A 72,089-nucleotide genomic window follows, 5' to 3' on the forward strand; every position below is an offset into this window, starting at 1 on the left:
ACAGTTATGTAAAGTTTAAAAATAAAATAAAATTAAAAAAAAATATATAATCAATCTGATTTGGTGTCGACCATCTGGTGATGTCCGTGTGTAGAGTCCTCTCTTGAGGGTGTTTGCTATGACCAGGGCGTTCTCTTGGCAAAACTCTATTAGTCTTTGCCTTGCTTCATTCTGTACTCCAAGGCCAAATTTGCCTGTTACTCCAGGTGTTTCTTAACTTCCTACTTTTGCATTCCAGTCCCCTATAATGAAAAAAGCATCATTTTTTGGGTGTTAGTTCTAGAAGGTCTTGTAGGTCTGCATAGAACCGTTCAACTTCAGCTTCTTTAGCATTACTGGTTGGGGCATAGACTTGAATTACCATGATATTGAATGGTTTGCCTTGGAAATGAACAGAGATCATTCTGTCGTTTTTGAGATTGCATCCAAGTACTGCATTTCAGACTCTTGTTGACCATGATGGCTACTCCTTTTCTACTAAGGGATTCTTGGCCACAGTAGTAGATATAATGGTCATCTGAGTTAAATTCACCCATTCTGGTCCATTTTAGTTAGTTATTCATAAAATATCAATGTTCACTCTTGTCATCTCCTGTTTGATCACTTCTAATTTGCCTTGATTCATCGACCTAACATTCCAGATTCCTATGCAATATTACTCTTTACAGCATTGGACTTTACTTCCATCACAAGTCACATCTACAACTATATGTTGTTTTTGCTTTGGCTCCATCTCTTCATTCTTTCTGGAGTTATTTCTCCACTGATCTCCAGCAGCATATTGGCACCTACTGACCTGGGGAGTTCATCTTTCAGTGTCCTGTCTTTTGGCCTTTTCACACTGTTCATGGGGTTCTCAAGGCAAGAATACGGAAGTTTGGCTTGCCATTCCCTTCTCCAGTGGACCACATTCTGTCAGACCTATCCACCATGATCTGTCAGTCTTGGCTGGCTCCACATGGCATGGCTCATAGGTTCATTTAGGGTTAAGGTCAGAATTAATTTCTCTCATTTTCTCAGTCTATCTAAAGCTTTGTCACTTTGTTATCCCTCTGAAAATTATCTTTGATTTTATTAATTTTCTATTGCTTTTCTTATCTTTATATAATGTATCTTGCTTTTAAAAAATCTTGTGTGATTAAGCACACATACACACACATGAAGAGCTACTCTGTGAAATAGCTACTATTGTCAGCTCCATGATAACACTGAGGTGGCAGTCCTGAGGCTTAGGGAGGTTAATTTGCTGAAGATTATGAAATCCTCAAGTCTAAAAGATGATATGAACTCAGATTTGCTGATACCAATGCTCATTGTTGTAACCACAATAATTCGTGGCCTTGTCATCTATTAATTTTTTGTGCTCCTTATTGCCTTGATTTCCTCACTTATACATAGAAAATGACATCATCTTGACTGCCTCACAGGGCTGCTATGATGATTGATTCAGTAAAGGCAATTGAAAAAATATGTGTATGCATATATCTAAAATAAAGTGCTTTGTAAACAGAAAGGACACATGTTTATTTTTTTTTTCATGCAATTTACCAACTGGTTATGTTTTCTTGAGCAAATCCCTTAGCTGCACTGGCTTCAGGTCCTCACCTGGAAATTGAATGCATTGAACTAGATAATCCCTAGGTCCAGGGATCTCCAGCTCTAATGACTCCAAGTTCATTAAAAGAAAAGTTATAATCAAACAATCATGATTGGACTATGGGGAAGTGGGGAATGGATCCAGAAGGGACAGAGTAAAATCGAGCCTGAAATTAGCAGGGACGAAGACTCCGTGACAACCATGACTCCAGAGAGCAAGTGCCTGGAGAGTTTTCTTTCCCTAATTGTGCTTTCCATTTCACCTCTGCCGTTATTAACACATTTAAGAGTATCCCCCGTGTGGCATTCTCTCTGGCTGTGAGTGAACAGCCAGCTCATGGACAAAAGGTTCCATCTTTGACTGCAGTAGGCCCCATCTGAAATTTTGGAGAGATAGAAATAGACGATTTCAATGTTTGGCAAGAACTCTGTCATTCTGGGGGATCTGAGTCAAGGTGAGAAGGCAAGATTTATAGAGAAGTGTGGATTTTGTGCTATGTCTATAGCTATGTGATTCTTCAGAGAGGAAGGTTTTTAGTCCTGTTTCTTTCTTTCTTCAACTCTTCCCCCTACCGCAGGTCCATGACCTCCTAAACTCGTCCTTAGGTTCCCTTTCTCCTTACGCAAATTCTCTGACTTTCAGTGACAAGGATAATCTCTAACTTAAAATTTCAGGTCTCACTCTGTAGTGAGAGACAACTGTTGAGATCTAGTTCTGCAATTTCCCAAGGATATAATTTTGAACTCTGTTACCGTCTCTTTTTCACTGGTAAAATAGGGGTAACAAGATCATTGAGACTCACATGAAATGATGTCTGTGAAGCCCAAGACGTTGTACAAGTTAACTGAGTGCTGAATTTAACTAATAGTTTACTGAATTTCAGGGGAATTTCCTAAGCTCAGAAATGCTTGCCTGTGTTTCCCAACTTTATCCATCCCAAGGACCCTTTAAATTTATGCTTGCTGAGAATGGTTGTAAAAGATAATAATGAATTTGAGTTCCACTTCAATATACAGCTGTGATTCATTATTTCTGTGGAACAAAAGTCCAGCTGGTCATGCCATAATGCTATGGAAAAGTACTCAAGTACCATTCCACTGGGCTTTTGAATTACTTTAAGTTGCTGTCCACTATTATTTTGAATAATTCGGGGGTTTGGGGACCAGAGCTTGGATGAAACAGACATCAGAGATTCCCCACTGCAAGTACAGGTAGTGTTGGCTTAAATGTCACTTTTAGTCTTTTCTTCCTTACATTGTCCTTCTTTATCCAGCAACATTCTTGGCTTTCTTAACCTGACTTTGTACTCTGCACCACCTGGCAAATGACCATGTCCTTAGTGGATAAGATTTGGAAGAAGTTTTAATAGGCTATATCTCCCTAGTGAAAATCTCCAACCAATACTTACATCAGTCACCTTTTCTGCTACAAACCATCTTGAAAGCTGGTGAACACATACAGAAAGATTCATTCGAAGAGAGTGACTATATTACAAGATCTTTGCTTTTCCTGCAGTTTTCCAAATTTTAACAACATAAATTTTTAGGATAAATTTTATCGGGGATAAGTGAAACCACACACAGCTCGTCATTCTTTTCTGGCAGATATGGGTTACACAGATAACTTTAGTTGAGGCTGAGTCTGTTCCTAGAATGTATTGGGAAGATGAAAGATTTCACTGCGAGTGATTGGTCAAAAGCTGGACTTACTTTCACTGAACTGATTAATTGTGTTGATATACTGGGAATGTGGGTGAGAGTTTATACTTTCAAAATATTTTCATGGAATTCTACACATCTCGGACAGAATGGATGAGAATATGTTGGAAGTACTAAGAGTAAACAGAAAGATTTTAAAGTTATAAAAGTATAAATTGAAATGAAACAAATGTATTTTTACTTTCATATCCAAAAATGGGTTAAAGAATTACTTCTTAACATATCCAGCATATATTTACTGAGGAATACAAATATTAGTATATGAGATGCACATAGCATAACCTCTCCACTAGTCTGCTGCTGCTGCTGCTGCTTAGTCACTTCAGTCATGTCCGACTCTGTGCGACCCCATAGACGGCAGTCCATCAGGCTCCCCCGTCCCTGGGATTCTCCAGACAAAAACACTGGAGTGGGTTGCCATTTCCTTCTCCGTTCATTAGTCTACATGCTGTCTTCAGTGACTATCAGAAGTTCCACTCTACTTGGTGTTGGTGGAACATAAAAAGCAGAAATCGGAGCTTACAGTTTCACTGACTGGGAAATAATACAATATAGAAATAAACATAATCACTTATTAACAATATTCTGGAGTATAGGTTTAGAACTCATTTAATTTAGGAACTAATTTTATGAAGAACTCCTTGCTACTTCAGGATTAGTTCTGCCTTATTTTTCCCTTTATGGTGAGGAATGATCATGGAAATGACAACCGCTAACATTTATTCATCTCTTACTGTTTTGAGCCCTTTATGCCATTCAGTCCCTGCAACAACCCAATGAGGTGGTAAAGGATTATTAGCCCCATTTATAGATGAGGCAACTGGGAGGTAATAACTAGCTAAGTGTTGCACAGCCAGTAGGTAAAAGTCTGGAAATCTATTGTCTCTGACATTCTTCCTCGTTCTCTCTGTCATTTTCCCTCTCCCTGTCTCTCTGTCTCCCTTTGCTATTAAGGATTAAAGATGCATGTATCTTAGTAGCTTGTTCTTATTAGAAATATAGGACTTGCAGAAAGTTGAAAAACAATATACAAGTAAAGGAGAAAATAAAAACCATACCATTCAATTACTTTTGGCCTTTGTATTTAGTTCACATGCAATGTGCATGAGAGAGAGAGAGAGATTAGCTAATGCACATGTCTTTTGTCTTGATGGTGATGTTGTCCCATAATAAATCTCTTAAGGCTTTCTTAACTCGTTTTCATTGTTTTCTCTTCTGTTTTATTAAGTGTGCTGTTAAAAGTCTCTATTGATTTCTTCAACTCTAGGATTTCTGTTTTTTTTTTTTTTTTTTAATGGTTTCTTTTTCTTTGTTAAACACATTTTATTCATTTTACTAATGTATTGTTTTCTTAATTTCATCCGGTTGTCTGTTTATGGGTTTTATATGAAACCAAACTTTTAAAAGAGAATTATGCTGAGTTCTTTGTCAGACCATTTATAGATCTTTATTTCTTTACTGAAAGTCACTCAGTCATGTCTGACTCTTTGCAACTCCATGGACTGTAAAGTCCATGGAATTCTCCAGGCCAGAATACTGGAGTGGGTAGCTCTTCTCTTTTCCACTGGATCTTCCCAACTCAGGGATTGAACCCAGGTCTCCCACATTTGAGGCGGATTCTTTGCCAGCAGATTCTTATAAAGCTATTAAAGCTTTATAGATTTCCTTTAGTGGTGTCATATTTACCTAATTTTTCATGATCCTTCATTCTTTTGTTAGTGTCCACACGTTTGCGTAAATGAGCTCTACTTCCAAATTTTCCAGGCTTGTTTTAGTAGAGACAGCCCTTCCCCATTCAGCTCAGCTTGGAGTTCTAGATAGATCATCTGGCAGTGACCTTTATCAATTGGGCTAGCTATCAAATTCTGGGTTGGATGAAGCACAAGCTGAAATCAAGATTGCTGGGAGAAATATCAATAACGTCAGAAATGCAGATGACACCAACCTTATGGAAGAAAGTGAAGAAGGACTAAAGAGCCTCTTGGTGAAAGTGAAAGAGGAGTGTGAAAAAACTGGATTAAAACTCAACTTTCAGAAAACTAAGATCATGGCATCCGGTCCCATCACTTCATGGCAAATAGATGGGGAAACAATGGAAACAGTGACAGACTTTATTTTGGGGGGCTCCAAAATCACTGCAGTTGGTGACTGCAGCCATGAAATTAAAAGACACTTGCTTCTTGGAAGGAAAGTTATGACCAACCTAGACAGCATATTAAAAAGCAGAGACATTACTTTGCCAGCAAAGGTCCATCTAGTCAAAGCCATGGTTTTTCCAGTGGTCATGTACAGATGTGAGAGTTGGACTATAGAGAAAGCTGAGTGCTGAATAATTGATGCTTTTGAAGTGTGGTGTTGGTGAAGACTCTTGAGAGTCCCTTGGACAGCAAGGAGATCCAACCAGTCCATGCTAAAGGAAATAAGTCCTGAATATCCTTTGGAAGGACTGATGTTGAAGCTGAAACTCCAGTCCTTTGGCCACCTGATGTGAACAGCTGACTCATTTGAAAAGACCCTGATGCTGGGAAAGATTGAAGGCAGCAGGAGAAGGGGACGACAGAGGATGAGATGATTGGATGGCATCACTGACTCAATGAACACGAGTTTGAGTAAACTCCGGGAGTTGGTGATAGACAGGGAAGCCTGGCATGCTGCAGTCCATGGGGTCGCAAAGATCGGACACGACCGAGCAACTGAACTGATACTGATCAAGGTCTATTTTGGGGTGAGGACATTGCCCAGGCTCTGAGGCTTGGGTGCAGATGCTGCTGGCCGGGAGTGGTTGATACGATTGCTTCCTTGGTTTCTTGGCCAAGAGTAGCATTAGGATGGCTACTCTTCTTCCCTGGATTCTCGGGCCAGGCTTCTGAGCTGAGCAGGACTGAGTACTCTATCCAGCAGGAGGTTAGGCTGGGAATTAACTTCATAACCTGGACAGGGCTGCAGAATGGGCTCCAGGGCTGTCGTGACCCACTAACTGGGAACCCAAATCAGAAGAACTGTACACCGAGTTCCTTGGTCACGTGGGGGCACAGCTTTGCTCTGCAGAGAGGCAGAGAGGTCAGGCTCTCTGCTCACACGCTACTGTAAGCAGGGCTGTGGGATGGGCTACGCAGTTTCCCACATGCTTCAGTTAGTTCTCCTGGACGGTGGGGCTGAAGGTTGTGTTCAGAGTGGTTAGGACTATACCTTATTCTTCTTGCCTGGACATGACCACAGAACAGGCCCACGACTGGCAAGGCTCCTTGTTTGGAAAACACATTAGGAAGAACTGCACACAAAGTTCTCTGGCCAGATGGAGCCATGCAAATGGGCAGAGCTCCCGTCTGGACACTACTCAAGCGCTCCTGGGTGATGGAATTTTCTGAGTGTTCTAGCCATGCTTGAATAATCTCAGTCATAGATGGGGTTATGAATCATAGGTGCAGGAGAAGAGGCTCCCAGGATGGCAAGGCTCATTTTTCGGAGTCCCAAATCAGGCAAAACTGCTGGAACTCAGTCTGCCAAGATCCAAGCCCTGACTGTTCCAAGGCGGGTCTCCCTTCTCTGTCACAGTGTGATTCTCAGTGGTCACACCGCACAGATTCCTGCATGGTTTCTAGGACATGAGACCAGAGTGGGTCTTCCTAAGGAGTGACCCATAATGCAGGGGGAGCTGGAGGTCCACAGTGGGCTCTCTCTCTTTTTCATAAAGAAACCATAGCCCGAGAAGGGTCCTCTTGGTGTAGCTAGGGGAGGGGCAATGCATCAAACGTATCCTCTACCCATCTAATGTGGTTTTTCTCCATCCCTCTAGTTCAGCCTCATTCCTGTGCTTTAGGATTTTTTTTATTGGTACTGTGCCTGTAAATAACTGATAATCATTTTTCTGGTGGTGCTTTCCTGGTAGCTCAGCTGGGAAAGAGCCCACCTGCAATGCAGGAGACCCTGTTTCGATTCCTGGGACAGGAAGTTCCTCTGGAGAAGGGATAGGCTACCCACTCCAGTATTCTGGCCTGGAGAATCCCACGGATTAGAGGAGCCTGGCAGGCTATAGTCCAGGTGGTCACAGAGAGTCAGACATGGCTGAGCGACTTTCACTTTTCTTTTTTCTGGTGAGGGGAACTGAAGTCAGGAATGACCTATGTTGTCATCTTGATTATGTCACTGAGAACTAAATCTCCGAGTTGGAACTTATTGTTTCCTTGTTGTTGTTCAGTCGCTCAGTCATGTCTGACTCTTTGCAACCCCATGGACTGCAGCACACCAGGCCTCCCTGTCCTTCACTGTCTCCTGGCAATTGCTCAGACTCATGTCCATTGAACTGATGGTGCCTAACATGCAGAATATTCGAATATTAGGTCAATAATTAGGGCTAGTAGTGAGTTGTACTAGGCTCCCTTTAGAACAGTTTGTATGAGGCTTCCCTAAGAAGACTGATTTTGTAACTATTGGGCACACATGCTTTGCTCTACCAAATTATATTGGGAATATAAATTAAGATAAATTTCCAGAATATTTTGGAGATGATGTGTTGAATATATATGTAAAAAAATTGAGATGTTATTATAAACAGGGTAATTTTTAAAATATATCCAATAACTTATTTTTAATATAAATTTACTTATTTTAATTGGAGGCTAATTACTTTACAATATCGTAGTGGTTTTGCCATACATCAACATGAATGCACCACAGGTGTACACGTGCTCCCCATCCTGAACCCCGCTCCTACCTCCCTCCCCATACCATCCCTCTGGGTCATCCATCCCAGTGCACCAGCCCCAAGCATCCTTTGTCATGCATTGAACCTGGACTGGTGATTCGTTTCACACATGATATTATATATGTTTCAATGCCATTCTCCCAAATCATCCCACCCTCTCCCACAGAGTCCAAAAGACTGTTCTATACATCTGTGTCTCTTTTGCTGTCTCTCATACAGGGTTATCATTACCATCTTTCTAAATTCCATATATATGCATTAGTATACTGTATTGGTGTTTTTCTTTCTGGCTTACTTCACTCTGTATAATAGGCTCCAGTTTCATCCACCTCATTAGAATGGATTCAAAGGTATTCTTTTCAATGGCTGAGTAATACACCATTGTTTATATATACAACGGCTTTCTTATCAATTAGTCTGCTGATAGACATCTAGGTTGCTTCCATGTCCTGGCTATTATAAACAGCGTTGCAATGAACGTTGGGGTTCACGTGTCACTTTCAATTCTGGTTTCCTTGGTATGTATGCCCAGCAGTAGGATTTCTGGGTTGTATTGCAGTTCTATTTCCAGTTGTTTTAACAAATCTCCACACTGTTCTCCATAGTAGCTGTACTAGTTTGCATTCCCACCTAAGGTGTAAGGGGGTTCCCTTTTCTCCACACCCTCTCTAGCATTTATTGCTTGTAGACTTTTGGATCGCAGCCTTCTGACTGGTGTGAAATGGCACCTCATTGTGGTTTTGATTTGCATTTCTCTGATAATAAGTGATGTTGAGCATCTTTTCATGTGTATGTTAGCCATCCGTATGTTTTCTTTGGAGAAATGTCTGTTTAGTTCTTTGGCCCATTTTTTTGATTGGGTCATTTATTTTTCTGGAATTGAGCTGCAGGAGATGCTTGTATATTTTTGAGATTAATTATTTGTCAGTTGCTTCATTTGCTATTATTTTCTCCCATTCTGAAGGCTATCTTTTCACTTTGCTTATAGTTTCCTTTGGTGTGCAGAAGCTTTTAATTTTAATTAGGTCCCATTTGTTTATTTTTGCTTTTATTTCCAATATTCTGGGAGGTGGGTCATAGAGGATCCTGCTGTGGTTCATGTCGGGGGTGTTTTCCCTATGTTCTCTTCTAGGAGTTTTATAGTTTCTGGTCTTATATTTAGATCTTTACTCCATTTTGAGCTTATTTTTCTGTATGGTATTAGAAAGTGTTCTAGTTTCATTCTTTTGCAGGTGATTGACCGGTTTTCCCAGCATCACTTGTTAAAGAGATTGTCTTTTCTCCATTGTATATTCTTGCCTCCTTTGTCAAAGATAAAGTGTCCATCAGTTCAGTTCAGTCGGTCAGTCAGTCATGTCTGACTCTTTGTGATCCAATGAAATGCAGCACGCCAGGCCTCCCTGTCCATCACCAACTTCCAGACTTCACCCAAACTCATGTCCATCAAGTCAATGATGCCATCCAGCCATCTCATCCTCTGGCGTCCCTTTCTCCTCCTGCCCCCATCCCTCCCAGCATCAGGGGCTTTTCCAATGAGTCAGCTCTTCGCATGAGGTGGTCAAAGTATTGGAGCTTCAACTTTAGCATCAGTCCTTCCAAAGAACACCCAGGACTGATCTCCTTTAGGATGGACTGGTTAGATCTCCTTGCAGTCCAAGGAACTCTCAAGAGTCTTTTCCAACATCACAGTTCAAAACCATCAATATTTCAGTGCTCAGCTTTCTTCACAGTCCAAATTTCACATCCATACATGACCACTGGAAAAACCATAACCTTGACTAGACAGAACTTAGTTGGCAAAGTAATGTCTCTCCTTTTGAATATGCTATCTAGGTTGGCCGTAACCTTCCTTCCAAGGAGTAAGCATCTTTTAATTTCATGGGTACAGTCACCATCTGCAGTGATTTTGGAGCCTCAAAAAAATAAAGTCTGACACTGTTTCCCCATTTATTTAGCATGAAGTGATGGGACCAGATGCCATGATCTTCGTTTTTTGAATGTTGAGCTTTAAGCCAACTTTTTCACTCTCATCTTTCACTTGCATCAAGAGGTTTTATAGTTCCTCTTCACTTTCTTTTTTTTTTTTAATCTTAGTAAAATTTAATTCATAAAAGCAAAGCAAAGTTTTACAGTATTGTTGAATTTTAAAAGGGAAAATTTCCATAGGTTTCATGGAAGATATGAGACCTGAATTAAGTTGTTGTTGATGTTGTTTAGTCAATAAATGATGTCCAACACTTATGCAATCCCAGGGACTGTAGCCCGCTAGGTTCCTCTGTCCATGGGATTTCCCAGGCAAGAATATTGGATCAGGTTGAATCAGGTTGCCATTTCCCTCCCCAGGGAATCTCCCCAACCCAGGGATCAAACCCAGGTCTCCTGTACTGTAGGCGGTTTCTTTTTTTTTTTTTAATTTAATTTAATTTTTAAACTTTACATAATTGTATTAGTTTTGCCAAATATCAAAATGAATCCGCCACAGGTGTACATGTGTTCCCCATCCTGAACCCTCCTCCGTCCTCCCTCCTCCCTCCCCATTCCATCCCTCTGGGTCGTCCCAGTGCACCAGCCCCAAGCATCCAGTATCATGCATCGAACCTGGACTGGCAACTCGTTTCATACATGATATTATACATGTTTCAATGCCATTCTCCCAAATCTTCCCACCCTCTCCCTCTCGCACAGAGTCCGTAAGACTGTTCTATACATCAGTGTCTCTTTTGCTGTCTCGTACACAGGTTTATTGTTACCATCTTTCTAAATTCCATATGTATGCATTAGTATACTGTATTGGTGTTTTTCTTTCTGGCTTACTTCACTCTGTATAATAGGCTCCAGTTTCATCCACCTCATTAGAACTGATTCAAATGTATTCTTTTTCATGGCTGAGTAATACTCCACTGTGTATATGTACCACAGCTTTCTTATCCATTCATCTGCTGATGGACATCTAGGTTGCTTCCATGTCCTGGCTATTATAAACAGTGCTGCGATGAACATTGGGGTACACGTGTCTCTTTCCCTTCTGGTTTCCTCAGTGTGTATGCCCAGCAGTGGGATTGCTGGATCATAAGGCAATTCTGTTTCCACTTTTTTAAGGACTCTCAACACTGTTCTCCATAGTGGCTGTACTAGTTTGCATTCCCACCAACAGTGTAAGAGGGTTCCCTTTTCTCCACATCCTCTCCAGCATTTACTACTTGTAGACTTTTGGATCGCAGCTATTCTGACTGGTGTGAAAAGGTACCTCATAGTGGTTTTGATTTGCATTTCTCTGATAATGAGTGATGTTGAGCATCTTTTCATGTGTTTGTTAGCCATCTGTATGTCTTCTTTGGAGAAATGTCTATTTAGTTCTTTGGCCCATTTTTTGATTGGGTCATTTATTTTTCTGGAGTTGAGCTGTAGGACTTGCTTGTATATTCTCGAGATTAGTTGTTTGTCAGTTGCTTCATTTGCTATTATCTTCTCCCATTCTGAAGGCTGTCTTTTCACCTTGCTAATAGTTTCCTTTGATGTGCAGAAGCTTTTAAGGTTAATTAGGTCCCATTTGTTTATTTTTGCTTTTATTTCCAATATTCTGGGAGGTGGGTCATAGAGGATCCTGCTGTGGTTCATGTCGGGGGTGTTTTCCCTATGTTCTCTTCTAGGAGTTTTATAGTTTCTGGTCTTACGTTTAGATCTTGAATCCATTTTGAGTTTATTTTTGTGTATGGTGTTAGAAAGTGTTCTAGTTTCACTCTTTTACAAGTGGTTGACCAGATTTCCCAGCACCACTTGTTAAAGAGATTGTCTTTAATCCATTGTATATTCTTGCCTCCTTTGTCAAAGATAAGGTGTCCATATGTGTGTGGATTTATCTCTGGGCTTTCTATTTTGTTCCATTGATCTATATTTCTGTCTTTGTGCCAGTGCCATACTGTCTTGATAACTGTGGCTTTGTAGTAGAGCCTGAAGTCAGGTAGGTTGATTCCTCCAGTTCCATTCTTCTTTCTTAAGATAGCTTTGGCTATTCGAGGTTTTTTGTATTTCCATACAAATTGTGAAATTATTTGTTCTAGCTCTGTGAAGAATGCTGTTGGTAGCTTGATAGGGATTGCATTGAATCTATAGATTGCTTTGGGTAGTATACTCATTTTCACTATATTGATTCTTCCAATCCATGAACACGGTATATTTCTCCATCCATTAGGATTGTCTTTGATTTCTTTCACCAGTGTTTTATAGTTTTCTATATATAGGTCTTTAGTTTCTTTAGGTAGATATATTCCTAAGTATTTTATTCTTTCCATTGCAATGGTGAATGGAATTGTTTCCTTAATTTCTCTTTCTGTTTTCTCATTATTAGTGTATAGGAATGCAAGGGATTTCTGTGTGTTGATTTTATATCCTGCAACTTTACTATAGTCATTGATTAGTTCTAGTAATTTTCTGGTGGAGTCTTTAGGGTTTTCTATGTAGAGGATCATGTCATCTGCAAACAGTGAGAGTTTTACTTCTTCTTTTCCAATTTGGATTCCTTTTATTTCTTTTTCTGCTCTGATTGCTGTGGCCAAAAACTTCCAAAACTATGTTGAATAGTAGTGGTGAAAGTGGGCACCCTTGTCTTGTTCCTGACTTTAGAGGAAATGCTTTCAATTTTTCACCATTGAGGATAATGTTTGCTGTGGGTTTGTCATATATAGCTTTGATTATGTTGAGGTATGTTCCTTCTATTCCTGCTTTCTGGAGAGTTTTGATCATAAATGGATGTTGAATTTTGTCAAAGGCTTTCTCTGCATCTATTGAGATAATCATATGGTTTTTATTTTTCAATTTGTTAATGTGGTGTATTACATTGATTGATTTGCGGATATTGAAGAATCCTTGCATCCCTGGGATAAAGCCCACTTGGTCATGGTGTATGATCTTTTTAATGTGTTGTTGGATTCTGATTGCTAGAATTTTGTTAAGGATTTTTGCATCTATGTTCATCAGTGATATTGGCCTGTAGTTTTCTTTTTTTGTGGGATCTTTGTCAGGTTTTGGTATTAGGGTGATGGCGGCCTCATAGAATGAGTTTGGAAGTTTACCATCCTCTGCAATTTTCTGGTAGAGTTTGAGCAGGATAGGTGTTAGCTCTTCTCTAAATTTTTGGTAGAATTCAGCTGTGAAGCCGTCTGGACCTGGGCTTTTGTTTGCTGGAAGATTTTTGATTACAGTTTCAATTTCCGTGCTTGTGATGGGTCTGTTAAGATTTTCTATTTCTTCCTGGTCGAGTTTTGGAAAGTTGTACTTTTCTAAGAATTTGTCCATTTCTTCCACATGTCCATTTTATTGGCATATAATTGTTGATAGTACTCTCTTATGATCCTTTGTATTTCTGTGTTGTCTGTTGTGATTTCTCCATTTTCATTTCTAATTTTATTGATTTGATTTTTCTCCCTTTGTTTCTTGATGAGTCTGGCTAATGGTTTGTCAATTTTATTTATCCTTTCAAAAAACCAGCTTTTGGTTTTGTTGATTTTTGCTATGATCTCTTTTGTTTCTTTTGCATTTATTTCTGCACTAATTTTTTTTTTTTAGATAGGTTTATCAGTACTATTTTTCTAGATTCCATATATATTCATTAATACATATTTGTTTTTTTTTTAATTTTATTTTATTTTTAAACTTTACATAACTGTATTAGTTTTGCCAAATATCAAAATGAATCCGCCACAGGTATACATGTGTTCCCCATCCTGAACCCTCCTCCCTCCTCCCTCCTCCCTCCCCATTCCATCCCTCTGGGTCGTCCCAGTGCACCAGCCCCAAGCATCCAGTATCGTGCATCGAACCTGGACTGGCAACTCATTTCATACATGATATTTTACATGTTTCTATGCCATTCTCCCAAATCTTCCCACCCTCTCCCTCTCCCACAGAGTCCATAAGACTGTTCCATAATTTTTAAGATTTCTTTCCTTTTACTAACCCTGGGGTTCTTCATTTCTTCCTTTTCTAGTTGCTTTAGGTGTAGAGTTAGGTTATTTATTTGACTTTTTTCTTGTTTCTTGAGGTGTGCCTGTATTGCTATGAACTTTCCCCTTAGGACTGCTTTTACCGTGTCCCACAGGTTTTGTGTTGTTGTGTTTTCATTTTCATTCGTTTCTATGCAAATTTTGATTTCGTTTTTGATTTCTTCTGTGATTTGTTGGTTATTCAGCAGCGTGTTGTTCAGCCTCCATATGTTGGAATTTTTAATAGTTTTTCTCTTGTAATTGAGATCTAATCTTAATGCATTGTGGTCAGAAAAGATGCTTGGAATGATTTCTATTTTTTTGAATTTACCAAGGCTAGCTTTATGGCCCAGGATGTGATCTATCCTGGAGAAGGTTCCATGTGCGCTTGAGAAAAAGGTGAAATTCATTGTTTTGGGATGAAATGTCCTATAGATATCAATTAGGTCTAACTGGTCTATTGTATCATTTAAAGTTTGTGTTTCCTTGTTAATTTTCTGTTTAGTTGATCTATCCATAGGTGTGAGTGGGGTATTAAAGTCTCCCACTATTATTGTGTTATTGTTAATTTCTCCTTTCATACTTGTTAGCATTTGTCTTACATACTGCGGTGCTCCCGTGTTGGGTGCATATATATTTATAATTGTTATATCTTCTTCTTGGATTGATCCTTTGATCATTATGTAGTGACCATCTTTGTCTCTTTTCAGAGTCTTTGTTTTAAAGTCGATTTTATCTGATATGAGTATTGCTACTCCTGCTTTCTTTTGGTCCCTATTTGCATGGAAAATCTTTTTCCAGCCCTTCACTTTCAGTCTGTATGTGTCCCCTGTTTTGAGGTGGGTCTCTTGTAGACAACATATGCAGGGCTCTTGTTTTTGTATCCATTCAGCCAGTCTTTGTCTTTTGGTTGGGGCATTCAACCCATTTACATTTAAGGTAATTACTGATAAGTATGATCCCGTTGCCATTAACTTTATTGTTTTGGGTTTGAATTTATAGACCATTTTTGTGTTTCCTGTCTAGAGAATATCCTTTAGTATTTGTTGGAGAGCTTGTTTGGTGGTGCAGAATTCTCTCAGCTTTTGCTTGTCTGAAAAGCTTTTGATTTCTCCTTCATACTTGAATGAGATCCTTGCTGGGTACAATAATCTGGGCAAAATCTTTCATCATTTTAAGTATGTCTTGCCATTCCCTCCTGGCTTGAAGAGTTTCTATTGAAAGATCAGCTGTTATCCTTATGGGAATTCCCTTGTGTGTTATTTGTTGTTTTTCCCTTGCTGCTTTTAATATTTGTTCTTTGTGTTTGATCTTTGTTAATTTGATTAATATGTGTCTTGGGGTATTTCGCCTTGGGTTTATCCTGTTTGGGACTCTCTGGGTTTCTTGGACTTGGGTGATTATTTCCTTCCCCATTTTAGGGAAGTTTTCAACTATTATCTCCTCAAGTATTTTCTCATGGTCTTTCTTTTTGTCTTCTTCTTCTGGGACCCCTATGATTCGAATGTTGTAGCGTTTAATATTGTCCTGGAGGTCTCTGAGATTGTCCTCATTTCTTCTAATTCGTTTTTCTTTTATCCTCTCTGATTAATTTATTTCTACCATTCTATCTTCTAATTCACTAATCCTATCTTCTGCCTCTGTTATTCTACTATTTGTTGCCTCCAGAGTGTTTTTAATTTCACTTATTGCATTATTCATTATATATTGACTCTTTTTTATTTCTTCTAAGTCCTTGTTAAACCTTTCTTGCATCTTCTCAATCCTTGCCTCCAGGCTATTTATCTGTGATTCCATTTTAATTTCAAGATTTTGGATCAATTTCACTATCATTATTCGGAATTCTTTATCAGGTAGATTCCCTATCTCTTCCTCTTTTGTTTGGTTTGGTGGGCATTTATCCTGTTCCTTTACCTGCTGGGTATTCCTCTGTCTCTTCATCTTGTTTAAATTGCTGAGTTTGGGGTGTCCTTTCTGTATTCTGGCAGTTTGTGGAGTTCTCTTTATTGTGGCATTTCCTTGCTGTGTGTGGGTTTGTACAGGTGGCTTGTCAAGGTTTCCTGGTTAGGGAAGCTTGTGTCGATGTTCTGGTGGATGGAGCTGTATTTCTTCTCTCTGGAGTGTAATGAAATGTCCAGTAATGAGTTATGAGATGTCTATGGTTTTGGGGTGACTTTGGGCAGCCTGTATCTTGAAGCTCAGGGCTGTGTTCCTTTGTTGCTGGAGAATTTGCTTGGTATGTCTTGCCCTGGAACTTGTTGGCCCTTGTGTGGTGCTTGGTTTCAGTGTCGGTATGGAGGCGTTTGATGAGCTCCTGTCAATTAATGTTCCTTGGAGTCAGGAGTTCCCTGGAGTCAGGGTTTGGACTTAAGCCTCCTTCTTCCAGTTATTGGTCTTATTTTTACAGTAGTTTCAAAACTTCTCCTTCTATACAGCACCATTGATAAAACATCTACGTTAAAGATGAAAAGTTTCTCTACTGTGAGGGTCACTCAGAGAGGTTCATAGCATTACATGGAGAAGAGAAGAGGAAGGAGGGAGTTAGAGGTGACCCAAATGAGATAAGGTGGAATCAATAGTGGAGAGAGTGGGCTAGCCAGTAGTCATTTCCTTATGTGCTATCCACAACTGGACTGCTCAGAGATGTTCACGGAGTTATACAGAGAAGAGAAGAAGGAGGCAGGAGACAGAGGTGGCCAAAAGGATAAAAGGGGGAAATGAAAAGGAGGGAGACAGATCCAGCCAGTAATCAGTTCCCTAAGTGTTCTCCACCGTCTGGAACACACAGAAATTCACAGAGTTGGGTAGAGTAGAGAGGGGTTAGGGAGGAGATACAGGCGACCTGTTGGAGAAAACGGAAAGTCCAAAGGGAGAGAGAGCAGTCAAGCCAGTAGTCTCGTTCCCTAGTGAAAAATGGGTCCTGAAGATTGGGTTCTTAAAGGTACACAATTGGTAACAAATACATAAAAGCAAAATTAAAAATCTAGAGTAGAGTTTGGAGTTTCAAAAATGTGATGTTAGTGAAAAGAAGAAGGAAAAGAAAGAGAGAAAAAATGAACAAAGAAAAACAAACAAGGTCGTGAAAATTATGAAGAAACTACAGGTACAAAATTGATAACTAATACCAAAAAGCAAAAATTAAAAATCTAGAGTAGAGTTTGGAATTTCAAAAATACAATGTTAAAAAAAAAAAGAAGAAGAAAAATAAAGAGAGAAAACAAACCAACCAACCAAAACAATGTCGCAAAAATTATAAAGAAAATACAGGTACAAAATTGATATCAAATACCAAAAAGCATAAATTAAATATCTTGAGTAGAGTTTGGAATTGCAGATATACGATGTTATATAAAAGAAGAGGAGAAAGAAACAGAGGGAAAAAAAGAAAAAAAAAGTCACAGAAATTATAAAAAAAAACTATAGGTACAAAATTGATAACATATACCAAAAGGCTAAAATTAAAAATCTAGAGTAGAGTTTGGAATTTCAAAAATACAATGTTAAAAAAAAAGAAGAAGAAGAAAAATAAAGAGAGAAAACAAACAAACCAACCAAAACAATGTCGCAAAAATTATAAAGAAAATACAGGTACAAATTTGATATCAAATACCAAAAAGCATAAATTAAAAATCCTGAGTAGAGTTTGGAATTGCAGATATACGATGTTATATAAAAGAAGAGGAGAAAGAAACAGAGGGGAAAAAAAAGTCACAGAAATTATGAAAAAAACTATAGGTACAAAATTGATAACATATACCAAAAGGCTAAAATTAAAAATCTAGAGTAGAGTTTGGAATTTCAAAAATACAATGTTAAAGAAAAGAAGAAAAAGAAAAAAAAAACAAAACACGGTCAAAAAATTATAAAATACATATATGAAGTTTGCTGAAGAAGAAAAAAAAATAGGGTCTTTTTTTTTTTTTTTTTGCAAAGTAATAGTTATAAAAGTGAAAATTAAAGGACAATAGAGGACTTAAAATTTTTTTTAAAAAAAATTAAAAAAAAAAGAAAGAAAGAAAGATTGATCGTAAAAATAGTAAAAATATATCTAGGTCTTTCTCTGGTTTTGTTGTGAGTATTGTGGGTTCAGTTCATTTTTGGCTAGTTCCTTGGTCCGACTTATATTTCTCAAGATCTATAGGCCTCTTCCTATGCAGTCTGTAGTAACCACAGGGTTTTAATCTATGGCCTGTAGCTTCCAAGGCGTTTCCCTCTGTTATAGCTTCTTCTGTTTGCTGGTCTCTTCAGTGTCTGGTTCCCGCCCTGACACAAAGGGGACGGTGGAGGACACTTTTTGTTTTTTTTATTTAGGCTCACTTGTTCAGCCGCGCTGTGGGGAGGGAGGGAGGGATGCTGCAAACAGATAACACTGGCGTGTGCTCGCAGTGCCTCAGCCACACAGGGTCTGCCCCCACTCACGGCGTGTGTAGCCTCCCTGCCCACACTGCTTGGGCTCTAGGTTGTTCCACCGGGAACAATCAGAGGCCGGCCCTGGGCTGAGCTCCCAGGTCCAAGCCGCTCAGGTTCAGGCACTCGGGTAGTCCTCAGAGGCGCAGACTCGGTTGGGCCTGCGTTTTGTGCTCTTCCCAGGTCCGAGCAGCTCAGGTGATGAGGTGTTTGGCGGGCGCCAATGCTGCGACTTATCGCCTCCCCGCCACTCGGTTATCTGGGTGTAAAACCGGCACACCTTCTCAGGCAGATGTTGACTGTCCAGACCCCCAAGAAGTTTTAGTTAGCAAAGAAGCCTGCTTACAGTTTTATAGATAATGCCTCTCTGGGGCTGCGATTGCCCCCTTCCGGCTCTGGCTGCCTGTCACCGGAGGGGGAAGGTCTGCAACCGGCTATCTCTGTTCAGTCCTTTGTTCTGTGCGCGGGCCTGGCAGTGTCTTAGGTTAGGGCTGGCTTTTCGCGTGGTAGATATCCCACAGTCTGGTTTGCTAGCCCAAATTATTTCGCTCAGATAGCGCTCAGGACATTCGGGCCGATTTTTACTCTAAGGGACACAGCCCGCGCCGCACTTCCCTGCCCAGCCCCCGCTTGCTAATGCCGTGTGCAGGCGTCTGCGCTGCTTCTCCGCTGGGGGAGTTACTGTAGGGCTCACAATCTGTGATTTTTAATTGTTTATTTATTTTTTTTTCTCCCTTTTATGTTGCCCTCTGTGCTTCCAAAGCTCGGCACAGATTCGGCAGTGAGAGGGTTTCCTGGTGTTTGCAAACTTCTCTCTTTTTAAGACTCCCTTCCCGGGACGGAACTCCGTCCCTCCCTCTTTTGTCTCTTTTTTTGTCTTTTATATTTTTTCCTACCTCCTTTCGAAGACTTGGGTTGCTTTTCTGGGTGCCTGATGTCCTCTGCCGGCATTCAGAAGTTGTTTTGTGGAATTTACTCGACGTTTATATGCTCTTTTGATGAATTTGTGGGGGAGAAAGTGTTCTCCCCGTCCTACTCCTCCGCCATCTTGGCTCCTCCTCCTCTTCACTTTCTGCCATAAGGGTGGTGTCATCTGCATATCTGAGGTGATTGATATTTCTCCCGGCAATCTTGATTTCAGCTTGTGCTTCTTCCAGCCCCGCGTTTCTCATAATGTACTCTGCATAGAAGTTAAATAAGCAGGGTGATAATATACAGCCTGACGTACTCCTTTTCCTATTTGGAACCAGTCTGTTGTTCCACGGCCCATTCTAACTGTTGCTTCCTGACCTGCATATAGGTTTCTCAAGAGGCAGGTCAGGTGTCTGGTATTCCCATCTCTCTCAGAATTTTCCACAGTTTATTGTGATCCACACAGTCCAAGGCTTTGGCATAGTCAATAAAGCAGAAATAGATGTTTTTCTGTAATTCTCTTGCTTTTTCCATGAACCAGCAGATGTTGGCAATTGGATCTCTGGTTCCTCTTCCTTTTCTAAAACCAGCTTGAACATCTGGAAGTTCACGGTTCACATATTGCTGAAGCCTGGCTTGGAGAATTTTGAGCATTACTTTACTACCATGTGAGATGAGTGCAATTGTGCAGTAGTTTGAGCATTCTTTGGCATTGCCTTTCTTTGGGATTGGAATGAAAACTGACCTTTTCCAGTCCTGTGGCCACTACTGAGTTTTCCAGATTTGCTGGCATATTGAGTGCAGCACTTTCACAGCATCATCTTCCAGGATTTGAAATAGCTCAACTGGAATTCCATCACCTACCCTAGCTTTGTTCATAGTGATGCTTTCTAAGGCCCACTTGACTTCACATTCCAGGATGTCTGTCTCTACGTCAGTGATCACATCATCGTGATTATCTGGGTCATGAGGATCTTTTTTGTACAGTTCTTCTGTGTATTCTTGCCACCTCTTCTTAATATCTTGTGCTTCTGTTAGGTCCATACTATTTCTGTCCTTCATCGAGCCCATCTTTCCATGAAATATTCCCTTGGTATCTCTAATTTTCTTGAAGAGATCTCTAGTCTTTCCCATTCTGTTGTTTTCCTTTATTTCTTTGCATTGATCGCTGAGGAAGGTTTTCTTATCTCTTCTTGTTATTCTTTGGAACTCTGCATTTAGATGCTTACGTCTTGCCTTTTCTCCTTTGCTTTTCTCTTCTCTTCTTTTCACAGCTATTTGTAAGGCCTCCCCAGACGGCCATTTTGCTTTTTTGCATTTCTTTTCCATGGGGATGGTCTTGATCCCTGTCTCCTGTACAATGTCATGAACTTCAATCCATAGTTCATCAGACACTCTATATATCAAATCTAATCCCTTAAATCTATTTCTCACTTCCACTGTATAATCATAGGGAATTTGATTTAAGTCATACCCGGCTGCAACCGGCACACTGAAGTGTGGCCGAGAGGAGGTACCCCACATCTGAGGTCAAGGGCAGTGGCCTAAAGTGCCAGGCTGCTACGGTGCAGGAACAGCTGAGAAGAGCTACCTAAGTACGAGGTCAGGGGCAGTGGCCGAGAGGAGCTACGCCACACCCTAGGCCAGTGGTGGCAGCTGGGAAGACCAATTTCACGTCCAAGCAGTGGTGGCTGAGTGGTGGCAGGAGGGCCTAGAGAAGCTAGCCCACGTTGAAGGTCAGGAAGGGCGGCGGTGAAGAGATACCCCTCGTCCAAGGTAAGGAGCAGCGGCTGCTCTTTGCTGGAGCAGCCTTGAAGAGATACACCACGCACAAGGTAAGAGAAACCCAAATAAGATGGTAGGTGTTGCAAGTGGGCATCAGAGAGCAGACATGCTGAAACCATACTCACAGGAAACTAGTCAATCTAATCACACTAGGACCACAGCCTTGTCTAACTCAATGAAACTAAGCCATGCCCGTGGGGCAACCCAAGATGGGTGGGTCATGGTGCAGAGATCTGACAGAATGTGGTCCACTGGAGAAGGGAATGGCAAACCACTTCAGTATTCTTGCCTTGAGAACCCCATGAACAGTATGAAAAGGCAAAATGATAGGATACTGAAAGAGGAACTCCCCAGGTCAGTAGGTGCCCAATATGCTACTGGAGATGAGTGGAGAAATAACTCCAGAAAGAATGAAGGAATGGAGCCAAAGCAAAAACAATACCCAGCTGTGGATGTGACTGGTGATAGAAGCTAGGTCTGATGCTGTAAAGAGCAATATTGCATAGGAACCTGGAATGTCAGGTCCATGAATCAAGGCAAATTGGAAGTGGTCAAACAAGACATGGCAAGAGTGAATATGACATTCTAGGAATCAGCGAACTCAAATAGACTGGAATGGGTGAATTTAATTCAGATGGCCATTATATCTACTACCGCGGACAGGAATCCCTCAGAAGAAATGGAATAGCCATCATGGTCAACAAAAGAGTCCGTAATGCAGTACTTAGATGCAATCTCAAAAATGACAGAATGATCTCTGTTCTTTTCCAAGGCAAACCATTCAATATCACAGTAATCCAAGTCTATGCCGCAACAAGTAACACTGAAGAAGCTGAAGTTGAATGGTTCTATGCAGACCTACAAGACTTTCTAGAACTAACACCCAAAAAAGATGCTTTTTTTCATTATAGAGGACTGGAATGCAAAAGTAGGAAGTCAAGGAACACCTGGAATAACAGGCAAATTTGTCCTTGGAATATGGAATGAAGCAGGGCAAAGGCTAATAGAGTTTTTCCAAGAAAATGCACTGGTAATAGCAAACACCCTTTCCCAACAACACAAGGGAAGACTCTACACATGGACATCACCAGATGGTCAACACCGAAATCAGATTGATTATATTCTTTGCAGCCAAAGATGGAGAAGCTCTATAAAGTCAACAAAAACAAGACTGGGAGCTGACTATGACTCATATCATGAACTCCTTATTACCAAGTTCAGACTGAAATTGAAGAAAGTAGGGAAAACCACTAGACCATTCAGGTATGACCTAAATCAAATTCCTTATGAGTATGCAGTGGAAGTGAGAAATAGATTTAAGGGCCTAGATCTGATAGGTAGAATGCCTGATGAACTATGGAATGAGGTTCATGACATTGTACAGGAGACAGGGATCAAGACTATCCCCATGGAAAAGAAATGCAAAAAAGCAAAATGGCTGTCTGAGGGGGCCTTACAAGTAGCTTTGAAAAGAAGAGAAGAGAAGAGCAAAGGAGAAAAGGCAAGACGTAAGCATCTAAATGCAGAGTTCCAAAGAATAACAAGAAGAGATAAGAAAGCCTTCCTCAGCGATCAATGCAAAGAAACAAAGGAAAACAACAGAATGGGAAAGACTAGAGATCTCTTCAAGAAAATTAGAGATACCAAGGGAATATTTCATGGAAAGTTGGGTTCGATGAAGGACAGAAATGGTATGGACCTAACAGAAGCACAAGATATTAAGAAGAGGTGGCAAGAATACACAGAAGAACTGTACAAAAAAGATCCTCATGACCCAGATAATCACGATGATGTGATCACTGACGTAGAGACAGACATCCTGGAATGTGAAGTCAAGTGGGCCTTAGAAAGCATCACTATGAACAAAGCTAGGGTAGGTGATGGAATTCCAGTTGAGCTATTTCAAATCCTGGAAGATGATGCTGTGAAAGTGCTGCACTCAATATGCCAGCAAATCTGGAAAACTCAGTAGTGGCCACAGGACTGGAAAAGGTCAGTTTTCATTCCAATCCCAAAGAAAGGCAATGCCAAAGAATGCTCAAACTACTGCACAATTGCACTCATCTCACATGGTAGTAAAGTAATGCTCAAAATTCTCCAAGCCAGGCTTCAGCAATATGTGAACCGTGAACTTCCTGATGTTCAAGATGGCTTAAGAAAAGGCAGAGGAACCAGAGATCAAATTGCCAACATCTGCTGGATCGTGGAAAAAGCAAGAGAGTTCCAGAAAAACATTTATTTCTGCTTTATTGACTATGCCAAAGCCTTGGACTGTGTGGATCACAATAAACTGTGGAAAATTCTGAAAGAGATGGGAATACCAGACCACCTGACCTGCCTTTTGAGAAATCTGTATGCAGGTCAGGAAGCAACAGTTAGAACGGGCCGTGGAACAACAGACTGGTCCAAATAGGAAAAGGAGTACGTCAAGGCTGTATATTGTCATCCTGCTTATTTAACTTCTATGCAGAGTACATCATGAGAAACGCGGGGCTGGAAGAAGCACAAGCTGAAATCAAGATTGCCGGGAGAAATATCAATCACCTCAGATATGCAGATGACACCACCCTTATGGCAGAAAGTGAAGAGGAACTAAAAAGCCTCTTGATGAAAGTGAAAGTGGAGAGTGAAAAAGTTGGCTTAAAGCTCAACATTCAGAAAACGAAGATCATATCATTCGATCCCATTACTTCCTGAGAAATAGATGGGGAAACAGTGGAAACAGTGCCAGACTTTATTTTTTGGGGCTCCAAAATTACTGCAGATGGTGACTGCAGCCATGAAATTAAAAGATGCTTGCTCCTTGGAAGGAAGGTTATGATCAACCTAGATAGCATATTAAAAGCAGAGACATTACTTTGCCAACAAAGGTCCATCTAGTCAAGGCTATGGTTTTTCCAGTGGTCATGTATGGATGTGAGAGTTGGACTGTGAAGAAGGCTGAGCGCTGAAGAATTGATGCTTTTGAAGTGTGGTGTTGGAGAAGACTCTTGAGAGTCCCTTAGACTGCAGGGAGATCCAACCAGTCCATTCTGAAGGAGATCAGCCCTGGGATTTCTTTGAAAGGAATGATGCTAAAGCTGAAACTCCAGTACTTTGGCCACCTCATGCAAAGAGTTGACTCATTGGAAAAGACTCTGATGCTGGGAGGGATTGGGGGCAGAAGGAGAAGGGGATGACAGAGGATGAGATGGCTGGATGGCATCACTGACTTTATGGACATGAGTCTGAGTGAACTCCAGGGGTTGGTGATGGACAGGGAGGCCTGGCGTGCTGCAATTCATGGGGTCGCAAAGAGTTGGACACAACTGAACAACTGAACTGAACTGAACTGAATGATCTAGTTGTTTTCCATACTTTCTTCAATTTAAATATGAATTTGGCTATAAGGAGTTCATGATCTGAGCCTCAGTCAGCTCCCAGTCTTATTTTTGCTGACTGTATAGAGCGTCTCCACCTTTGGCTACAAAGAATATAATTAATCTGATTTCGGTGTTGACCATCTGGTGATGTCCATGTGTACAGTCTTCTCTTGTGGTATTGGAAGAGGGTCTTTGCTATGACCAGTGCATTCTCTTGGCAGAACTCTATTAGCCTTTGCCCTACTTCATTCTGTATTCCAAGGCCAAATTTGCCTGTTACCCCAGGTGTTCCTTTACTTCCTACTTCTGCATTCCAGTCCCCTATAATGAAAAGGACATTTTTTTTTTTTTTGCGTGTTAGTTCTAAAAAGTCTTGTAGGTCTTCATAGAATTATTCAACTTCAGCTTTTTCAGCGTTACTGGTTGAGGCATAGACTTGGATTACTGTGATACTGAATGGTTTGCCTAGGTGTTCATAGGTGCATGGATTTATCTCTGGGGTTTCTGTTTTGTTCAATTGATCTATATTTATGTCTTTGTGTCAGTACCATACTGTCTTAATGACTGTGGCTTTGTAATAGAGCCTGAAGTCAGGCAGGTTGATTCCTCCAGTTCCATTCTTCTTTCTCAAGATTGCTTTGGCTATTTGAGTTTTTTTTTTTTTTTTTTTTTTCCATACAGATTGTGAAATTATTTGTTCTAGCGCTGTTAAAAATACTGTTGTTAGCTTGATTGGGATTTCATTGAATCTATAGATTGCTTTGGGTAGCATACTCATTTTCACTATATTGATTCTTCCAATCCATGAACACGGTATATTTCTCCATCCATTTGGGTTGTCTTTGATTTCTTTCACCAGTGTTTTATAGTTTTCTATATGTAGGTCTTTTGTTTCTTTAGGTAGATATATTCCTATGTTTTTATTCTTTTCATTGCAATGGTTTCCTTAATTTCTCTATTTTCTCATTACTAGTGTATAGGAATGCACGGGTTTTCTTTGTGTTGATTTTATGTCTTACAGCTTTACTATATTCATTGATTAGCTCTAGAAATTTTCTGGTGGAGTCTTTAGGGTTTTCTATGTAGAGGATCATGTCATCTGCAAGCAGTGAGAGTTTTACTTCTTCTTTTCCAATTTGGATTCCTTTTATTTCTTTTTCTGCTCTGATTGCTGTGGCCAAAACTTCCAAACCTATGTTGAATAGTAGTGGTGAAAGTGGGCACCCTTGTCTTGTTCCTGACTTTATGGGAAATGCTTTCAATTTTTCACCATTGAGGATAATGTTTGCTGTGGGTTTGTCATATATAGCTTTTATTATGTTGAGTTATGTTCCTTCTATTCTTGCTTTCTGGAGAGTTTGTATCATAAATGGGTGCTGAATTTTATCAAAGGCTTTCTCTGCATCTATTGAGATAGTCATATGGCTTTTATTTTTCAATTTGTTAATGTGGTGTATTACATTGATTGATTTGTGGATATTGAAGAGTCTTTGCATCCCTGGGATAAAGCCCACTTGGTCATGGTGTATGATCTTTTTAATGTGTTGTTGGATTCTGATTGCTAGAATTTTGTTAAGGATTTTTGCATCTATGTTCATCAGTGATATTGGCCTGTAGTTTTCTTTTTTTGTGGGATCTTTGTCAGGTTTTGGTATTAGGGTGATGGCGGCCTCATAGAATGAGTTTGGAACTTTACCTTCCTCTGCAATTTTTTGGAAGAGTTTGAGGAGGATAGGTGTTAGGTCTTCTCTAAATTTTTGGTAGAATTCAGCTGTGAAGCCATTTGGACCTGAGCTTTTGTTTGCTGGAAGATTTCTGATTACAGTTTCAATTTCCATAACTGTGTTGGGTCTGTTAAGATTTTCTATTTCTTCCTGGTTCAGTTTTGGAAAGTTGTCCTTTTCCAAGAATTTGTCCATTTCTTCCAAGTTGTCCATTTTATTGGCATATAATTGCTGATAGTAGTCTCTTGTGATCCTTTGTATTTCTGTGTTGTCTGTTGTGATCTTTCCAGTTTCATTTCTAATTTTATTGATTTGATTTTTCTCCCTTTGTTTCTTTATGAGTCTGGCTAATGGTTTGTCAATTTTATTTATCCTCTCAAAGAACCAACTTTTGGCTTTGTTGACTTTTGCTATGGTCTCTTTTGCATTTATTTCTGCCCTAATTTTTAAGATTTCTTTCCTTCTAGTAATCCTGGGGTTCTTAATTTCTTCCTATTCTAGCTGCTTTAGGTGTAGAGTTAGGTTATTTATTGGACTTTTTTCTTGTTTCTTGAGGTATGCCTATATTGCTATGAACTTTCCCCTTAGCACTGCTTTTACAGTGTCCCACAGGTTTTGGGTTGTTGTGTTTTCATTTTCATTCATTTCTATGCATATTTTGATTTCTTTTTTGATTTCTTCTGTGATTTGTTGGTTATTCAGCAGCGTGTTGTTCAGCCTCCATATGTTTGAATTTTTAATAGTTTTTCTTCTGTAATTGAGATCTAATCTTACTGCATTGTGGTCAGAAAAGATGGTTGGAATGATTTCAATTTTTTTGAATTTACCAAGGGTATATTTATGGCCCAGGATGTGATCTATCCTGGAGAAGGTTTCTTGTGAGTTTGAGAAAAAAGGTGAAATTCATTATTGTGGTGTGAAATGTCCTATAGATACCAATTATGTCTAACTAGTCTATCGTATCATTTAAAGTTTGTGTTTCCTTGTTAATCTTCTGTTTAGTTGATCTATCCATAGGTGTGATTGGGGCATTAAAGTGTCCCACTATTATTGTGTTATTGTTAATTTCTCCTTTCATACTTGTTAGCATTTGTCTTACATATTGCAGTGCTCTTATGTTGGGTGCATATATATTTATGATTGTTATATCTTCTTCTTGGATTGATCCTTTGATCATTATGTAGTGTCCTTCCCTGTCTCTTTTCACAGCCTTTGTCTTAAAGTCAATTTTATCTGATATGAGTATTGCTACCCCTGCTTTATTTTGGTCTCTATTTGCATGGAATATCTTTTTCCAGCCCTTCACTTTCAGTCTGTATGTGTCCCTTGTTTCGATGTGGGTCTCTTGTAGACAACATATATAGGGGTATTGTTTTTATCCATTCAGCCAGTCTTTGTCTTTTGGTTGGGGCATTCAACCTATTTACATTTAAAGTAATTATTGATAAGCATGATTCCGTTGCCATTTACTTTATTGTTTTGGGTTCGTGTTTATACACCCTTTCTGTGTTTCCTGTCTAGAGAAGATCCTTTATCATTTTTTGGAGAGTTGGTTTGGTAGTGCTGAATTCTCTCAGCTTTTGCTTGTCTGTAAAGCTTTTGATTTCTCCTTCATATTTGAATGAGATCCTTGCTGGGTACAGTAATCTGGGCTGTAGGTTATTTTCTTTCATCACTTTAAGTATGTCCTGCCATTCCCTCCTGGCTTATAGAGTTTCTATTGAAACTAATACAATTATGTAAAGTTTAAAAATAAAATAAAATTAAAAAAAAAAAAGAAAGATCAGCTGTTTTTCTTATGGGTATCCCCTTGTGTGTTATTTGTGGTTTTTCCCTTGCTGCTTTTAATATTTATTCTTTGTGTTTGATCTTTGTTAATTTGATTAATATGTATCTTGGGGTGTTTGGCCTTGAGTTTATCCTGTTTGGAACTCTCTGGGTTTCTTGGACTTGGGTGATTATTTCTTTCCCCATTTTAGGAAAATTTTTAACTATCATCTGCTGATGTATTTTCTCATGGTCTTTCTTATTGTCTTCTACTTCTGGGACTCCTGTGATTCAAATATTGGGGCATTTAACATTGTCCCAGAGGTCTTTGAGATTGTCCTCATTTCTTTAAATCGTTTTTCTTTTTTCCTCTCTGATTCATTTATTTCTACCATTCTATCTTCTACCTCACTAATCCTGTCTTCTGCATCCATTATTCTACTATTTGTTCCCTCTAGGGTGTTTTTGATCTCATTTATTGCATTATTCAGTATATATTGACTGTTTTTTTATTTCTTCTATGTCCTTGTTAAATCTTTGTTGCATCTTCTCAATCCTTGTCTCCAGGCTATTTATCTGTGATTTCATTTTGTTTTCAAGATTTTGGATCGTTTTCACTATCATTATTTGGAATTCTTTATCAGGTAGATTCCCTATCTCTTCCTCTTTTGTTTGGTTTGGTGGGCATTTATCCTGTTCCTTCACCTGCTGGGTATTCCTCTGTCTCTTCATCTTGTTTATATTGCTGTGTTTGGGGTGGCCTTTCTGTATTCTGGCAGTTTGTGGAGTTCTATTTATTGTTGAGTTTCCAGGGTGTGGATGGGGTTGTATGGGTGGCTTGTCAAGGTTTCCTGGTTAGGGAAGTTTGTCTTGGTGTTCTGTTGGGTGGAGCTGGATTTCTTCTCTCGAGTGCAATGAGGTGTCCAGTAATGAGTTGTGAGATGTCTATGGTTTTGGAGTGACTTTGGGCAGCCTGTGTATTGAAGCTCAGGGCTGTGTTCCTGTGTTGCTGGAGAATTTGCATGGTATGTCTTGCTCTGGAACTTGTTGGCCCTTGGGAGGTGCTTGGTTTTAGTGTAGGTATGGAGGCATTTGATGAAGTCCTGTCAATTAATGTTCCCTGGAGTCAGGAGTTCTCTGGTGTTCTCAGGATTTGGACTTAAGCCTCCTGCTTCTGATTTTCAGTCTTATTTTTACAGTAGCCTCAAGACTTCTCCATCTATACAGCACCGTTGATAAAACATCTGGATTGCGTCCACCCGGACTGCTAGCCCCTCTGCATTTGGGGTCCAGGAAATCAGACGACCGTCGGATTTCCTGGGGCACCCTTGGCATGCTTCCCCCAATCCCGGGGGCTGAACCAGCTCCATAAACAGGGTAATTTTTTATGGGCAAAGAAGTAATTTTTGAAAACCCATCTGGCTGACCATCATGGGAAGAAGGGCTAGTTCAAATTTATCCTGAAATGATGCTGCTTATCCTTTTATTATTATAAAGCAACAGTCACATATATTAAATCATCAGATGTCTTTAAAATCCCTGTTGTTTTAACCAAAGGTTTCTTCATCATACACAAGCACAAAATTTGAATTGCTTTGGCAGAGATAGACTGCTTTATTTCAAAGCTTCAGTCAATTAAAAAAATATGGCTTTTAATTTTTGTGAGACCTCATAAAATACTTTGGCTTCCCTTGGGGCTCAGCTGGTAAAGAATCTGTCTGCAATTCTGCAACTGCAAAGACACCAGTTCAATTCCTGGGTTGGGAAGATCTGCTGGAGAAATGATAGGCTACTCAATCCACTCTTCTTGGGCTTCCCTGGTGGCTCAGCTGTTAAAGAATCTGCTTGCAATGCAGGAGACCTGGGTTCGAACTATGGGTTGGGAAGACCCCCTGGAGAAGGGAAAGGCTACCCATTCCAGTATTCTGGCCTGGAGAACTCCATGGACTCTGTAGTCCATGGAACATTGAGAAGGCATTTCTTGACCATTCAAGATGAAAAGCTGGGGTCTTGCCCTAGGACAGTGGAGCATTTCCACTTTTCCAGTGCTCAATGGGGGAAAATATGGTGTATATGAGACTTGTAATGCTATCACTTCATGAGTGGGCAATGCATTCTCTTGTCTCTTTTCTGATTTTAGGAGCATCAAGCCAATGATTGGAGGAGGAAATATCACAGAGATCACTCATTTTATCTTGTTGGGATTCTCAGATTTTCCCAGAATCATAGTAGTGCTCTTTGTGGTGTTCCTGGTGATATACATTTTGACCCTGACTTGGAACCTGTCGCTCCTCATCTTAATAAGAATGGACTCCCACCTCCACACCCCCATGTACTTCTTTCTCAGTAACCTGTCCTTCATGGACATCTGCTATGTGACCTCCACAGCCCCAAAGATGCTCTATGACTTCTTCCAGGAGCGGCAAATTATCACCTATGTGGATTGTGTTATTCAGAATTTTGTATTCTCCACCATGGGGTTGAGTGAGTCTTGCCTCATGACCGCCATGGCCTATGATCGATATGCTGCCATTTGTAACCCACTTCTTTATTCGTCAGTCATGTCGCCCGCTCTTTGTGGTCGGATGGTGCTGGGATCCTACTTGGCTGGACTCTCTGCTACTGTATTCCAATTGTGTTTCATGCTCCAGCTCCACTTCTGTGGGCCTAATGTCATCAACCACTTCTTCTGTGACCTGCCCCAGCTGTTAGTTCTATCCTGCACTGACACTTTCTTTTTACATCTCTTAACTGTTATATTTACAATGATCTTTGGGGTAGTAAATGTTTCTGTTATCATGATATCCTATGTCTACATTGTCATCTCCATCATGAAGATCACGACCTCAAGTGGCAGGTCCAAGGCTTTCAACACCTGTGCCTCCCACCTGACAGCAGTCACTCTCTTCTATACCTCAGGTATGTTTGTCTATTTGAGTTCCAGCTCTGGTGGTTCCTCCAGCTTTGACAGATTTGCGTCATTCTTCTACACTGTGATGATTCCCATGTTGAATCCCTTGATATACAGTCTGAGGAACCAAGAAATCAAAGATGCCTTGAGAAGGTTGCAAAAGAAGAGCAGGTATTGCTGAGGCCACAGATTCTGAGATTTCAGATGGATTTTTCCTGTCAGAGTCACCTTACACAATAACATTCTTATGAATGAAGTATAACAAAAGTCATACTGCTTTTGGACCAAGAAAGCTTAATTTGACACATAATATCCCCAAATGGATGAACAGTTGGATCATGCTACACAAACAGTATTTTTACACCCTAGGGCCTCTTTACTTTCAGCCTACATGAAGAGAGGCCTCATCATTTATTGATACATCCACAAGTATTTGTGAAACACTGGAGTTTAGTGTTTTGTTGCTTCTTTTTCGCTTCTGAGAGGGAGCCCTGTTCCATCTCGGGCTTCTGACCCTGAAGGAGAGACAGCTGACAGAGGCCTCAGGAGTGTGTAAACCTTGTCTCCCAGATATTCTGACACAACATAATCCGGACTTCGTGGTGGCCAGTGTTTGTTTTGTGTTTCTGATGAGAATGTACGCAGAGAGGGAACATACCTTTGGGCAGAAACAAGTGTACCATTGGCCTGATTGGGCTTCCCTGGTGGTTCAGCTGGTAAAGAGTCTGCCTGCAATGCGGGAAACCTGAGTTTGATCCCTGGGTTGAGAAGATCCCCTGAAGAAGGGAAAGGCTACCCACTCCTGTATCCTGGCCTGCAGAAATCCATGGACTCTATAGTCCATGGGGTTGCAAAGAGTCGGACACGACTGAGCAACTTTCACTTCACTTCACTTCATTGGCCTGATTGTGCCTCCTGGAAAGACCAGTATGACATAGCTTATATTTGTGTAAGTCCTTCTCAGGGACAATTACCTAATAGTTTGGGAGTATATCCTGGGCTCCACCACTCTAATAAGGCAGAGGTGATGTCAATCATACAGAGGAAAGGAATGAAGCATGTGTTCCCTTCGGTGCCATTTCCTCATGAGTTCCATGATGTAATTTCTTGCTTGTAGTGTAGAATGGGGAGTTCTCATGGGGATGATATTAAAAATCTATGTCACAGTCAATAGAGATTTCTGATATTGTAGGACTCAAATCTCTCTCTCCCATTAAATTTGGAAAATTCACCCTAGATGGCAGGCTTCCCAGGTGGTGCTAGTGATAAAGAAACTGCCTGCCAATGCAGGAAATGCAAGAGACACAGGTGTGATCCCTGGGTTTGGAAGATCCCTTGGAGTAGGAAATGGCAACCCACTCCAGTATACTTGCCTCGAAAAATCATATGGGCAGAGGAGCCTGGTGGGCTACAGTGCATGGGACTGAAGAATCAGATGCAGCTGAGCACACCCTTGTTGGACATAGACAGTATGATCATGCTACCAAATAATTTCTGCTATTCCAAGCATCTAAACATGTTTAATGTGATGAGAATTGTGTGAGAATTCATGAACATAATAAAATTACTAAATATTTCATACTGTAGAGCAAGAACAAATATGAAAAACTGGTATAAATTCTTTTCTTTTATATGTGTTCAACATTTTATGTCCCAGAAACTTGTGGTTGTATGGTGTGATATAATGGTTGGAGTAGAATGGTTAGAGTTACTTTAAAGCTGATATTTACCAGGAAACCTTAAGGTGCAAAACACGAAATAGATTGAAAATAGGCAGGGTTCTTAACTCTGGCCAATTTTCTTCTGCAGTAGGAGGATGTAAATTTTGGTCCTCGTGATCAGCTTAAAAATAAGAACAAGATGTGTATTGACTGTTGACTTGCCAGATTTCCCAGACTTCAACAAAGTGATATAAAGTACATATTACTCCCTGCAATAAGAAATTCATGCCCCACAGTGAGAGAGTAGCCCCCATTCATGGCAACTAGAAAGAGCCCGAGTGCAGCAACAAAGATCCAGAATAGCCAAATACATACATTTCTAAAAAATAAATAAAAATTACATTTCAGTGAGTTTTGACAAATGTATCAGTTCAGTTCAGTTCAGTTGCTCAGTCATGTCTGACTCTTTGCAACCCCATGGACTGCAGCATGCCAGGCCTCCCTGTCCATCACCAACTCCCAGAGTTTACTCAAACTCATGTCCATTGAGTTAGTGATGCCATTCAACCATCTCGCCATTCAACCATCTCATCCTCTGTTATCCCCTTCTCCTCCTGCCTTCAATCTTTCCCAGCATCAGAGTCTTTTCAAATGAGTCAGTTCTTCGCATCAGGTGGCCAAAGTATTGGAGTTTCAACATCAGTCCTTCCAATGAATATTCAGGACTGATTTCCTTTAGGATGGACTGGCTGGATTTCCTTGCAGTCCAGGGGACTCTCAAGAGTCTTCTCCAGCACCACAGTTCAAAAGCATCAATGCTTCAGTGCTCAGCTTTCTTTATAGTCCAACTCTCACAGCTATACATGACCTCTGGAAAAACCATAGCTTTGACTAGACAGACCTTTGTTGGCAAAGTAATGTCTCTGCTTTTTAATACACTGTCCAGGTTGGTCATAACTTTTCTTCCGAGGAGCAAGTGTCTTTTGATTTCATGGCTGCAGTCACCATCTGCAGTGATATTGGAGCCCCCCAAAATAAAGCCTGTCACTGTTTCCCCATATATTTGCCATGAAGTGATGGGACAGGTTGCCATGATCTTCGTTTTCTCAATGTTGAGCTTTAAGCCAACTTTTTCACTCTCTTGTTTCACTTTCATCTTTAGTTCTTCTTCACTTTCTGCCGTAAGGGTGGTGTCATCTGTATATCTGACATTATTGATATTTCTCCTGGCAATCTTGATTCCCGCTTGTGCTTCATCCAGCTCAGCATTTCTCATGATATGTTCTGCTGCTGCTGCTAAGTAGCATCAGTTGTGTCCAACTCTGTGCAACCCCATAGATGGAAGCCCACCAGACTCCCCCGTCCCTGGGATTCTCTGGGCGAGAACACTGGAGTGGGTTGTCATTTCCTTCTCCAATGCATGAAAGTGAAAAGGGAAAGTGAAGTCGCTCAGTTGTGTCCAACTCTTAGCGACCCCATGGACTGCAGCCTATCAGGCTCTTCCGTCCATGGGATTTCCCAGGCAAGAGTACTGGAGTTCTGCATATAAATTAAATAAGCATGGTGACAACATACAGCCTTGACATACTCCTTTCCCGATTTGGAACCAGTCTGTTGTTCCATGTCTGGTTCTAACTGTTGCTTCCTGACTTGCATACAAATTTATCAAGAGGCAGGTCAGGTGGTCTGGTATTCCCATCACTTGAAGAATTTTCCACAGTTTGTTGTTATCCACATATTCAAAGTCTTTGCCATAGGCAATAAAGCAGAAGGAGATGTTTTTCTGGAAACTCTCTTGTTTATTGATAATCCAACGGATGTTGACAATTTGATCTCTGGTTCCTCTGCCTTTTCTAAAACTGGAAGTTCATGGTTCTTGTACTGCTGAAGCCTGGTTTGGAGAATTTTGAGCATTACTTTACTAGCCTGTGAGATGAGTGCAATTGTGCGGTAGTTTGAGCATTCTTTGGCATTGCCTTTCTTTGGGATTGGAATGAAAACTGACCTTTCCCAGTCCTGTGGCCACTACTGAGTTTTCCAGATTTGCTGGCATATTGAGTGCAGCACTTTCACAGCATCATCTTTTAGGATTTGAAATAGCTCAGCTGGAATTCCATCACATTCACTAGCTTTGTTTGTAGTGATGCTTCCTAAGGCCCACTTGACTTTGCTTTCCAGGATGTTTGGCTCTAAGTGAGTGATCACACCATCGTGATTATCTGGGTTGTGAAGATCTTTTTTGTATAGTTCTGTGTATTCTTGTCACTTCTTCTTAATATCTTCTGCTTCTGTTAGGTCCATACCATTTCTGTCCTTAATTGTGCCAATCTTTGCATGAAACGTTCCCTTGGTTTCTCTAATTTTCTTGAAGAGATCTCTAGTCTTCCCATTCTATTGTTTTCCTCTATTTCTTTGCACTGATCACTGAGGAAGGCTTTCTTATCTCTCCTTGCTGTTCTTTGAAACTCTGCAGTCAAGTGGGTATATCTTTGATTTTCTCCTTTGCCTTTCACATCTCTTCTATTCTCAGCTATTTGTAAGGCCTCCTCAGAAAACCATTTTGCCTTTTTGCATTTCTTTTTCTTAGAGATGGTCTTGATCACTACTTCCTGTACAATGTCACGAACCTCCATCCATAGTTTTTCAGACACTCTGTCTATCAGATCTAATCCCTTGAATCTATTTGTCACTTCCACTATATAGTCATAAGGGATTTGATTTAGGTCATACCTGAATAGTTTAGTGGTTTTTGCTACTTTCTTTAATTTAAGTCTGAATTTGGCAATAAGGAGTTCCTGATCTGAGCCACAGTCAGCTCCCAGTCTTATTTTTGCTGGCTGTATAGAGCTTCTCCATCTTTGGCTACAAAGAATATAATCAATCTGATTTTGGTGTTGACCACCTGGTGATTTCTATGTGTAGAGTCTTCTCTTGTGTTGCTGGAAGAGGGTGTTTGCTATGACCAGTGCGTTCTCTTGGCAAAACCCTTATTAGTCTTTGCCCTGCTTCATTCTGTACTCCAAGGCCAAATTTGCCTGTTACCCCAGGTGTCTCTTGACTCCCTACTTTTGCACTGCAGTCCACTATAATGAAAAAAAAAAAACACATATCTTTTTTGAGTGTTAGTTCTAGAAAGTCTTGTAGGTCTGCATAGAACCGTTCAACTTCAGCTTCTTCAGCATTACTGGTTGGGGTATAGACTTGAATTACCATGATATTGAATGGTTTGCCTTGGAAATGAACAGAGATCATACTGTCCTTTTTGAGATTGCATCCAAGTACTGCACTTCAGACTCTTTTGTTGACCATGATGGCTACTCCTTTTCTACTAAGGGATTCTTGCCCACAGTAGTAGATATAATGGTCATCTGAGGTAAATTCACCCATTCTGGTCCATTTTAGATCACTGATTCCTAAAACGTCAATGTTCACTCTTGTCATCTCCTGTTTGACACTTCTAATTTGCCTTGATTTATGGACCTAACCTTCCAGGTTCCTATGCAATATTGCTGTTTACAGCATTGGACTTTACTTCCATCACAAGTCATATCCAAACCTATATGTTGTTTTTGCTTTGGCTCCATCTCTTCATTCTTTCTGGAGTTATTTCTCCACTGATCTCCAGTAGCATATTGGGCACCTACTCACCTGGGGAGTCCATCTTTCTGTGTCCCGCTTTGGCCTTTTCACACTGTTCATGGGGTTCTCAAGGCAAGAATACGGAAGTTTGGCTTGCCATTCCCTTCTCCAGTGGACCACATTCTGTCAGACCTATCCACCATGATCTGTCAGTCTTGGCTGGCTCCACATGGCATGGCTCATAGGTTCACTTAGGGTTAAGGTCAGAGTTAATTTCTCTCATTTTCTCAGTCTGTCTAAAGCTTTGTCACTTTGTTATCCCTACAAAAATCATTGATTTTATTAATTTTCTATTGCTTTTCTTATCTTTATATAATGTATCTTGCTTTTAAAAAATCTTGTGTGATTAAGCACACATACACACACATGAAGAGCTACTCTATGAAATAGCTACTATTGTCAGCTCCATGATAACACTGAGGTGGCAGTCCTGAGGCTTAGGGAGGTTAATTTGCTGAAGATTATGAAATCCTCAAGTCTAAAAGATGATATGAACTCAGATTTGCTGATACCAATGCTCATTGTTGTAACCACAATAATTCGTGGCCTTGTCATCTATTAATTTTTTGTGCTCCTTATTGCCTTGATTTCCTCACTTATACATAGAAAATGACATCATCTTGACTGCCTCACAGGGCTGCTATGATGATTGATTCAGTAAAGGCAATTGAAAAAATATGTGTATGCATATATCTAAAATAAAGTGCTTTGTAAACAGAAAGGACACATGTTTATTTTTTTTTTTTCATGCAATTTACCAACTGGTTATGTTTTCTTGAGCAAATCCCTTAGCTGCACTGGCTTCAGGTCCTCACCTGGAAATTGAATGCATTGAACTAGATAATCCCTAGGTCCAGGGATCTCCAGCTCTAATGACTCCAAGTTCATTAAAAGAAAAGTTATAATCAAACAATCATGATTGGACTATGGGGAAGTGGGGAATGGATCCAGAAGGGACAGAGTAAAATCGAGCCTGAAATTAGCAGGGACGAAGACTCCGTGACAACCATGACTCCAGAGAGCAAGTGCCTGGAGAGTTTTCTTTCCCTAATTGTGCTTTCCATTTCACCTCTGCCGTTATTAACACATTTAAGAGTATCCCCCGTGTGGCATTCTCTCTGGCTGTGAGTGAACAGCCAGCTCATGGACAAAAGGTTCCATCTTTGACTGCAGTAGGCCCCATCTGAAATTTTGGAGAGATAGAAATAGACGATTTCAATGTTTGGCAAGAACTCTGTCATTCTGGGGGATCTGAGTCAAGGTGAGAAGGCAAGATTTATAGAGAAGTGTGGATTTTGTGCTATGTCTATAGCTATGTGATTCTTCAGAGAGGAAGGTTTTTAGTCCTGTTTCTTTCTTTCTTCAACTCTTCCCCCTACCGCAGGTCCATGACCTCCTAAACTCGTCCTTAGGTTCCCTTTCTCCTTACGCAAATTCTCTGACTTTCAGTGACAAGGATAATCTCTAACTTAAAATTTCAGGTCTCACTCTGTAGTGAGAGACAACTGTTGAGATCTAGTTCTGCAATTTCCCAAGGATATAATTTTGAACTCTGTTACCGTCTCTTTTTCACTGGTAAAATAGGGGTAACAAGATCATTGAGACTCACATGAAATGATGTCTGTGAAGCCCAAGACGTTGTACAAGTTAACTGAGTGCTGAATTTAACTAATAGTTTACTGAATTTCAGGGGAATTTCCTAAGCTCAGAAATGCTTGCCTGTGTTTCCCAACTTTATCCATCCCAAGGACCCTTTAAATTTATGCTTGCTGAGAATGGTTGTAAAAGATAATAATGAATTTGAGTTCCACTTCAATATACAGCTGTGATTCATTATTTCTGTGGAACAAAAGTCCAGCTGGTCATGCCATAATGCTATGGAAAAGTACTCAAGTACCATTCCACTGGGCTTTTGAATTACTTTAAGTTGCTGTCCACTATTATTTTGAATAATTCGGGGGTTTGGGGACCAGAGCTTGGATGAAACAGACATCAGAGATTCCCCACTGCAAGTACAGGTAGTGTTGGCTTAAATGTCACTTTTAGTCTTTTCTTCCTTACATTGTCCTTCTTTATCCAGCAACATTCTTGGCTTTCTTAACCTGACTTTGTACTCTGCACCACCTGGCAAATGACCATGTCCTTAGTGGATAAGATTTGGAAGAAGTTTTAATAGGCTATATCTCCCTAGTGAAAATCTCCAACCAATACTTACATCAGTCACCTTTTCTGCTACAAACCATCTTGAAAGCTGGTGAACACATACAGAAAGATTCATTCGAAGAGAGTGACTATATTACAAGATCTTTGCTTTTCCTGCAGTTTTCCAAATTTTAACAACATAAATTTTTAGGATAAATTTTATCGGGGATAAGTGAAACCACACACAGCTCGTCATTCTTTTCTGGCAGATATGGGTTACACAGATAACTTTAGTTGAGGCTGAGTCTGTTCCTAGAATGTATTGGGAAGATGAAAGATTTCACTGCGAGTGATTGGTCAAAAGCTGGACTTACTTTCACTGAACTGATTAATTGTGTTGATATACTGGGAATGTGGGTGAGAGTTTATACTTTCAAAATATTTTCATGGAATTCTACACATCTCGGACAGAATGGATGAGAATATGTTGGAAGTACTAAGAGTAAACAGAAAGATTTTAAAGTTATAAAAGTATAAATTGAAATGAAACAAATGTATTTTTACTTTCATATCCAAAAATGGGTTAAAGAATTACTTCTTAACATATCCAGCATATATTTACTGAGGAATACAAATATTAGTATATGAGATGCACATAGCATAACCTCTCCACTAGTCTGCTGCTGCTGCTGCTGCTGCTAAGTCGCTTCAGTCGTTTCCAACTCTGTGCGACCCCATAGACGGCAGTCCATCAGGCTCCCCCGTCCCTGGGATTCTCCAGACAAGAACACTGGAATGAGTTGCCATTTCCTTCTCCGTCCACTTGTCTACATGCAGTCTATAGTGAATATCACAAGTTCCACTCTACTTGGTGTTGGTGGAACATAAAAAGCAAAAATCGGAGCTTACAATTTCTCTGACTGGGAAATAATACAATATAGAAATAAACATAATCACTTATTAACAATATTCTGGAGTCTAGGTTTAGAACTCATTTCTAATTTTATGAAGAACTCCTTGCTACTTCAGGATTAGTTCTGCCTTATTTTTCCCTTTATGGTGAGGAATGATCATGGAAATGACAACCGCTAACATTTATTCATCTCTTACTGTTTTGAGCCCTTTATGCCATTCAGTCCCTGCAACAACCCAATGAGGTGGTAAAGGATTATTAGCCCCATTTATAGATGAGGCAACTGGGAGATAATAACTAGCTAAGTGTTGCACAGCCAGTAGATAAAAGTCAGGAAAATCTATTGTCTCTGATATTTTTCCTCATTCTCTCTGTCATTTTCCCTCTCCCTGTCTCTCTGTCTCCCTTTGCTATTAAGGATTAAATGCATATATCTTAGTAACTTGTTCTTATTAGAAATATAGGAGTTGCAGAAAGTTGAAAAACAATATACAAGTAAAGGAGAAAATAAAAACCATACCATTCAATTACTTTTGGCCTTTGTATTTAGTTTACATGCAGTGTGCATGAAAGAGAGAGAGAGAGATTAGCTAATGCACATGTCTTTTGTCATGATGGTGATGTTTTCCCATAATAAACCTCTTAGGCTTTCTTAACTCTTTTTCATTGTTTTCTCTTCTGTTTATTAAGTGTGCTGTTAGAAGTCTCTATTGATTTCTTCAACTCTAGCATTTCTGTTTTTTTTTTTTAATGGTTTCTCTTTCTTTGTTAAACACATTTTATTCATTTTGCTAATGCATTGTTTTCTTAATTTCATCCAGTTGTCTGTTTATGGGTTTTATATGTCACCAAACTTTTAAAAGAGAATTATGCTGAGTTCTTTGTCAGACCATTTATAGATCTTTATTTCTTTAGTGAAGGTCACTCAGTCATGTCTGACTCTTTGCAACCCCATGGACTTAACAGTCCATGGAATTCTCCAGGCTAGAATACTGGAGTGTGTAGCTTTTTTCTTTTCCACTGGATCTTCCCAGCTCAGGGATCGAACCCAGGTCTCCCACATTGTAGGCGGATTCTTTGCCAGCAGATTCTTATAAAGCTATTAAAGCTTTATAAGTTTCCTTTAGTGGTGTCATATTTACCTAATTTTTCATGATCCTTGATTCCTTTGTTAGTGTCTGCACATTTGCGTAAATGATCTCTACTTCCAAATTTTCCAGGCTTGTTTTAGTAGAGATAGCCCTTTCCCATTCAGCTCAGCTTGGAGTTCTAGGTAGATCATCCGGCAGTGACCTTTATCAATTGGGCTAGCTATCAAATTCTGGGTTGGATGAAGCACAAGCTGAAATCAAGATTGCTGGGAGAAATATCAATAACCTCAGATATGCAGATGACACCAATCTTATGGAAGAAAGTGAAGGACTAAAGAGCCTCTTGGTGAAAGTGAAAGAGGAGTGTGAAAAAACTGGATTAAAACTCAACTTTCAGAAAACTAAGATCATGGCATCCGGTCCCATCACTTCATGGCAAATAGATTGGGAAACAATGGAAACAGTGACAGACTTTATTTTGGGGAGCTCCAAAATCACTGCAGTTGGTAACTGCAGCCATGAAATTAAAAGACACTTGCTTCTTGGAGGGAAAGTTATGACCAACCTAGATAGCATATTAAAAAGCAGAGACATTACTTTGCCAGAAAAGGTCCAAATAGTCAAAGCTGTGTTTTTTCCAGTGGTCATGTACAGATGTGAGATTTGGACTATAGAGAAAGCTGAGTGCTGAAGAATTGATGCTTTTGAAGTGTGGTGTTGGTGAAGAGTCTTGAGAGTCCTTTGGACGGCAAGGAGATCCAACCAGTCCATGCTAAAGGAAATAAGTCCTGAATATCCTTTGGAAGGACTGATGTTGAAGCTGAAACTCCAGTCGTTTGGCCACCTGACATGAACAGCTGACTCATTTGAAAAGACCCTGATGCTGGGAAAGATTGAAGGAAGCAGGAGAAGGGGACGACAGAGGATGAGATGATTGGACGGCATCACTGACTCAATGAACACGAGTTTGAGTAAACTCCAGGAGTTGTTGCTAGACGGGGAAGCCTGGCATGCTGCAGTACATGGGGTCCTAAAGAATCGGACATGACCGAGCAACTGAACTGATACTGATACTGATCAAGGTCTATTTTGGGGCGAGGACATTGCCCAGGCTCTGAGGCTGGGGTGCAGATGCTGCTGGCCGGGAGTGGTTGATGCGATTGCTTCCTTGGTTTCTTGGCCAAGAGTAGCATTAGGACAGCTTCTCTTCTTCCCTGGATTCTTGGGCCAGGCTTCTGAGCTGAGCAGGACTGAGTACTCTATCCAGCAGGAGGTAGGGCTGGGAATTAACTTCACAACCTGGACAGGGCTGCAGAATGGGCTCCAAGGCTGTCGTGACCCACTAACTGGGAACCCAAATCAGAAGAACTGTACACTGAGTTCCTTGGTCACGTGGGGGCATGGCTTTGCTCTGCAGAGAGACAGAGAGGTTGGGCTCTCTGCTCACACGCTACTGTAAGCAGGGCTGTGGGATGGGCTACGCAGTTTCCCACATGCTTCAGTTAGTTCTCCTGGATGGTGAGGCTGAAGGTTGTGTTCAGAGTGGTTAGGACTATACATTATTCTTCTTGCCTGGACACGACCACAGAACAGGCCCACGACTGGCAAGGCTCCTTGTTTGGGAAACACATTAGGAAGAACTGCACACAAAGTTCTCTGGCCAGATGGAGCCATGCAAATGGGCAGAGCTCCCGTCTGGACAGTACTCAAGTGCTCCTGGGTGATGGAATTTTCTGAGTGTTCTAGCCATGCTTGAATAACCTCAGTAGTAGATGGGGTTATGTATCATAGGTGCAGGAGAAGAGGCTCCCAGAATGGCAAGGCTCATTTTTCAGAGTCCCAAATCAGGCAAAACTGCTGGAACTCAGTCTGCCAAGATCCAAGCCCTGACTGCTCCAAGGTGGGTCTCCCTTCTCTGTCACAGTGTGATTCTCACTGGCCACACCCCAGAGATCCCTGAATGGTTTCTAAGACATGAGACCAAAGTAGGTCTTCCTAAGGAGTGACCTGTAATGCTGGAGGACCTGGAGGTCCACAGTGGGCTCTCTCTCTTTTCCATAAAGAAACCATAGCCCTAGAAGGGTGCTCTTGGTGTAGCTAGGAGAGGAGCAATACAATCAAACATATCTGGTCCTCTACCCATCTAATGTGGTTTTTCCCCATCTCTCTAGTTCAGCCTCGTTCCTGTGCTTTAGGATTTTTCATTGGTACGTTGCTCTAAATAATGGCTAATTATTTTTGTGTTGGGGCTTCCCTGGTAGCTCACCTGGGAAAGAATCCACCTGCAATGCAGGAGACCCTGTTTTGATTCCTGGAACAGGAAGTTACTCTAGAGAAGGGATAGGCTACCCACTCCATTATTCTGGCCTGGAGAATTCCATGGATAGAGGAGCCTGGAAGGCTATAGTCCAGGGGGTCACAGAGTCAGACATGGCTGAGCGACTTTCACTTTTCTGTTTTCTGGTGAGGGGAACTGAAGTCAGGAATGACCTATGTTGTCATCTTGATTATGTCACCGAGAACTAAATCTCTGAGTTGGAACTTATTGTTTCCTTGTTGTTGTTCAGTCGCTCAGTCATGTCTGGCTCTTTGCAACCCCATGGACTGCAGCACACCAGGCCTCCCTGTCCTCCACTGTCTCCTGGCAATTGCTCAGACTCATGTCCATTGAACTAATGGTGTCTAACATGCAGAATATTAGGACACATTAGACATATTAGGACATATTAGAACCTAGATGTTCATCAGCAGACGAATGGATAAGGAAGCAGTGGTACATATACACAATGGAGTATTACTCAGCCATTAAAATGAATACTTTTGAATCTGTTCTAATGAGGTGGATGAAACTGGAGCCTATTATACAGAGTGAAGTAAGCCAGAAAGAAAAAACACCAATACAGTATACTAACGCAAATATATGGAATTTAGAAAGATGGTAACGATAACCCTTTATGCGAGACAGTGAAAGAGACACAGATGTAGAGAACAGTCTATTGGATATAATATTAGAACATTGTCCTAATATGTTCGAATATTAGGACAATAATTAAGGGTAGTAATGAGTTGTACTAGGCTCCGTTTAGAACAGTTTGTACGAGGCTTCCATGAGAAGACTGATTTTGTAACTATTGGGCACACATGCTTTGCTCTACCAAATTTTATCAGGAGTATAAATTAAGATAAATTTCCAGATTATTTTGGAGATGATGTGTTGAGATATATGTAAAAAAATTGAGATGTTATTATGAACAGGGTAATTCTTTATATATCCAATAACTTTATTTTTTAATATAAATTTATTCATTTTAATTGGAGCTAATTAGTTTACAATATTGTAGTGGTTTTGCCATACATCAGCCTGAATCTGCCACAGGTGTACACGTGTTCCCCATCCTGAACCCGTTTCCCACCTCCCTCCCCATACCATCCCTCTTGGTCATCCATCCCAGTGCACCAGCCCCGAGCATCCTGTATCATGCATTGAAGCTGGACTGGTGATTTGTTTCACATATGATATTATACATGTTTCAATGCCATTCTCCCAAATCATCCCACCCTCTCCCACAGAGTCCAATAGACTGTTCTATACATCTGTGTCTCTTTCACTGTCTCGCATAAAGGGTTATCGTTACCATCTTTCTAAATTCCATATATTTGCATTAGTATACTGTATTGGTGTTTTTTCTTTCTGGCTTACTTCACTCTGTATAATAGGCTCCAGTTTCATCCACCTCATTAGAACAGATTTAAAAGTATTCATTTTAATGGCTGAGTAATACTCCATTGTGCATATGTACCACTGCTTCCTTATCCATTCGTCTGCTGATGAACATCTAGGTTGCTTCCATCTCCTGGCTATTATAAACAGTGTTGAGATTAATGTTGGGGTTCACGTATCTCTTTCAATTCTGGTTTCCTCAGTGTGTATGCCCAGCCGTGGGATTGCTGGGTCATATGGCAGTTTTATTTCCAGTTTTTTAATGAATCTCCACGGTGTTCTCCATAGTAGCTGTACTAGTTTGCATTCCCACCAACAGTGTAAGAGGGTTTCCTTTTCTCCACACCCTGTTCAGCATTTATTGCTTTTAGACTTTTGGATAACAGCCATTCTGACTGGCGTGAAATGCTACTTCATTGTGGTTTTGATTTGCATGTCTCTGATAATGAGTGATATTGAGCATCTTTTCATGTGTTTGTTAGCCATGTGTATGCCTTCTGTGGAGATGTCTGTTTAGTTCTTTGGCCCATTTTTTGATTGGGTCGTTTATTTTTCTGGAATTGAGCTGCAGGAGATGCTTGTATATTTTTGAAATTAATTCTTTGTCAGTTGCTTCATTTGCTATTATTTTCTCCCATTCTGAAGGGTGTCTTTTCACCTTGCTTATAGTTTCCTTTGGTGTGCAGAAGATTTTAATTTTAATTAGGTCCCATTTGTTTATTTTTGCTTTTATTTCCAATATTATGGGAGGTTGGTCATAGAGGATCCTGCTGTGGTTCATGTCCAAGAGTGTTTTGCCTATGTTCTCCTCTAGGAATTTTATAGTTTCTGGTCTTAGGTTTAGATCTTTAATCCATTTTGAGTTTATTTTTGTGTATAGTGTTAGAAAGTGTTCTAGTTTCATTCTTTTGCAGGTGGTTGGCCAGTTTTCCCAGCATCACTTGTTAAAGCGACTGTCTTTTCTCCATTGTATATTCTTGCCTTCTTTGTCAAAGATAAGGTGTCCATCAGTTCAGTTCAGTCACTCAGTCATGTCCAACTAGTTGCAACCCAATGAATTGCAGCATTCCAGGCCTCCCTGTCCATCACAAACTCTTGGAGTTCACTCAGACTCACATCCATCGAGTCGGTGATGCCATCCAGCCATCTCATCCTCTGTCGTCCCCTTCTCCTCCTGCCCCCAATCCCTCCCAGCATAAGGGGCTTTTCCAGTGAGTCAGCTCTTCGCATGAGGTGGCCAAAGTATGGGGGTTTCAGCTTTAGCATCAGTCCTTCCAAAGAACACCCAGGACTGATCTCCTTTAGGATGGACTGGTTGGATCTCCTTTCAGTCCAAGGGACTCTCAGGAGTCTTCTCCAACACTACATTCAAAAGTATCAATTTTTCAGTGCTCAGCTTTCTTCACAGTCCAAATTTCAAATCCATACATGACCATTGGAAAAACCATAGCCTTGACTAGATGGACCTTTGTTGGCAAAGTAATGTCTCTGCTTTTGAATATGCTATCTAGGTTGGTCATAACTTTCCTTCCAAGTAGTAAGCATCTTTTAATTTCATGGCTGAATTCACCATCTGGGTGATTTTGGAGCCCCAAAAAATAAAGTCTGACACTGTTTCCACTGTTTCCCCATCTATTTTCCATGAAGTGATGGGACCAGATGCCATGATCTTTGTTTTCTGAATGTTGAGCTTTAAGCCAACTTTTTCACTCTCCTCTTTCACTTTCATCAAGAGGCTTTTTAGTTCCTCTTCACTTTCTGCCATAAGGGTGGTGTCATCTGCATATCTGAGGTTATTGAAATTTCTCCCATTAATCTTGATTCCAGTTTGTGCTTCTTCCAGCCCAGCGTTTCTCATGATGTACACTGCATAGACGTTAAATAAGCAAGGTGCCCATTTACAGCCTCGACATACTCCTTTTCCTATTTGGAACCGTCTGTTGTTCCACAGCCAGTTCTAACTGTTGCTTCCTGACCTGCATACAGGTTTCTCAAGAGGCAGGTCAGGTGGTCTGATATTCACATCTTTTTCAGAATATTCCACAGTTTATTGTGATCCACACAGTCAAAGGATTTGGCACAGTCAATAAGGCAGAAATAGATGTTTCTCTGGAATTCTCTTCTGTTTTCCATGATCCAGTGCATGTTGGCAATTTGATCTCTGGTTCCTCTGCCTTTTCTAAAACCAGCTTGAACGTCTGGAAGTTCACGGTTCATGTCTTGCTGAAGCCTGGCTTGGAGAATTTTGAGCATTACTTTACTAGCGTGTGAGATGAGTGCAATTGTGTGGTAGTTTGAGCATTCTTTGGCATTGCCTTACTTTGGGATTGAAATGAAAACTGACCTTTTCCAGTCCTGTGGCCACTGCTGAGTTTTCCAGATTTGCTGGCATATTGAGTGCAGCACGTTCACAGCATCATCTTCCAGGATTTGAAATAGCTCAACTGGAATTCCATCACCTCCACTATCTTTGTTCGTAGTAATGCTTTCTAAGGCCCTATTGACTTCACATTCCAGGATGTCTGGCCCTAGGTGAGCGATCAAACCATCATGATTATCTTGGTCATGAAGCTCTTTTTGTACAGTTCTTCTGTGTATTCTTGCCACCTCTTCTTAATATTTTGTGCTTCGGTTATGTCCATACCATTTCTGTCCTTTATTGAGCCCATCTTTGCATGAAATGTTCCCTTGGTATCTCTAATTTTCTTGAAGAAATCTCTAGTCTTTCCCATTCTGTTGTTTTCCTCTATTTCTTTGCACTGATTGCTGAGGAAGCCTATCTTATATCTTCTTGCTATTCTTTGGACCTCTGCATTCAAATGCTTATATCTTTCCTTTTCTCCTTTGCTTTTTGCTTCTCTTTTTTTCACAGCTAAGGCCTCCCCAGACAGCCATTTTGCTTTTTTGCTTTTCTTTTTCATGAGGATGGTCTTGATCCCTGTCTCCTGTACAATATCACAAAGCTCCATCCATAGTTCATCAGGCACTCTATCTATCAGATCTAGTCTCTTAAATATATTTCTCACTTCCACTGTATAGTCATAAGGAATTTATTTTAGGTCATGCCTGAATTGTTTATTGGTTTTCCCTAGTTTGTTCAATTAATATCTGAATTTTGCAATAGGGAGTTCATGATCTGAGCCACAGTCAGCTCTTGGTCTTGTTTTTGCTGACTGTATAGAGCTTCTCCATCTTTGGCTACAAAGAATATAATCAATCTGATTTCGGTGTTGACCATCTGGTGATGTCCATGTGTAGAGTCTTCTCTTTGTTGTTGGAAGAGGGTGTTTGCTATGACCAGTGCATTCTCTTGGCAAAACTCTATTAGCCTTTGCCCTGCTTCATTCTGTATTCCAAGGCCAGTTTTGCCTGTTACCCGAGGTGTTCCTTGACTTCCTACTTTTGCATTCCAGTCCCCTATAATGAAAAGGACATCTTTTTGCATTTTAGTTCTAAATGGTCTTGTAGGTCTTCATAGAAATATTCAACTTCAGTTTTTTCAGTGTTACTGGTTGGGGCATAGACTTGGATTACTGCGATATTGAATGGTTTGCTTAGGTGTCCATAGGTGCTTGGATTTATCTCTGGGCTTTCTATTTTGTTTAATTGATCTACATTTCTGTCTTTGTATCAGTACCATACTGTCTTAATGACTGTGGCTTTGTAATAGGGCCAGAAGTCAGGCAGGTTGATTTCTCCAGTTCCATTCTTCTTTCTCAAGATTGCTTTGGCTATTCAAGGTTTTTTGTATTTCCATACAAATTGTGAAATTATTTGTTCTAGCTCTGTGAAAAATACTGTTGGTAGCCTGATTAGGATTGCATTGAATCTATAGATTGCTTTGGGTAGTATACTCATTTTCACTATATTGATTCTTCCAATCCATGAACACGGTATATTTCTCCATCCATTAGGGTTGTCTTTGATTTCTTTCACCAGTGTTTTATAGTTTTTTATATATAGGTCTTTTGTTTCTTTAGGTAGATATATTCCTAAGTTTTTATTCTTTTCATTGCAATGGTGAATGGAATTTTTTCTTTAATTTCTCTATTTTCTCATTATTAGTGTATAGGAATGCAAGGGTTTTCTGTGTGTTGATTTTATGTCCTGCAGCTTTACTATATTCATTGATTAGCTCTAGTAATTTTCTGGTGGAGTCTTTAGGGTTTTCTATGTAGAGGATCATGTCATCTGCAAACAGTGCGAGTTTTACTTCTTCTTTTCCAATTTGGATTCCTTTTATTTCTTTTTCTGCTCTGATTGCCGTGGTCAAAACTTCCAAAACTATGTTGAATAGTAGTGGTGAAAGTGGGCACCCTTGTCTTGTTCCTGACTTTATGGGAAATGCTTTCAATTTTTTACCACTGAGGATAATGTATTCTGTGGGTTTGTCACATATAGCTTTTGTTATGTTGAGGTTTTTTCCTTCTATTCCTGCTTTCTGGAGGGTTTTTATCATAAATGGATGTTGAATTTTGTTAAAGGCTTTTTCTGAATCTATTGAGATAATCATATGGCTTTTACTGTTCAATTTGTTAATGTGGTGTATTACATTGATTGATTGGCAGATATTGAAGAATCTTTGCATCCCTTGGATAAAGACCACTTGATCATGATGTATGATCTTTTTAATGTGTTGATGGATTCTGATTGCTAGAATTTTGTTAAGGATTTTTGCATCTATGTTCATCAGTGATATTGTCCTGTAATTTTCTTTTTTTGTGGCATCTTTGTGAGGTTTGGTATTATGGTGACGGTGGCCTCATAGAATGAGTTTGGAAGTTTACCTTCCTCTGCAATTTTCTGGAAGAGTTTGAGAGGATAGGTGTTAGCTCTTCTCTAAAATTTTGGTAGAATTCTTCTGTGAAGCCATCTGGACCTGGGCTTTTGTTTGCTGGAATATTTCTGATTACAGTTTCAATTTCCATGCTTGTGATGGGTCTGTTAAGATTTTCTATTTCTTCCTGGTTCAGTTTTGGAAAGTTGTCCATTTCTTCCAAGTTGTCCATTTTATTGGCATATAATTGCTGATAGTAGTCTCTTATGATCCTTTGTATTTCTGTGTTGTCTGTTGTGATCTCTCCAGTTTCGTTTCTAATTTTATTGATTTGTTTTTTCTTCCTTTGTTTCTTGATGAGTCTGGCTAATGGTTTGTCAATTTTATTTATCCTTTCAAAGAACCAGCTTTTGGCTTTGTTGACTTTGGCTATGGTCTCTTTTGTTTCTTTTGCATTTATTTCTGCACTAATTTTTAAGATTTCTTTCCTTCTACTAACCCTAGGGTTCTTCATTTCTTCCTTTTCTAGTTGCTTTAGGTGTAGAGTTAGGTTATTTATTGGACTTTTTTCTTGTTTCTTGAGGTATGTCTGTATTGCTATGAACTTTCCCCTTAGCACTGCTTTTACAGTGTTGCACAGGTTTTGGGTTGTTGTGTTTTCATTTTCACTCGTTTCTATGCATATTTTTATTTCTTTTTTGATTTCTTCTGTGATTTGTTGGTTATTCAGCAGCGTGTTGTTCAGCCTCCATATGTTGGAATTTTTAATAGTTTTTCTGCTGTAATTGAGATCTAATCTTACTGCACTGTGGTCAGAAAAGATGCTTGGAATGATTTTAATTTTTTTGAATTTACCAAGGCTAGATTTATGGCCCAGGATGTGATCTATCCTGGGGAAGGTACCATGTGTGCTTGAGAAAAAGGTGAAATTCATTGTTTTGGGGTGAAATGTCCTATAGATAACAATTAGGTCTAACTGGTCTATTTTATCATTTAAAGTTTGTGTTTCCTTGTTAATCTTCTGTTCAGCTGATCTATCCATAGGTGTGAGTGGGGTATTAAAGTCCCCCACTATTATTGTGTTATTGTGAATTTATCTTTTCATACTTGTTAGCATTTGTCTTACATATTGCGGTGCTCCTATGTTGGGTGCATATATATTTATGATTGTTATATCTTCTTGCATTGATCCTTTGATCATTATGTAGTGTCCATCTTTGTCTCTTCACAGCCTTTATTGTAAAGTCTATTTTATCTGATATGAGTATTGCTACTCCTGCTTCCTTTTGGTCTCTATTTGTGTGGAAAATCTTTTTCCAACCCTTCACTTTCAGTCTGTATGTGTCCCTTGTTTTGAGGTAGGTCTCTTGTAGACAACATATATAGGGGTCTTGTTTTTGTATTCATTCAGCAAGTCTTTGTATTTTGGTTGGGGCATTCAACCCATTTACGTTTAAGGTAATTATTGATAAGTATAATCCTGTTGCCATTTACTTTATTGTTTTGGTTTTGAGTTTATACACCCTTTTTGTGTTTCCTGTCTAGAGAAGATCCTTTGTCATTTGTTGAAGGGCTGGTTTGGTGATGCTGAATTCTCTCAGCTTTTGCTTGTCTGTAAAGCTTTTGATTTCTCCTTGACTTCCCTGGTGGCTCAGAAAGTTAAGCATCTGTCTACAATGTGGGAGACCTGGGTTTGATCCCTGGGTTGGGAAGATCTCCTGGAGAAGGAAATGGCAATCTACTCCATTAGTATTGCCTGGAAAATCCCATGGACTGAGAAGCCTGGTAGGCTACAGTCCATGGGGTTGCAAAGAATCGGACATGACTGAGTGACTTCACTTTCACTTTCATATTTGAATGAGATCCTTGCTGGGTACAGTAATCTGGGCTGTAGGTTATTGTCTTTCATCACTTTAAGTATGTCCTGCCATTCCCTCCTGGCCTGAAGAGTTTCTATTGAAAAATCAGCTGTTATCCTTATGGTAATCCCCTTGTGTGTTATTTGTGGTTTTTCCCTTGCTGCTTTTAATATTTATTCTTTGTGTTTGATCTTTGTTAATTTGATTAATATGTGTCTTGGGGTGTTTTGACTTGGGTTTATCCTGTTTGGGACTCTCTGGGTTTCTTGGACTTGGGTGATTATTTCCTTCTCCATTTTAGGGATGTTTTCAACTATTATCTCAAGTATTTTCTCATGGTCTTTCTTTTTGTCTTCTTCTTCTGGGACCCCTATGATTAGAATGTTGGGGCATTTAACATTGTCCCAGAGGTCTCTGAGATTGTCCTCATTTCTTTTAATTTTTTTTTTCCTCTCTGATTCATTTATTTCTACCATGATATATTCTACCTCACTAATCCTATCTTCTGTATTTACTATTCTACTATTTGTTCTACTATTTGTTCCCACTAGGGTGTTTTTGATCTCATTTGTTGCATTATTCATTATATGTTGACGCTTTTTTATTTCTAGGTCCTTGTTAAACCTTTTTGCATCTTCTCAATCCTTGTCTCCAGGCTATTTATCTGTTATTCCATTTTTTTTTTCAAGATTTTGGATCATTTTCACTATCATTATTCGGAATTCTTTATCAGGTAGATTCCCTTCCTCTTTGTTTGGTTTGGTGGGCATTTATCCTGTTCCTTTGCCTGCTGGGTAGTCCTCTGTCTCTTCATCTTGTTTATATTGCTTTGCTTGGGGTGGCCTTTCTGTATTCTGGCAGTTTGTGAAGTTCTCTTTATTGTGGAATTTCCTCACTGTGGGAGGGGAGGTATAGGTGGCTTGTCAAGGTTTCCTGGTTAGGGAAGCTTGTGTTGGTGTTCTGGTGGGTGGAGCTGGATTTCATCTCTCTGGAGTGCAGTGAGGTGTCCAGTAATGAGTTATGAGATGTCAATGGGTTTGAAGTGACTTTGAGCAGCTTGTATATTGAAGCTCAGTACTGTCTCCCTGTGTTGCTGGAGAATTTGTGTGGTATGTCTTGCTCTGAGAGGTGCTTGGTTTCAGTGTAGGTATGGAGGCGTTTGATGAGCTCCTGTCAATTAATGTTCCCTGGAGTCAGGAGTTCTCTGGTGTTCTTAGGATTTGAATTTAAGCCTCCTGCTTCTGGTTTTCAGTCTTATTTTTACAGTACCCTGAAGACTTCTCCGTCTATACAGCACCATTGTTAAAACATCGGTGTTGCCTCTACATGGCCCACTAGCCCCTCCGCATTTGATTTCCAGGAAATCAGATGACCGTCGGGTCTCCATCTGGGGCACCCTTGGCATGCCTCCCCCAATCCTGGGGGCTTAACCAGCTCCATAAACAGGGTAATTTTTTTATGGGCAAAGAAGAAATTTTTGAAAACCCATCTGGGTGACTATGATGGGAAGAAGGTTTAGTTCAAATTTGTCCTGAAATGATGCTGCTTATCCTTTTATTATTATAAAGCAACAGTCACATATATTAAATCATCAGAGGTCTTTACATTCCCTGTTGTTTTAACCAAAGGTCTCTTCATTATACGCAAGCACAGAATTTCAATTGCTTTGGCAGAGATAGACTTTGCTTTATTTCAAAGTTTCAGTCAATTTAAAAAATATGCCTTTTATTTATTTATTTTTTTTTTTTAGTATCCTTTTTTTTTATTTTATTTTATTTTTAAACTTAACATAACTGTATTAGATTTGCCAAATATCAAAATGAATCCGCCACAGGTATACATGTGTTCCCCATCCTGAACCCTCCTCCCTCCTCCCTCCCCATTCCATTCCTCTGGGTCGTCCCAGTGCACCAGCCCCAAGCATCCAGTATCATGCATCGAACCTGGACTGGCAACTCATTTCATACATGATATTTTACATGTTTCAATGCCATTCTCCCAAACCTTCCCACCCTCCTTTTAATTTTTGTGAGACCTCATAAAATACTTTGGCTTCCCTTGGGGCTCAGCTGGTAAAGAATCTGTCTGCAATTCTGCAACTGCAGAGACACCAGTTCAATTTCTGGTTGGGAAGATCTGCTGGAGAAATGATAGGCTACTCAGTCCACTCTTCTTGGGCTTCCCTGGTGGCTCAGCTGGTAAAGAGTCTGCTTGCAATGCAGGAGACCTGGGTTTGATCCATGGGTTGGGAAGACCCCCTGGAGAAGGGAAAGGCTACCCACTCCAGTATTCTGGCCTGGAGAACTCCATGGACTCTGTAGTCCATGGGACATTGAGAAGGCATTTCTTGACCATTCAAGATGAAAAGCTGGGGTGTCTCCCTGGGACAGTTGAGCATTTCCACTTTTCCAGTGCTCAATGGGGGAAAATATGGTGTATATGAGAATTGTAATTCTATCATTTCATGAATGGGCAATGTATTCTCTTGTCTCTTTTCTGATTTTAGGAGCATCAAGCCAATGATTGGAGGAGGAAATATCACAGAGATCACTCATTTTATCTTGTTGGGATTCTCAGATTTTCCCAGAATCATAGTAGTGCTCTTTGTGGTGTTCCTGGTGATATACATTTTGACCCTGACTTGGAACCTGTCGCTCCTCATCTTAATAAGAATGGACTCCCACCTCCACACCCCCATGTACTTCTTTCTCAGTAACCTGTCCCTCATGGACATCTGCTATGTGACCTCCACAGCCCCCAAGATGCTCTACGACTTCTTCCAGGAGCGGCAAACTATCACCTTTGTGGCTTGTGCTGTTCAGTACTTTGTATTCTCCACCATGGGGCTGAGTGAGTCTTGCCTCATGACTGCCATGGCTTATGACCGATATGCCGCCATTTGTAACCCACTCCTCTATTCGTCAGTCATGTCGCCCGCTCTTTGTGGTCGGATGGTGCTGGGATCCTACTTGGCTGGACTCTCTGCTACTGTATTCCAATTGTGTTTCATGCTCAAGCTCCACTTCTGTGGGCCTAATGTCATCAACCACTTCTTCTGTGACCTGCCCCAGCTGTTAGTTCTATCCTGCACTGACACTTTCTTTTTACATCTCTTAACTGTTATGTTGACAATGATCTTTGGGGTAATAAATGTTTCTGTTATCATGATATCCTATGTCTCCATTGTCATCTCCATCATGAAGATCACGACAGGAAGTGGCAGATCCAAGGCTTTCAACACCTGTGCTTCCCACCTGACAGCAGTCACTCTCTTCTATACCTCAGGCATGTTTGTCTATTTGAGTTCCAGCTCTGGTGGTTCCTCCAGCTTTGACAGATTTGCATCAGTCTTCTACACTGTGATGATTCCCATGTTGAATCCTTTGATTTACAGTCTGAGAAACAAAGAAATCAAAGATGCCTTGAAGAGGTTGCAAAAGAAGAGAGGGTGTTGCTAAAGTCATAGGTTGAGATTTCTGACAGATTTGTCTTTTTAGAATCATCTTAACCCTCAATAATCAGAGAAGGCAATGGCAGCCCACTCCAGTACTCCTGCCTGGAAAATTTCATGGACAGAGGAGCCTGGTGTGCTGCAGCCCATGAGGTCCCTAAGAGTTGAACACGACTGAGCGACTTCACTTTCACCTTTCACTTTCATGCATTGGAGAAGGAAATGGCAACCGACTCCAGTGTTCTTGCCTGGAGAATCCCAGGGATGGTGGAGCCTAGTGGGCTGCCGTCTATGGGGTCACACAGAGTCGGACACGCCTGAAGTGACTTAGAAGCAGCAGAAACCCTCAATAATATTCCTATGAATGGACTATAAAATTTCTGGTGCCTTTGGCAAAGAGGGCTTAGTTTGATATGCAATATGCCAATATGGACCAACAGCTGACTTGTTGCCACATGAATATGATATCTTCGTGTCTTGGAGGTTCATAGTTTTCATCCTACATGAGGAGTGGCCTCAACATTTATTAATATATCTGTAAGTATTTGTGAAACATTAAGGTTTAGAACCTTGCTACTTCTTTTTTGCTTCTGAGAGGGAGCCCTGTTCCATCTCGGGCTTCTGACCCTGAAGGAGAGACCTGACAGAGGCCCCAGGAGTGTGTACACCTTGTCTCTCAAATATTTGGATGTAGCGTAATCCAGACATGATGCTCACTGATGTCCATTTTGGGCATCTGACAAGAATGCAATGGAACAGAGGAGAAATGTGTCTTCGGACAGAAACAGGTATACAATTGGCTTGGTTGTGCCTCCTGGGAAGACCAGTCTGAGATAGCTTATGCTTGTGCAAAGCCTCTTTTGGGGCTTAATATCTAATAAAATTTTGATTACATCCTAGTTTCTACCAGCTGTAACCTAAGGAAGGAGGAGGTGATTTGAATCATAAAGAGAAATGGAATGACGCACATGGTCCCTTCAGTGCCATTTACTCATGAGTCTGATGATGTAATTTCTTGCAACTGGTACCCAGTGGGGATTTCTGATGGGAGATGATATTCAAAATCCATGTCATAACCAATAGTAATTTCTGCCACTGTGGGACTCAAACTTTTCTTTCTCTTCTGCCCTCCTTAGCCTGGAAAATTACTCTGTTTGACATAGCCAATGGGATTGGATCCCCCAATTATTTCTGACCTCAAAAGGATCTATTAAAATTTGATGTGAGGAGACTTATGTGGGAAATTATTGTGATAATAGCACTACTGGATATTCAATATTGCAGGGAGTAAAAACAAATATGGAAAACTGGTATACGTCTCTTCCTCCCGTGTGCGTACGGTGTTTTATCTCCTAGAGATCTATGGCTGCAGGGGTGGTATGTTGGCTGGAGTAGAATTGATAGTGTTGCTTAGTGCTGTTTATTCCCAGGAATCCTCAAGGGCCAGGAGACAAAATAGTGGGATGGGCAGGGTTCCCAATTATCATCAGTTTCATTGTTGAAGAAAGATAAAAAGCTTTTGGTCATTGTGGTCTGGTTCAAAAGAGGAACAACAGGTATAGCAGCATTCACTATTGATTTGAAACTTGAACAAACTTGATATAAACCAGATGTCATTTACATTTACATATTACCCTTGGAGATTCACTGGGCTCTTAATGAATGTTTGAGAGGTCTCATTTTCAACGAGCCACATGAACTATTCTGTTTAATGAAGGACTGTAAATGCAGATGTATTTGAAGTCTTTGCCAAATCTCCCATGAATTTACACATGTGTAAGATTTAGAAAGGGGGGATTGTTGAAACTCTGGTGGGTGGGGCTTATCCTATGATAAGGAACCTGTAATATGAATAAAGGATGTTTTGCCTCCCTTTCAGGTATTTGTGGTTGCTGTTTAGTTGCTAAGTCGTGTCTGACTCGTTGCGACCCCATGCACTGCAGCACGCCAGGCTTCCCTGTCCTTCACTATCTCCCAGAGTTTACTCAAACTCATGTTCATTGAGTTGGTGATGCCATCCAACCATCTCATCCTTTGTTGCTCCCTTCTCTTCCTGCCCTCAATCTTTCCCAGCATCAGATATATATATATATATATATATATATATATATATATATATATATATATATGTTTTTCTGAAGCATTGATGTATGAGTCTGTTCTTAAGGGGCCATGATGACTTCCTTAGGAGACAGAACTCTGTTAGATGTTAGTGCATGGAAATGCAACTAATTTCTGTACATCAGTTTTATATCCTGTATATTTACTGAATTTGTTGATTACTTATGCCAGTTTTTTTGGGGGGAGTCTTCAAGATTTTTCTCTGGGTGTGATTATATCATCTGCAGTTAATGACAATTTTACTTCCTCCTTCATCCTTCAGATTAGACTGTTGTAATTCTATGTAGTTACCATTTATCCTGTGTTATACATTTGCATATGTTTTCATGTTACTATTACATTGGCCAAAAAGTTCAGTCGTGTTTTACTGTAATATCTGGAGTTTTCTCCAACCTCGTATAACTATACCAGCTCCACACACTTGCTTTCCCTCGCAACTGATGTCTTAAGCTTCTATGTCTCTTTGGTTCTTGCAGCTTACCAGGTTGGCTACTGACAACCTTTCTTTCATTTTGCAGAATGTGGCAATATAGCTCAAGTTGTGGTTTTTCCCTTGCCCCTAGAGCATGGTCCAATTTTATGAGTGTGTTTATTTTTTACCAAAGTTCATTCTCCTGTCACACCTGAGAATGAGCACAATGAGCTGATGCAGTTGGGGAACACATGTGTTAGAACTTGGGGCATTGAGTTCACTTCAGACCAGATGTGAGCATCCTTAGATGAAGTTCTCACAGAGTCATTGTTGGGCTTCCTGCAGGAGCCATGAAAACACCAGAAAACAAATCCTTTTAATGATTTTCTTATCTTGCTCTTTCCCTATCTCATCCCTCCCCCAGTCACAAAGATCCTGCTTTAGGACTTTGGGTGCTGTGACAGAGAAACACATTCCTCTACAGAATTCTACAGACATATAATCACCCTATTCCTCTGCTTCCTGGGAGACACTGTTGCCAGCTAGTTCAGCTCTGTGCTCTGTTGCCTTGTTGGATGGGTGGCAAGATCCTGCTTCTTCCAGTGGATACAAAGTCTTTTTTTTTTTTCCTGCTCCAATGTTGTCAGGGTTCCCCAGTGGCTCAGTTGTAAAGAATCTGCTTTCAATGCAGAAGCTTCAGGAGACCCAGACTCGATCTCTGGGTTGGGAAGATCCCCTGGAGAAGGGCATGGCAACCCACTCCAGTACTCTTGCTTGAAGAATCCAAAGGACAGGGGAGTCTGGCGGGCTACAGTCCATGGGGGTGGCAAAGAGTCAGACAGGACTGAAGTGGCTTAGAACATTAGCAGAGCATACACTAGAATACCAATGGACTACTAAAATCTCTCCTTGGGAATGTTGGACTTCTGCAAAGTCTCTCTCATCCATGGATGTCAGACCAACCCAATCATTCTTGCAGTTTTCCCCAATCACATCAAGAGTGGTCTGGCCAGTTGGCTGGCTGTTGGTTCTGCAGCCATGCCAAGATCTGTATGCCTATTATCTGACGCACAGGTGGGAAGGACTCCGCTCAGGTCTGTTGGCATATAGTGCTGAAACCCACAATTCTCCCAAAGGTGCTTTTATTTGCGGATGGTGGTGGTGGTCTAGTCACTATGTAACTTCTGACTCTTGCGACTCCACGGATGTAGCCCACCCACCAGGTTCTCCTATCCATGGGATTTTTCAGGCAAGGATACTGGAGCAGGTAGCTGTAGGGAGAGGGCAAATTACCCAAGGTGGCGTGGTCAGGCTCTCTCGCCCCACATTTTGTAACAGCTGAGCTCCTTTATAGCACTGCAAGTGCGCTCTGGAGGTACTGGCTTGGTCAGGAACTGCTTTGTGCTGTAGGCATATGCGGGCTCCACCCAAACACACCTGCCCTATTACTTTCATGTTCCCACCATGTCCATTTGGTCAGCTAGAGAGGAGAGAATACAGCATGTCTTCTGCTATGGCTGCTGATCAAACAGATGAGAATAACCGTATCAGCAGTTCCTAGGGCACCTCGAGTCTCTTTCCAGCCTCTTAGCTCTCGCCTTGCCTACCCTGGGTTCAGTGAACAGTGTGGACAGCGAGGACAGCAAGCCAACTGGCATCAGGAGCAGGATCAGCGATAGAGTCACCATTCCCTTCTCTAGGGGATCTTCCTGACCCAGGATCGAACCACGTTTCCTGTGTCTCCTGCATTGCAGGCGGATTCTTTACTGCTGAGCCACCAGGGGAGAGAGATGCTGATTTTCCGTTGTTGAAAGGGGGACTAAAAAGAAGGACTGTCATGACACAATTATTCTGACTCACTGTTGTTTTGTAAGTTTTAAAGCTTCAAATATGCTATATTAAAAAAAAAAAAAAAGCTGTTGAGACGTTTCGACAAGATAGCAGATTTCACCCTGGCATCTTTTTGTTTACATTATTTATTTTTTAATTGAATGATAAATCCTTTACAGAATTTTGCTGTTTTCTGTCAAACCTCAACATGAATCAGCCATAGGTATACATATATCCCTTCCCTCTTGAACCTCCCTCCCATCTCCCGCCCCATCCCACCCCTCTAGGTTGATACAGAGCCACTGTTTGAGTTCCCTAGAGGCATACAGAAAATTTCCACTGGCTATCTATTTTACATATGGTAATGTAAGTTTCCATGTTACATTACCCTAGCATTTTGCTCATTCCCAGTTACATTGCACTGAAATGACTTGCAAAACTTGCAAATAGTGAATTATCCTTATTACTACTGAAGTGAGAGATAACGAGAGTCCATATGTCAGGAAATTTGAGTAATTTCTGATGTTTGATTATATGAGACTAAAGCATCTTATGTGGCAGAAAGTGACGCTTTGTAAATTCTCTACTGACCTCCTCCATTTAGAGAGGGCATAGCACTAAGTAGACGTGAGCTGAGGAATAATCAGGAGAACTTCAATAATTAAAAAAAAAAAAAAACCCAACAAAACATTAACTAATGCTACTCAAACTGAAAAAAAAATTTAAAAAGATGTAGTGTGTGTGTGTGAGTTAAACTCACTTCTTAGGAAGGGAAATTTTAAAAAATTATCAGTTGAATAAACAAGAAAGCTAGGGTCTCACTGGGTTAGCAGTGAGCACTGCTGTATAGCAAGGGCTGGAAGGAGTATTTATGGAACCCATGGAATTCACTGGGGCATCTCCTGACGTTTCTGGGCCTAGAGATGGGTTAACAGGCAATTGTGGTAACCGAAAGCTACACAGAGCAAGGTAACTCAGGGCTCAGCCTCTTCAGGAATGTAGGGATGGTCTAACCGTCTAGATAAGCAAATTAGACCATCTGAAATAATGCCTAAGAGTGCGGGAAATCTGAAACTGGTTGAGGAGGGATAAGATTAATTATATGGAACCTCAGATCTAGCTGCTGGGGCAAGGAAGGTTACTTGCTTCTTAGCTCTATTGACTGTACCTCCCCTCTTGGGAGGAAGGGATGGCATCTCGTTCCTGCCAAAGTGGAGCCTCCATATTGTAACAGTGGAACTGGACACAGTCAGAGGCTGGGTTGGATGACTCACAAGCTGGAACCAAGATTGCTTGAAGTATCAACAACCTCATGTATGCAGATGATACAACTCCAATGGCAGAAAGCAAAGAGGAACTCAAGAGCTTCTTGAGGGTGAAAGAGGGAGTGAAAAAGCTGGCCTAAAACTCAACAGTAAAAAAAAAACAAACTAAGATTATGGCCTCCGGTTCCATGACTTCATGGCAAATAGATGAAGAAACAGTGGAAACAGTGACAGATTTTATTTTCTTGGGCTCCAAAATCACTGCGGAGTGTGACTGCAGCCACAAAATTAAAAGATGCTTGCTCCTTGGAAGAAAGGTTATGACAGACCTAGACAGTGTATTATCACTTTGCTGACAAAGGTCCATAGAGTCAAAGCTATGATTTTTCTAGTAGTCATGTACGAATTTGAGAAATGGATCATAAAGAAGGCTGAACACCAAAGAGTTTGAACTGTGGTGTTGGAGAAGACTCTTGAGAGTCCCTTGGACAGCAAGGAGATCACACCAGTCACTCCTAAAAGAAATCAACACTGAGTATTCACTGGAAGGACTGATGCTGAAGCTCCAATACTTTGGCCACCTGAAGCGAAGAGTGGACTCTTTTCAGACCCTGATGCTGGGAAAGACTGAGTGCAAGAAGAGAATGGAGTCTCAGAGGATGAGATGGTTAGATAACACCACTGACTTAATGGACATGAGTTTGACCAAACTCTGGGAGACAGTGAAGGACAGGGAAACCTGGTGTGCTGCAGTCCATGGGGTTGCAAAGAGTCAGACATGACTGAGTGACTGAACTACAGGAGGTATGAACAGATATGAGCAGGGAAAGTGAAAGTCGCTCAGTCATGTCTGATTTGGTGACCCCATGGACTATACAGTCCACGGAATTCTCCAGGCCAGAATACTGGAGTGGGAAGCCGTTCCCTTCTCCAGGGGATCTTCCCAACTCAGGGATCAAACCCAGATCTCCCGCATTGCAGGAGGATGAGCAGTGAAATTGTTATCTATTTCAGATACCTCACTTCAGATATGCTGGGATGCACCTATTTCTGTTTTTTGTTTGTTTTTGTTATAGACCCATTTGTTGCTGTTACAACCAACCTGCAAGGCTTCTAATGCATCTCACCTGGGCAGGGTCTGACCGTCTCTTGCCTCATGCTCACTCCCTCTGTGTGTGCATGCTCTGTCGCTCCAGTTGTGTCCCAACTCTTTGCGACCCTATGGGAGGTAGCCTGCAGGCTTCCCCATCCATGGGATTCTCCAGGCAAGAATACCGGAGTGGGTTGTCATGCTCTCCTCCAGAGGGTGGCCCCCACCCAGGACCCAACCCTCCCCTGACTCCTGTGTCTCTAGTATTGCAGGTGGATTCTTTACTGCTGAGCCACCAGGGAAGCCCTGCTCACTCCCTCTGTTCCACACAAAATATTGACTGTGTCTTTGACCTAGGAGAGAATAAACACCTACTTAAGTGCTCTGCCGCCTTGTTCTCTGTTATTAGAACAGGTATGAATACATTCTCCAGCAAGAGCCGTCTTGTCTCATTGCAGTGAACAGTGTTAGGGTAAGGAGAGAGAGAAAAATGATTGTTCATATGACAGATGCACAAGCTAACCCTAACCCTAATTTACTTACTAGAGAGGAAAATAAAAGCAGAGAAATTCCTTTGAAAATCCACCGAGTAGCAAGTAACAACCAGGAGGAATTTGTAGGACCTGTAAACATTTCGCAGGCGGCTGCTTACCAGCGCACTAAAACGCAGGCGGCTGTGATCGCTGCTATGCGCGGCTGAGAGGAGCCACCCCACGTCGGAGGTCAGGGGCAGAAGTTGGGAGGACCCCATGCCCGAAGGGCAGTGGCCAAGAGGAGTTACCCCGCGTCCGAGGTTAGGGGCGGCGACGAGAGGAGTTGTCCCTTGTCCGAGGTCAGGGGCTGTGACAAGAGGAGTTACCTTGTTGCAGCCCCTGAAACTAGAACACTTTCTAACACCATACACAAAAATAAACTCAAAATGGATTAAAGATCTAAACCTAAGACCAAAACTATAAAACTCCTAGAGGAGAACATAGGCAAAACACTCTCTGACATACATCACAGCAGGATCCTCTATGACCCACCTCCCAGAATAGTGGAAATAAAAGCAAAAATAAACAAATGGGACCTAATTAACCTTAAAAGCTTCTGCACATCAAGGAAAACTATTAGCAAGGTGAAAAGACAGCCTTCAGAATGGGAGAGAATAATAGCAAATGAAGCAACTGACGAACAACTAATCTCAAAAATATACAAGCAACTCCTACAGCTCAATTCCAGAAAAATAAATGACCCAATCAAAAAATGGGCCAAAGAACTAAATAGACATTTCTCCAAAGAAGACATACAGATGGCTAACAAACACAGGAAAAGATGCTCAACATCACTCATTATCAGATAAATGCAAATTAAAACCACTATGAGGTACCATTTCACGCCAGTCAGAATGGCTGTGATCCAAAAGTCTACAAGCAATAAATGCTGGAGAGGGTGTGGAGAAAAGGGAACCCTCTTACACTGTTGGTGGGAATGCAAACTAGTACAGCCACCATGGAGAACAGTGTGGAGATTCCTTAAAAAACTGGAAACAGAACTGCCTTATGATCCAGCAATCCCACTGCTGGGCATACACACTGAGGAAACCAGAAGGGAAAGAGACACGTGTACCTCAATGTTCATCGCAGCACTGTTTATAATAGCCAGGACATGGAAGCAACCTAGATGTCCATCAGCAGATGAATGGATAAGAAAGCTGTGGTACATATACACAATGGAGTATTACTCAGCCATTAAAAAGAATACTTTTGAATCTGTTCTAATGAGGTGGATGAAACTGGAGCCTATTATACAGAGTGAAGTAAGCCAGAAAGAAAAACACCAATACAGTATACTAACGCATATATATGGAATTTAGAAAGATGGTAACAATAACCCTGTGTATGAGACATCAAAAGAGACACTGATGTATAGAACAGTCTTATGGACTCTGTGCGAGAGGGAGAGGGTGGGAATATTTGGGAGAATGGCATTGAAACATGTATAATATCATGTATGAAACGAGTTGCCAGTCCAGGTTTGATGCACGATACTGGATGCTTGGGGCTAGTGCACTGGGACAACCCAGAGGGATGGTATGGGGAGGGAGGAGGGAGGAGGGTTCAGGATGGGGAACACATGTATACCTGTGGTGGATTCATTTTGATATTTGGCAAAACTAATACACTTTTGTAAAGTTTAAAAATAAAATAAAATTAAAAAAAAAAAAAAAAGAGGAGTTACCTTGCATCCGAGGTCAGGGGTGGCTGGGAGGAGATACCCCATGCCCCAAGCCCAAGGTCAAGGGCGGCGGCCAGGAGGAGCAACCCCACGTCCAAGGAGCCATGGCTTCATGGGCTCAGGAAGGCCTAGAGGAGCTATCCCACATTGAAGGTCAGGAAGGGCGGTGGTGAGGAGATACCCCTCGTCCAAGATAAGGAGCAATGGCTGCATTCTGCTGGAGCAGCCATGAAGAGATACCCCACACCCAAGGTAAGAGAAACCCAAGTAAGACGGTAGGTGTTTCAAGAGGGCACCAGAGGGCAAACACACTGCAACCATACTTACAGAAAACTAGTCAATCTAATCACACTAGACCACAGCCTTGTCTAACTCAATGAAACTAAGCCATGCCCGTGGGGCAACCCAAGATGGGCGGATCATGGTGGAGAGATCTGACAGAATGTGGTCCACTGGAGAAGGGAACAGCAAACCACTTCAGTATTCTTGCCTTGAGAACCCCATGAACAGTATGAAAAGGCAAAATGATAGGATACTGAAAGAGAAACTCCCCAGGTCAGTAAGTGCCCAATATGCTACTGGAGATCAGTGGAGAAATAACTCCAGAAAGAATGAAGGGATGGAGCCAAAACAAAAAGAATACCCAGCTGTGGATGTGACTGGTGATAGAAGCAAAGTCCGATGCTGTAAAGAGCAATATTGCATAGGAACCTGGAATGTCAGGTCCATGAATCAAGGCAAATTGGAAGTGGTCAAACAAGAGATGGCAAGAGTGAATATGACATTCTAGGAATCAGTGAACTGAAATGGACTGGAATGGATGAATTTAACTTAGATGACCATTATATCTACTACCTCGGGAAGGAATCCCTCAGAAGAAATGGAGTGGCCATCATGGTCAACAAAAGAGTCCGAAATGCAGTACTTGGATGCAATCTCAAAAACAACAGAATGATCTCTGTTCATTTCCAAGGCAAAAGATTCAATATCACAGTAATCCAAGTCTATGTCCCAACCAGTAACGCTGAACAAGCTGAAGTTGAACGGTTCTATGCAGACCTACAAGACCTTTTAGAACTAACACCCAAAAAAGATGTCCTTTTCATTATAGGGGACTGGAATGCAAAAGCAGGAAGTCAAGAAACACCTGGAGTAACAGGCAAATTGGGCCTTGAAATACGGAATGAAGCAGGGCAAAGACTAATAGAGTTTTGCCAAGAAAATGCACTGGTCATAGCAAACACCCTCTTCCAACAACACAAGAGAAGACTCTATACATGGGCATCACCAGATGGTCAACACCGAAATCAGATTGATTATATTCTTTGCAGCCAAAGATGGAGAAGCTCTGTACAGTCAGAAAAAACAAGACCAGGAGCTGACTGTGGCTCAGACCATGAACTCCTTATTGCCAAATTCAGTCTGAAATTGAAGAAAGTAGGGAAAACCACTAGACCATTCAGGTATGACCTAAATCAAATCCCTTATGATTATACAGTGGAAGTGAGAAATAGATTTAAGGGCCTAGATCTGATAGATAGAGTGCCTGATGAACCATGGACTGAGGTTCGTGACATTATACAGGAGACAGGGATCAAGACCATCCCCATGGAAAGGAAATGCAAAAAAACAAAATGGCTGTCTGGGGAGGCCTTACAAATAGCTGTGAAAAGAAGAGAAGTGAGAAGCAAAGGAGAAAAGGAAAGATATAAACATCTGAATGCAAGTTCCAAAGAATAGCAAGAAGAGATAAGAAAGCCTTCTTCAGCGATCAATGCAAAGAAATAGAGGAAAACAACAGGATGGGAAAGACTAGAGATCTCTTCAAGAAAATCAGAGATACCCAAGGAACATTTCATGCAAAGATGGGCTCGATAAAGGACAGAAATGGTATGGACCTAACAGAAGCACAAGATATTAAGAAGAGATGGCAAGAATACACAGAAGAACTATACAAAAAAAATCTTCACGACCCAGATAATCACGATGGTGTGATCACTGACCTAGAAGCAGACATCCTGGAATGTGATGTCAAGTGGGCCTTAGAAAGCATCACTACGAACAAAGCTAGTAGAGGTGATGGAATTCCAGTTGAGCTATTCCAAATCCTGAAAGATGATGCTGTGAAAGTGCTGCACTCAATATGCCAGCATATTTGGAAAACTCAGCAGTGGCCACAGGACTGGAAAAAGGTCAGTTTTCATTCCAATCCCAAAGAAAGGCAATGCCAAAAAATGCTCAAACTACTGCACAATTGCACTCATCTCACATGCTAGTAAAGTAATGCTCAAAATTCTAGAAGCCAGGCTTCAGCTATATGTGAACCATGAACTTCCAGATGTTCAAGCTGGTTTTAGAAAAGGCAGAGGAACCAGGGATCAAATTGCCAACATCCACTGGATCGTGGAAAAAGCAAGAGAGTTCCAGAAAAACATCTATTTCTGCTTTATTGACTATGCCAAAGACTTTGACTGTGTGGATCACAATAAACTGTGGAAAATTCTGAAAGAGATGGGAATACCAGACCACCTGATCTGCCTCTTGAGAAATTTGTATGCAGGTCAGGAAGCAACAGTTAGAACTGGACATGGAACAACAGACTGGTTCCAAATAGGAAAAGGAGTACGTCAAGGCTGTATATTGTCACCCTATTTATTTAACTTATATGCAGTGTACATCATAAGAAACGCTGGGCTGGAAGAAACACAAGCTGGAATCAAGATTGCTGGGAGAAATATCAATAACCTCAGATATGCAGATGACACCACCCTTATGGCAGAAAGTGAAGAGGAACTAAAAAGCCTCTTGATGAAAGTGAAAGTGGAGAGTGAAAAAGTTGGCTTAAAGCTCAACATTCAGAAAACGAAGATCATGGCATCGGGTCCCATCACTTCATGGGAAATAGATGGCGAAAAAGTGGAAACAGTGTCAGACTTTATTTTTCTGGGCTCCAAAATCACTACAGATGGTGACTGCAGCCATGAAATTAAAAGACGCTTACTCCTTGGAAGGAAAGTTATGACCAACCTAGATAACATATTCAAAAGCAGAGACATTTCTTTGCCAACAAAGGTTCGTCTAGTCAAGGCTATGGTTTTTCCTGTGGTCATGTATGGATGTGAGAGTTGGACTGTGAAGAAGGCTGAGTGCCGAAGAATTGATGCTTTTGAAGTGTGGTGTTGGAGAAGACTCTTGAGAGTCCCTTGGACAGCTAGGAAATCCAACCAGTCCATTCTGAAGGAGATCAGCCCTGGGATTTCTTTGGAAGAAATGATGCTAAAGCTGAAACTCCAGTACTTTGGCCACCTCATGGGAAGAGTTGACTCATTGGAAAAGACTCTGATGCTGGGAGGGATTGGGGGCAGGAGGAGAAGGGGACGACAGAGGATGAGACAGTTGGATGGCATCACTGACTCGATGGACGTGAGTCTGAGTGAACTCCGGGAGTTAGTGATGGACAGGGAGGCCTGGCGTGCTGCGATTCATGGGGTCGCAAAGAGTCAGACACGACTGAGCAACTGATCTGATCTGATCTGATCTGTAAACATTTCTCACAGCTCTCTATAAGTACTTGGAAAGGCAAGCCAGGTAGAGCCCTGGACACAGGATGGATATATTTGTGCCTTCTAAATCTGGGTATTAAAAATGGATAGGCAATATAACCTCTGGGTTATATTGAGCTTTGGAAATGACTACTTTGTTTTTTTAACTCTTTATATTAGAGTATAGCCAATTAGCAATGTTGTGATAGTTCAGTTGCACATAAAGTGACTCAGGCATACATTTCCCCCCGAACTCCCCTCCCATCCAGGCTTGCATCCATTTTATTGAATTAAGTAACTGAGACACAGCGAGATTAAGTAAAAGAATCAAGGTCACAAGCTTGTAAGTAACTAAGTTAGAAGTCAATCCAAGCAGGTCCACCCAGAGACTGAGAACATAATCACCAAAACTACACTGAATGACTCTTCTGATAAAGCATGCAAATGTTGGATGACCATACAGTTTGGTTTGCCTGGGACAATGCTGCTTAATGCTTGTTGCCCCTATATGATTATTAATAACTCCTTCTCATGACCAAGGTGATCCAGTTTTGATAATGAATAATAAGATCACCCTGCATTGACAGCCCCTTTCAGATCTCATGACTCTAAAAATCTAGAAAGGAGAATTGGAGCTTGATTCCATAAGGTTGTGAGGTGTCCGTGCTAATATGGAGGAACGGAATCAGCTGGGATCATTTCTCCATTTCTTCCTCCATCCAGCACTCTAGAGAATAATTAACTGAGAGTGGTGTTTTTTGTTAATTGCTTCCTCTTTCTTCACCCTGGACCCTAAGGAAACATTTAAGGGAGTCTTGAGCTGGAAGCGCCTCTCTTATAGCAATGGTTAGCAGGAGCCAAGGCTGAAAGCATGAAGCCTAGGAAAGCCAACTTCTCCATCCAGAATCTTCATACTCCATTCATGTCCTCTGATTCCTGAAAGAACTCTGTGCATGTCTGGGCATCTAGAGTGCCATCAAGATACAGGTCCAAGAAAAGGCCTCTGTAGCAGCAGCACCTCCTAGGTTCCACCAAGACACACCTGGCAGAAAGTCTACAAGAATATCTGGGTGGGTAACGTCAGAATGGGACCATCTGGCATGTTCTGTTTTCCTTCTTGCAACCTCGCTGTCCTATGCAGTCAACCCAGAGACTTCGCATACTCAGGTGCAGTGGTTGTTTTTATTTTCTCACAGTAACCATGCTTCTTCTCCCTTATCCCAATGGGATTATTTGAATTATAACAGAAACTGAGGTGTTAAAGCCTAAGGAAGAGCATCTGATGTGGGATATCAGATATTAGCAAGTGGGTGGCGAGAGCAAGGTAGGATAAGATGCCTCTCAAGCTGGGCCAAGGAGCCCCAAGCTGTCACCACCAAATATTCCCAGTCTTCCCCTGTCGAAGATTTTCAGTTAGTAAATACTTTTGGGGGCATAATCATTATGGTTGTTCATTCTTAATGTAACAACTCCAGTTTTGGAGAGCTTACTGTGTGACCAGCACTCTGTTGGTGGTTTAGTTGCTAAGTTGTGTCCGACTCTTGAGACCCCATGGACTGTAGCCCTCCAGGCTCCTCTGTCTATGGGATTCTCCAGGCAAGAATACTGGAGTGGGTTGTCATTTGTTTCTACAGGGGATCTTCCTGACCTAGGAATCGAACCCGAGTCTCCTGCACTGCAGGCAAATTCTTTACCAACTGCGCTATGAGGGATGCCCAGCACTCTATTACATGTTTTTAAAAACTAATTTTATTTGTTTATTGGCAGTGCTGGGTCTTTGTTGCTATAGGGCTTTCTCTAGTTGTGGTGAGTGGGGTCTACTCTCTAAGCTGCCATGTGCGGGCTTCTTGTTGCAGTGGTTTCTCTCGTGGAATATGGGCTCTAGGGCATGTGGGCTTCATGAGCTGTGGCCAGTGGGCTCAGAAATTGTGGCCGTGGGCTCAGAAGTTGTGGCCCGTGGGCTCAGGAGTTGTGGACCGTGGGCTCAGTAGTTGCAGCGCCCAGGCTCTGGAGCACAGGCTCAATAGTTGAGATGAAGGGGCTTAGTATGTAGAATCTTCCTGGACCAGAGATCACACTCATGTTCCCTGCATTGGCCCGTGGATTCTTTACCCCTGAGTCACCAGGGAAGCCCTATGTAACATACCTAGTAGGTTTTCACAAACACCCTGTGTAGTAATAAATTCTCCCTTACAGATGAAGAAATAGAGCCACAGAGATACAGTGATTTGCCAAAAATCACGAAGTTGGTAAATGATGGAGCCAAATGTACTGTGCTTCTCCCTAATTCTGCTTATATTCATCAGAGAAAGTTGAAACTTTTGCTTAGTCTGAAAGAGAGTAGCCAGAGGGGCTCGAGGGGCTTCCCTGGTGGCTCAGTTGAGAAAGAATCTGCCTGCAATGCAAGAGACCCCAGTTCGATTCCAGGGTTGGAAAGATCTGCTGGGAAAGGGATAGGCTACCCAGTCCACTATTCTTGTGCTTCCCTTGTGGCTCAGTTGAGAAAGAATCTGCTGGCAAGGCAGGAGGCCTGGGTTCGATCCCTGGGTTGGGAAGATCCTTTGTAGAAGGGAAAGGTTACCCACTCCGGTATTCTGGCCTGGAGAATTCCATGGAGTGCATAGTCCAGGGGGGTGCAAAGAGTCAGACAAGATTGAGCGACTTTCACTTTCAGAGGGCTTGCTGTGATTTTATTCCAAGGCAATTTGATGGTGTTATTTTGCATAAATATACAATTTTACCCAACTTAAAAAATTAAAAATTATTCTTGGCTGCCATATTTTCAGACCTGAGGGATATTAATCATTATAATAGCTGATGTGGGAAATGACTTACTTTAGCTAGAGTTTATACTGGGCCAGTGTGGCTTTTTGACCCACCTCTTCTGATTTTCATTGTTTATACTTTTAAAATGATCTTGAAACAGTAAACAACTTATAAATTTTATTAAACAGGGCTATAAAAATGAATAGAAATTTAGAGACACAAATTTTTATTTATTTACTTATTTTATTATTTTTATTAAAGTATAGTTGATTTATAATGTGTTAGCAAAGCAATTCAGCAAAGTGATTCAGTTATACATATAGACATATCCTTTTCCATTATGGTTTATTATGGGATATTGAATATATTCCCTGTGTTGCACAGTAGGGCCTTATTTATCTACTTTTTGTACACAGTAGTTTGTATCTGCTAATTTATCCCCCCCATCCCCCTTTTGGTAACCAGAAGATTGTTTTCTATGTCTATGACTCTGTTTCAGTTTCATAAACGAATTCATTTGAATCACATTTTAGATTCCATATATAGGTGATATCACATGGTATTTGTCCCTGTCTTTCTGACTTACTGCATTTAGTAGAACAATTGTAGGGAAGGAGACACAAAATTTGCAGGATAGTATGATTTTTAAATTACCAGCCCTGGAGCCAGCCTACCTGAGTGGGTTTCCAAGTCTGCTGCTTATTAGCAGTGGGGCCCTGTGCAAATTCCTAACTTTGTGTGTCTCATGTTAAAATAGAGTTGTAGTGAGGATTAAATGGGTTAATATGTGTTTTAAAAGAATGACTAGGACAGTAAGTGTTCAATAAGTATTTAATATCATTATCATTAATGAAGACAGAAAAAAAAAGGTAGATATTTAAGATACTGTGCCTCAGAAGGCAAAGAATCTGCCTGCAATGCAGGAGACCCAGGTTCAATCCCTGGGTTGGGAAGATCCCCTGGAGAAGGGAATGACAACCCACTCCAGTATTCTTGCCTGGAGGATTCCATGGACAGAGGAGCTCAGCAGGCTACAGACCATGATAATTGCAGAGTCAGACACAATTGAGCGACTAACACAAACACTACCATTCTAAAAGTTACAGTTGGTTTTCTAAGTGTGTCAATTTCTGAATTCTTCTTATAACTAAAATGAGCATACCTCGAACTCTTCTTATAATTAAAATGAGCATACCTCATTTGACATTGCCTAACTATTTCAATAAGAATCAACATTTATTTCACACTTTGAAGGCTCTTGTTTCTAACTTCATTTAGAGTCTAGTTAGGGCTTAAAGGGTACAACATACCCTCTACCTCAAATATGAGGAATCAGTGAGCTAAATATACCTCATTGTGAGTCTGCGTGTAAGTGGGTCAGTTTGTTCTTTGAATTTTCTCAGTATGGGCTTCTCTCCTCTTTCTTCCTCTGCCTTTCCCTCCCTTCCTCTGCCCTTCTTTCCTCCCATCCTCCCTTTCTTCCTTCTCTTTTGCTTCCCTGCGTGCAAGGAATAATAAAGAGAAAATAGCTTTTAAAGATAGGACACACTTTCTTTGCTAACTTGAGAAAGGTTAAAACAGGCCCATTCCATGTCTGACTCTTTGCGACTGTGGCCCACCAGGCTCCTCAGTCCATGGGATTCTCCAGGCAAGAACACCGGAGGGGGTCACCATTTCCTTCTCCAGGAGATCTTCCTGACCCAGGGATCAAGCCCAGGTCTCCTGCATGGCAGGCAGACGCTTTACCCTCTGAGCTACCAGGGAAGCTTGAAAGGCCCATCATAAATCAACCTTCTTGAGAGCAACACCCTCAGATTCCAAGAACTTATGCTAGTCTCAGGATTTCTGAATCCCCTGGTCCCCAAGGCTGGTTTAGCAAAGGTCAAAAGGACAAGTAGTAGCCGCCCACAGAAACCCTCTGGGTATTTTTCCCACCTTAGCTCCAGCTATCATCTTGCTGCTGCTGCTAAGTCACTTCAGTCGTGTCCGACTCTGAGTGACCCCATAGAGGGCAGCCCACAAGGCTTCCCCGTCTCTGGGATTCTCCAGGCAAGAACACTGGAGTGGGTTGCCATTTCCTTCTCCAATGCATGAAAGTGAAGTCCCTCAGTCGTGTCTGACTCTAGTGACCCCATGGACTGCAGCCTCCAGGCTCCGCCGTTCATGGGATTTTCTAGGCAAAAGTACTGGAGTAGGGTGCCATTGCCTTCTCTGAGCTATCATCTTAGAGAAAATCAAATTCTGCTTCTCATTCTGTAATAGACATTTTCCCCACATATATAATTTCCCTTAAAATGGAATGATGATATTTCAGTGTATAAAAGAGCCTCTTAAAATCCTTATTTGTCCCACAAGTGTGATTGCTTTCCAATGTTAAAGAAAATCCATCATGGTTTTACATCATTTGAAGATTTATGCACCAATGGACGTAATGATAACATATTATGTGGAAGCATCAGGTTCTTACAAAAGCTGATTCCTTCAACAAATGTGTGCCCTCGAGTATCTGAGCCACTGGAGGTGCTACAAAAAATAGGTGTAGATTATGGTTTTGCTTTCCTAAGATAGAGCTACAGTCTTCCATTTAAAATGGATAACCAGCGAGGACCTACTGTACCGCTCAGGGAACTCTGCTCAGTGTTACGTGCCATCCTGGATGGAGGGAGGGCTCAGGGAGAATAGATGCACGTATATGCATGGTTGAGTCCCTTTGCTGATCACCT

The 72,089-nt window shown here is 41.0% G+C and overlaps 2 protein-coding genes across 2 annotated transcripts; both read left to right on the forward strand.

Annotated features, from left to right (window-relative positions):
- Nucleotides 1-30,084: 30,084 nt before the first annotated feature.
- On the forward strand, nt 30,085-31,145 carry LOC102392141 (olfactory receptor 5AN1-like). Its single transcript, XM_006068075.4, has one exon. The coding sequence runs from the start codon at nt 30,112-30,114 to the stop codon at nt 31,048-31,050; it is 939 nt and encodes a 312-aa protein (XP_006068137.4). The 5' UTR covers nt 30,085-30,111; the 3' UTR covers nt 31,051-31,145.
- Nucleotides 31,146-53,182: 22,037 nt separating this feature from the next.
- On the forward strand, nt 53,183-54,267 carry LOC102392472 (olfactory receptor 5AN1-like). Its single transcript, XM_006068076.4, has one exon. The coding sequence runs from the start codon at nt 53,192-53,194 to the stop codon at nt 54,128-54,130; it is 939 nt and encodes a 312-aa protein (XP_006068138.4). The 5' UTR covers nt 53,183-53,191; the 3' UTR covers nt 54,131-54,267.
- The last annotated feature ends 17,822 nt before the right edge of the window (nt 54,268-72,089 follow it).

Source organism: Bubalus bubalis, chromosome 16 (genome assembly GCF_019923935.1).
Source record: "Bubalus bubalis isolate 160015118507 breed Murrah chromosome 16, NDDB_SH_1, whole genome shotgun sequence".
Taxonomy (NCBI): Eukaryota; Metazoa; Chordata; class Mammalia; order Artiodactyla; family Bovidae; genus Bubalus; species Bubalus bubalis.

Excerpts from the sequence above, each read along its gene's own strand:
- LOC102392141 (XM_006068075.4), top strand. The coding sequence starts at position 30,112 with ATGATTGGAGGAGGAAATATCACAGAGATCACTCATTTTATCTTGTTG.
- LOC102392472 (XM_006068076.4), top strand. The coding sequence starts at position 53,192 with ATGATTGGAGGAGGAAATATCACAGAGATCACTCATTTTATCTTGTTG.